The sequence below is a fragment of the Aristolochia californica genome, unplaced genomic scaffold, assembly GCF_029961685.1.
Source record: "Aristolochia californica isolate CCGP_79_NKW_82.1479 unplaced genomic scaffold, dmAriCali1.0.hap1 SCAF_8, whole genome shotgun sequence".
Classification (NCBI taxonomy): domain Eukaryota; kingdom Viridiplantae; phylum Streptophyta; class Magnoliopsida; order Piperales; family Aristolochiaceae; genus Aristolochia; species Aristolochia californica.
In genome coordinates, this window is record NW_027182279.1 from 4,563,891 (window position 1) to 4,635,979 (window position 72,089).

Sequence of the window (72,089 nt, forward strand, 5' to 3'; positions counted from 1 at the left end):
AAAATAGCCAAAGAAATTTTGGACAAGTTGGAAGTGACCCAAGAAGGTACTACTTGGGTCAAAGACTCTAGAATTAGCTTGCTGATTTTCATGACAAATTTAAAATAAAAATAGGTGAATCAATCGCTGATATGAATCTAGGTCCACCCACATTATAAGTGAGCTTCATATTCTAGAGGAAGAAATATATCTGTATAGGAGAAATGACCAGCTTCTTGAGGCACTTCCCAAATCATGGGATACGAGGAAGACCACCATTTGAGTGAACGCGATAGTAACCGACCCAACTACACCTAGTAAAACATTCTACACTACCTTGAGTTTGAAGAGCTCAAGCATGGTGTCTTAAGTTCAAATCTTACATCTAGAAGACTTCCATCTCTTTGACCACCACTAAGCTCAATGAGTCCTAAAGCTCTTAGGTACACCCATGGATGGGCTGAGGCTCTACATCAAGGAAAGTTAGCCCACTGATTTAAAGGAAGGGCATCTTTAATCCATCACGAATGCCATTAGTTTAGTTGTCTCGTAGACAGTAGGAAGCTCCTACTACATCAAGGACCTTAACATAGAACTATGACTCTTCATGGAGATTGTGACTCACATCCTCAATCCAAGGGCACCTTCTTTAGACTGACTACTTGTGACATTTTCTATTCTAGGCTTTGACCCTGCAAGTCCCTCTTGATTTTTCACATTTCATGTTCCTATGAATGGTAATCGTAGAGAACAACAAAGCAAATGGCATCCCATTTGGACAAGTCATCACTATGATTTTGAAATGCCACTACATTGTCCTTGAATAGGAGGAGATCTATGTACTTGCCAATAAAATGCCTATTGGTGAGTTAAAGGTCAACAAGTTCAAATTTGAGAAAGCCAGAAGAAGATGAAATTGCAAGCACTCAAAGGAAAAAGCGGTTAATGAAGATGAATTCTCTAGAGATGAGGTTAGTCTAGATAGAGACAAGGGGACTAGTACCAATTTTTTAAGAGAAAGAGGAATGTTGACTCCTCAAACTCTGACAGCCTCACGTGATTGAGGACGAGGTATCTCACATGAAGGAAACTCTTGTCAACATTCAATCTAGCCAAGTCAAGCTACAAGCAGGCCAATAGGAGCTTCAAAACCTCCTTCACTCTGTGATTAACTTTGTCTCTCTATCATGTCAGCCTCCTCCACCATTGGCCAAGCATTAGCATACTTTTCGACTAGAATTTTGACCTAGGATTGACCTTATTGTATATCTCTTATGGTCATATTTTGTCCTCTGTATAGACTTTTCATATGAATACAAGGCCTTGAGCCATTATCTTATGTTCAAAGTATTTCTCATTTGCTAATCTTTTTTATTTATGACAAAAGGGAGGAGAAAGACAAACTAAATTTAAATTTCAAAACTATGCATAAATCTAGGGGGAACATTAAGCAACTTATGGGATCATATAATTTTTTTATGGAATTAGGTATTGTCGTCATAAAAAAGGGGAGATTTTTTACCAAATCTTCATCTATATTTTGATAAAAATATTTAACCATATTTGTACTAATATTTGTAAATCAAGCATTTTAGATGCAATACCTTAAAGAGACACATTAGTAAGGTCTGCATAAAGAAACCGTAAACTTAAGACAAGACCTCAAGCTTTACAAAGTGTCAAGCTATCTTGAAGAGGCAACCACAAGCAAAGATTGAAGATTTGAGGACTAGAGTCTAAGTTATCTAGAAATATCTCAAGAACTCTAGTTATTTATGAGGACAACCACCAAACTCAGACTTTAAGGTACACAAGAGCATTGGAGCTTTAGGGAATTTTATTCTTCAAAACCATGTTTAATCGATGCATTAAAATATTTTTAGACTTTCAAAACCCCTTAACCAAGTTATCATCATGCTTAAAACTTAACTTTTTTCAATCTAGCATATAGTATGATCGATCATACCTACGACATGATTGATCATATAGAATACAATTAGGCATAGCACATAAAACATGATCGATCATACTCTACACTATGATCAATTATTTTGTTGCCAATATAAGCTATAAAGCATGATGATCATTCATACCCTATACTATGATCGATCATCCCAAGAACTGCATAGACAACCCCATAAAGCATGATCAATCAACAAGCCATTGAGAAGTTGAAAATTTGATTGATCGATGGCCTGATTAATCAACAAACTTAGGGAGTTAAAAAAGATAGTCATCATGCACGGTTGATCGATCTTACCTTTCCAGTGATTGATCAACACTTTTTGCAACTTTTTTAAAATGGGCAAAAAATGGTAAGTTTGACTGGAAAATTTATAAAGACCCCATCCAAACATGTCTAAGAGAGAAATGTGAGCATTTATTGTTATTGCATTCAATAACCATTTTACTTGAAATTCCTTCACAATACCATTTTTGAGAGATATAGAGCTATAGTCTTGCAAAAACTCATTTCCTCTCTCAAATTATTTGTACATCCTAGCATTTCAAACTTCAGCAACTCGTCTCTTATGCATCAAAAGATTGGGGACTTTGAAATCACTAGGAGAAAAGCTACCTCTCCATATTTAAGGTTTAAGTTACCTTTTTCTTGTTGTATTTTTTATTTATCTACCAAGGGTGTTCTAAAACCTGGAATCTTGAAATGGAAGCTTGCTAGAGCAGTTATTCTAGCTATAAAATCTTAGAGAAAGATTTGTATCATATACATGAGTATAACATATGGCTTAAAAGAGAGTCGAAATCCCTTTTGTGTAAAATTTCAGCTAATTGAGTTTATTAGTGAACTTTTTTCTAGCACAGGTTCTTGGGCGGTGATTACCAATAAGATAACATTGAGAACAAATTTTTTTTGTCTACTATTGTGGTTTGTGCTTGTATTAATTGTTTTATTTTAATTTTTCATGTATGCATCAAAGGTTTAATTTTAAATCTCAATTCTCCCCCCTCTTGAGAAGCCACCTAAGCCAACATTTACTACCCTGAGTTGTTCATCCACTCTCAAGGTGATTGTTGTTAATCAACGTGGCTTCTCAAGATGACAGGTGAATTGATATTTTAAATTTAAAAATTTAAGTGTACACAAATTAAAAATAATGCAAGTAATTGAAAAATAAGTACACACCACAAATAACACTTAATATTTTGTTATCGACTCAACACAAGAACACAACTTGAAAACTTCCACTAATCTTAGAGCCATTAGCTGGAATTCACATAAAAGATATTCCAACTCTCTTTTAAGTCATGTGTATGCTCAAATATAAGATAACAAGAAATCTCCCCTAATATTTGGCTAGATTCTAGCTCTAGCAAGCTCTTGTATTTAGATTCTAAGGTTCTAAATGAACCTCTCAAGTAAAATGAAAAATTACAATGAAAAGAAAAGCTTGCACCCTTTGATTCTTAGAGAGACAACCTTTTGCTTTGAATTGTCCAAGCCTCTAACTTTAATTCACACTTTTAAATAGATTTGGAGCATGACTAAGTGAATGCAAGGAGTTGGTTTTGAGAAGAGTGGAAGGAATTTGCAAAGAATATTTTTCCTCTCTTAAAAATGAACATAGGAATAAATTTGCACGGTAAAGTGTTTTGAATATTGTAGCTATGCAAATAAATGCTCATTAACCTTTCAAATACACATTTGGTGGGGTATTTATAAGTTTCCCAAACCAAGATAGTCATTATTTGCCCATTTTCAAAAAACTGACATCTTATTGATCCATCAACGTAAAGTGAATGATTGATCAATCGAATGTAATGTCTATGTTTTTATCATAAATGGTTATTGATTGATAGGTATGATCAATCAATATTTTATTGTTGGGCTGCCAAGTTAAGTTGATCAATCAATATACACAAATTGATCAATCAATTTACACAGACCGATCAATCATGCTTTGGAGTTACTGGTTTTGAAATACATGTATGATCAATCAATGTCTAGCCTTTGATTGATCATGCATTGAGTCCCTTATTGGCATGGTACTGCTGGATCGATCGGACTAATTGGGTGATTGATCATGCTTTGAAAATTTTGTATGCTTGGATATATGACTGATAATTCCATAGGGAATGATCGATCATGCTTTATAGCACAATTTGGCAAAGTCTCGGTTGATCGATCAATGTCCACATATTAATCGAATATGCTTTATATTTCTTGTCATTACACATTCTAGTTGATCGATAAATCTAAAGCCATTTTTTTAATATTAACTTCAAAGCATCAAATTTTTTATTCCTAAGTGGTTCTAACATGTTTAAAGGTTAGATTTGGAAAAGTTTCGGTTGATCGACCAATGTCCACATATTAATCGAATAAGCTTTATATTTCTTGCCATTACACATTCTAGTTGATCGATCACATGCAGATGATTATCAATATGATCGATAAATCTAAAGCTTTTTTTTTAATATTAAATTCAAAGCATGAATTTTTTTATTCCTAAGTGGTTCTAACATGTTTAAAGGTTAGATATGCATATGTAAAACATGTTATGAATGCAAGTGTCCTAAAGCTCCAAAAATTTCAAGTTATACCTCAATTTTGAAGAGTTGGTGAGGCTCTCTTTCCATGCACGAGTCCTTGAGATTTTCTATCCTAATTAGACTCTGAACTTCAATTCTTCATTTCTTCTCTTGTGGGTGTTTCTTCAAGATGACTTGACACTCTTTTTATGCTTGAGATCTAGAGATGTTTGTGCCCGTTCTTTTGCAATGACCTTGATTTTTGTGTCTCTTGAAGGTTGGGCATCTAAAATGTATAATTTGTAATCATTAGATTGATTAAGTTTTGTTATCAACAAAATATGGATGGGAGTCAACACTCAATCAAGAACTGTACCTCAGAGTTAATTCATTATATTCAATCAATCAAATGGCATCTACCAAAAAAGACCTCTAAGGTTTGAATTACAACAACTACTGACACTTGAGTCTTATGGTTAGCAATTAGTTACACTCACCTAGACCCTCAAAAGGGATTTTTTAGCTTCATATCAGTTCACTTGATTTATATGTGTAGCTCAAGTATGTCATTGATTAAGCTAATCTTACAAAAATGACAACAACAATAAATACACCCATCCTAGGTAATTCTGCCCAAGTAATAGCATCTCAAAAGTTAAATCTCAAATATGGTTTAAAATTCAATGCTCAATGAGATTGAAGCTCAAAGGTAAAGGTTCACAAAATTGCGATGATATGCCCCAATTAAGAGTCTAATTTGAAAGACTCATAGCCAAACAAAATGATTTCAAAGTTTATGGATCAAATTTCAGCTAAGGAAGTCATAAGTACAATTGATTGATTTAAAAATTAGGAAATAGATGGACTTAACTTTCTTGAAAACCTCTATATTTTGGCTTCTTCTCTTTAAATTGAGTGTCACAATTTTTTTGGAAGGCTTGAGGAAGCTTGAGAGTGTGTTTGTTTGTTGGAATAAAATTTGGTAAAGGATTTGGCATGAAATTAGCTTAAATTGTTGATGAACAAACATTAAAAAAACTAGTCATATTTTCCTTCAAATGGCACTTTATCCTCTAGTTAAAACCTAGCAAATCAAAGCTCAAAAATTATGAACAAAATACAATACTTTGGATTTTAGTTGTTGATCACAATGGTAGGTTACAAGTTTTGGAGACCTACTATGGCAAGATCGAAGCTCTAAATATTCTTTTGCAGCATTTTTGGGATGAGTCATTCAAACACAGATAGCTCGTCTAGATGGTCTTCTATAATCACCGTTTCCTTCTTCTTGGTTGTTCTAAGATTGGGTCAAACGATTTCATGCCAATGCACTTTCTTCTTACCTTCTTTGGACTAGTCATTTGCAGGTTCAACTAAAGAATCCTCATAGTGCATTTCTATTTTGTTAAACTATTGTATCACTTGAATGGTTGCTTTTGGTTGTTTGAATGGAATGTCTTGTATCACTTTTTGTGTTCTTCATGCAAACTTCTATCCAAATGATTGCTTCCAAAGAGGTTTTCAGCTTTCTTGAACTAGTCGTTTAAACATTTCATGTTGGTCACTTGATCGAAAAGTTTTTTTTTTTTTTTTTGTCTTGAGTGTTTTTCATTCTTTTTTCTACTTATCATTCGAATGCAGTCTGGCCATTCGAACTGTTTGTTCTGCTCACCCTTGATTGAGGCAGTAAATGTTGTCCAAATTTTTTCAATCCAAATAACTAGATTTCAAATGTTTGTTACCATCAAAATTAAGCTAAAGAGAATCCTGATACCAACAAGAGTTGCCTTTGATAATGAAATCATAGCTTACCAATAAAACATTTAAAGATAAACAATTATAATATAGCCTAGTTTAACAAAATAACTCATTGTCGCATGAAGGATAACTCCAACTCCTATTGGCTATTAGTGCCCTTTCCAAGAAATGCTAGAAAAAAAAACTTCCAGGTAGAAATTACCTAATTTTCCGAAGAGAAATTTCCAGTCATGAGAGGCCAAAAATCTATTTCCTGGAAAATTTCCTAAAAAATCATTAGAAGAGAGTTCCCCATCTTTCCTTCCCTCTATGTTTCTTCTCCACCTCCATCCTCAACTTGCTGGTGAGGGAGGTAGATGAGTTTGCTTTAGAGGTAAAAAAGAATGAAAATGAGCAGAGCAAGAGTACATGGAATTTAAATTCAGTGTAGGAGCAAGCTACAAGAATGTTTTAATTATAAATAAAAAGGATTCACCATTAGCATCTCAGTGTGATAGTTTTTAGTATCTAGGCTCCATTATACAACATGATGGCGGATTCAAGGAAGATTTTTCTCACACGATTGATTTTGGTGTTACTTGAGCAAAAACACAAGGGAGGAGGGCATCTCCCCTCCTCGTAGCCCTCCCTCCCTCTCTACTTTCATTGCAACTGAGAGGACTTTTTTTCTCTAGCAAAGTAGGGGTTTGCCTTCCCATCCATTTTTCTATCATTTCCTCAAAAATTTTACAAAATGTTTAGCTCATTTTCTATCGAGGTACTAATAAGATTTTAAAATAAAAAATTATTCTAAAAAAACTTATAATTAAGAAAACTATTTCTAGGTTTTCTTAGGACACCAATTTTCCACCCAGGGACACTAATAGAGCCTTTAGATATGCTATCACTCCTTTTAATTTGCATTTGCCAAGGAAGTTACCAACTTCTAGGCCTACAACAATAATGATAATCCTTTTTTATTGGAGTGCTCTATTATATTATCTGAATTCAATTGGAGGATTCTGACTCATTCGTATTGTCAATAGAGAGTTATCTTTCAAGACACTTTATGGGATAAGGGATAAAAATGAATCTGACTCAGCCTGCTTAAATCTATAAATAATTAGGCAATGTGACCTTTGGACGAGCAAGGATCTTAACTCCACTAAAAGCCACTCAGCATATGCCACGTCACCACAATCTCTACTTAGGAAGCAATCAGGTCTCAGAGCCAATGTGACTGAGATCTTATCTTACCCGAATTTCAAAAGAGTGAGATGTGACCCGGGTGGGAACCACCCGGCGACAATGCCTGGTTGCTGACTCGATCTTGTCTGGTTTCCTCCGACCGTGGACAGCGGATGCGCTCCGCCATAAACTCTCCTTGGCCACGTTGTTGCTTATCCATTACGCCGAAACGTGGCGCATCCTTGCGTTTGCCGGTTTTTCACGTTGGTTGCTGCGCCTCGAGATGGTTAAAGAGTAGCTTTCTCGATGCCCATCCGACTACCACGTGGCAATAGTTTTTTTGAATGGATAACTTTGACTACCGAGGTTGATGTGGACCGGACCGGATCGGGCAATCATTAGTATACTCATTTCCTTCACATGTTTTCGATTTCAAATGGGTTTATGCTTCCACAAACTTAAAATTTGAACTTCCTCGTCTCCACTTCAAACTACATAAATTTAACTTCAAAGTGTTAATGTCGATATATGTACTGAAAAATAGTTTTCAATACCTAAAATAAAAAAATATAAAAATAAGAGAATAAGTAACTTGTAATAGTATACTTAATTAAAATATAATACTTAAACCTCCAAATTAGGTAAAATAAACATAATTATTACACGAATAAGTAATTTAATATATATAATTAAAATATGTTAATATATTAATTAATTAAATTAAATATTTTATTATTTAATTATTACTATTTATTGTACATTAATATAGTAATTAAGTGAGCCAATTAACTTAGAATATGATTAATTATAAAAAATAAATAAATAAATAGGAATTTTTGATCAAATACTAACGTTAACACACTATATTTTTACGTATTATTGCATCGTCCGGAAGAAAAGCAACACTAGAGGCGAACGAAATTGCATCGTCCAAAGGAAAAGCAGCAACTGAGAATAGGAATTGCAAGTTTTTTTTATAAAAAAAATAGCATGTGCGAGTTCGTACACTTTGCAAGACGGGGCGTTGACGTATTTTTACCCTCAACTTAGGTATGCACTAAGTTATGGAGCTGAAGTTCATCTCCTGCGTCAAGTTAACTAACCACACCCCCCCCTAAATGATGACATATCACTAAAGTCTTATAAATTCTTCTAATTTATAAAAATCAGAACTTGAATTGTTGAAACTTGTCTCAGACAACTCAAGTAGGGCCATAGATCAAAAGCTCTATAGAAGCACGACTAGCTCTCTATTTTACTTATGAGCAAGTAGACTAGACATAATGTTTCAGGTACGCCTATGTGCTAGATTTCAATCCGACCATAGAGAATTTCACTTAGTGGTTGTGAAACAAATTTTTTAATATCTACTTGGAACACCAAACTTAGGATTTTGGAACTCAAATTCCCCTAGCATATATCTAGTAGGTTACTCTGATGCCGATTTTGTCGGATGCAAAATTGATAAAAACAGTATGAGTGGTAGTTGTCAATCAGTGGAAAACATCTCGAAGTTGCATCAAAGTAATTACCTTCACCACGCCCAGGAGGTGGCAAAGGAGGTAATTTAAAGGTCTTCTCATAAAAATGGCACAAGGGTGTAATTATCTAAGATAAATGTATGTCTACTTGTATCTTTTTGTCTTCAAAACTTGTAGCCCTTAGGGCATTGTAGTCATTGTAAACTTTCTTTCACAACTATAAAATAGAGGTTTAAAGCATGGGGTAGATCATTAAATCTCCCCTCTTTTCTCTCAAAATCGTCCTCAGAATTGTCTCCTCTCCCAAGCTCTTTCTCCATCTCTCTAGCCAAGTTCTCTCTTCTTTCTCTCTTCTTCTTTCTTCTCTTCCTTTGCTTCCTCTTCTCTTCCACTACCTTGGTCAAGGACTTTGTCATGGGATCCTAAATTTAACATGGTATCAAAGCAGTAAATTTAGGATCCCCATGTCAAGATGAAAATTTGAAAAGCTCGATTTATCAAGCTTCACGTAGAGTTCTTCTTGTTGATGAAGCAATTTTTTTCTTGAAGCTACGCAAAAATAATTTTTTTTCTTATGAGATTATTGTTGATAGTTCTTTATCTCTAAAAGATAGTTTATGGATGACTTTATCATCACATCTGAATGAGAAACTGGTGATTATATTCTTGGCTTTGAAAGTGGCTCACCGATAGTGATTATGCTCAATTTATTCTCCATGTAAAACTGATTCTGTTATTGCTCTCTTGCATATTATGCTGATGTTTGTGACTAGAATTTGCATCTAAATCAAGGTTCACTATATCTTTTATTGGCATCCAAGTTTATTATGATTTAAGCTTGTTGTTCTACCTGTTTTTTAGTTATTATATCGGTTAGTTGCCGCTCATCTTGTTTCTTCCCCAAGAGTTAAAACAATGATTGTTTGAGAAGGTGTCAAGGAGACTTTTTTTTATAAGGATGGTGGCTCGTTGCAACATTTTTTTGGTCTTTCATTAGTTGTCTTATCCTCTTAGGAAACTTAGCTAAAATATTTTTGAGAAAACAAAAGCAAAAAAAGGGCCAAAGAAAGCAAGATTTATCATCCAAGGCTAGCACATAATTAGAGAAGGAAAGTTTCCTTCTTGAAGCTAGCCAAGAGTTGCACTTTTAAGAAAAGAAAGTGTCATTGTTTTGGTTGATTTGGAGTTATCCTTTTTTTAAAAGGTTCAGTGGTATTTGTTTCCTAATCAGTTTAAGGAAAGAAGAAGCAGAGATTATGATATTTTCACTTGCTAGGTGGTGCATTTGATAAAGAAGGCAAATTTTCCTCTTTGAAAGATTTGATTTGATTTGAGATCTGGATTATGATTTGATTCAACTTTAATTCCAGATTTGATTTGATTTGAGATAATCTCCTAATAGAGAAAGATTGTAATCCTCTCTAATTGGCATGAGTAGCACGTAATTATTATTTCATTCCTATTTTAAGTGCTTATTTAATATAGGATAGTAACTTCCCTTTCTCTCTCAGTTGAAGATCCTCTCCAATTTGATTTTTGAGTTCATGTGTGATAAAAATATGAGATCTACCTTCTATGAGACAATATGTGGTCTTCTCTTTGATAGAAGATTTATGATGCATACAATTTGAGTTCAAGTTGCTCCTCTCTTCTCAAATTGATTTTTTTATTTGCCATGGTTTGCTTCTGGAGTTGCTTGTTGGATTGCAATATTGCACATAGAAGTTGTTTACTTGTTGCTTATAATGGTTGAAGACTATATGGGAAGCAAGAGTAATCTTCTTAAAATTACCATCATACCCTTGAGAGGGTTTCCTAATTATCTTAGCTAGCCACATTCAGTTAGGCGGTTTCTAATTACTCAGAGACCTCTTAGGAAACTTAACCAAATCAGCTCCACCGATTGATGAATAAGATAGTTCTTATGTGAAAATGGGTCAACAATGACACCTTAAGTCATTAGTTGGATTATTAATTGCATGAAAGAGCATGTGGTCAACATCATTGTTTACCTTGAAAATGCAAAACAAATTTGGAACACTTGTGTTAAGTTGTACTCTAGTAAGGAAAACTTACAGAAGTTGGATGATATGTTCTGGACCGTGTTCAATACAAAACAAAGGGACAACCTACTTGAATACTTGGCTCGATTTACAGGATTGATTCAAGAGTGGAAGATGGCTCAGCCCTACTCAACTGACATCTCAATTTAAGAAAAGCAACTTGAATCCTCAGTAAATGCTATTTGTCTATCAAACATTAAGTCATATCTTGAAGTGGCTAAGACTCAACTTCTCAGCTCCTTCGCACTTCTATCATTCGATGACATAAGTGCCACATTACCTCAAATACTAGATCTTTCCTCCACCTCTCATGCTAAAGTATCACTTATTATGTACTCAAGAAATAGGGGTACATCTTCTACCACCTGAGGGCGTGGTTGAAATTATAAAGGAGGTTGACCAAGAGGTGGTAGAATTGGCTCTAGTTCTTCAAGGTCAGATAACTGGGTCTGCACTCATTGTGGTCAACTAAACCATCTGGTGGATACCTGTTGGAAGCTTCATGGCAAACCAGACCAGGTCTCTGCCAATCAAGCCTCGATTAATAATGAAAAAAAAATTGACGAATCTGAGTCACAAAGAAGAAAGAAGACTATCACCGATGATGATTATGAATTCTTTCAGAAAATGGAAACTCTGAAGGTATTCTCTCCATCTTCTCTTGCATCTTCAACTACTACAGTTGCCACCACTACTTCAGGCATGATTTCTACCACTTCCTCCTATTCATCCTAGATCATCAACTCAGGGGCCTCCTAGCATCTTATAGGTAATAAGAATCAACAGACAAGTTTTTTACCTTTGCCAATGAATTCAATTACTCTTGGATTTATCTTTTAGTTTTTAACTTTGGGTGTAACATGGATAAGGGTAGATCAATTGTAATTGGATTCTACTTGTTTCCTCTATTATAAATAGGGGATCATGTACTCAAATTACAACAAGTTAGTGAAATTTTTCTCCTTTCTAAAAATTCAACATGGCATCAGAGCAAGTTCTACGAGTTGACTTGGTCAACCTAAAGAGATAATGTGATCATTTTTTTTATTTACCATCTCTAGTTGTTTAGGTTTGTATTCTATCTTTTTTCTTTCTTTCCAATCCCAATACTCGTTGTTATATTGACATTCGCACCTCCATATTGAGCTTTTCATATTTTGAAATTATATATTGATGGAAATATCTTCAAGTTTACTTTCTAAATCAAGATAAATTATGGAAATCAAAGTTTTCTACAAAGAGAAATCGACATTTGAAGCAGCAACGGTCAGATTGCAAGAGAGGTTCGCGCAACAGCAAAAAGCTTCAACTTTCGATCCATTTTATGCCATCAATAATGAGACTTTATATGGATAATTCTATATTAAAAGAAATATCTACTTTCTTACCTACTCAACCAATTCTCAATTTGAGTTTTCTAGAGAAAGATATCAATCATGGAAGAGTCAATGGTCATACTAGCCAAAGAAGAAAGAGAACTCAGTTTGGCCGGATTAGAGAGTCTAAAATTTATCAGTTATCTCAAAACAAGTATTTTTTTATGAATTAAAGTTTTAATTGGATTAAAAGGTGAAATTTTTATGTCAATCTGATTTATATTTAAGGAGATATTTGCATAGAGTCGACAAGGATCAAGCTACAAAATGAAGAGAATCAAGAGGTCATAAAATATTCAAGAACGGATTTTTCTTGTATCATATTAGGTATCAAATAAAATCTCTTTGAGTCTAGTTTCTGCCAAAATCCTCTCTTTTTTTCCTATTTTCTCTCCTATTATCTCTCCAAGCATTGACCTAAATTGATATAATTTTCTCCTAAAATTCGAGTTTTTTAGCCAAATTTGTCTTCTAATAAGAGATTTTTGGTTTGACTTCATCACTATCTTCTTTTTTGAAGCCTCTTTGATCCCAGAAATCTCATATCTTAGGAAAGTGCTGCTAATTCAAGAAAGTTTATCATTAGAAAGTTTTGTTTTGATTCTATAAAATTTGGAAAATGTTCCAGATAGGAATTCGTTGAGTATTTTGATTAGAAACTGTCCTCAAATGGATTGATCAATTTGTAAAAAAAAACTTGTAAGTTAAGTTATGTAATTATCAGAGTTTCCATAGTCAATGTTTCTTTTTTAAGTTTTGTGTTTTTGTTATTTGGTTTTATATCTTTTGCATCGTCAACTTCAAAAAATTTGCTCACCCTCATGAAATTATCTTGAGGTCATACTTGGTAAAACATTTTAAGTTATTTTATATCATTATAGTCTCCTTCATATTATTGAGGTGGTTATTTTTCCTTTGTTACACTCCCCACGTACCCCTTTTTATCTGTTACCTTTTCTCCTACCATCCTTTTTCAACTCTCTCATGCCCCTTTGGGCCAACCTCTTGTGCGTTGCTTCGGTTGGTTTCCCTTTTTATATACATATGGTATTTTTAAGTCCATTGAGATTTTTTTATGAGTGTCCTTAAGTGGATTTTTATCGTTGTCCTTTAAGTGGCAGGCGTTATCCCTTTTAGTGATTATTATCACTACTTTTGTTTGAAATCTTATAAGGTTGGTTTTGATTTTTTTATACATATATCAACCTTCTTATTTTTTTGAGAATTTGTGTTCGATTGAGTGCTTATCCTTGGGACATCTTGATGGAGAAGATAGTAAATATAGTTATGTTTTTTGTTTCAAATTGGAATTACACCGATACCTTCTAACTTGAGGGGGAGAAGTTGAAGATAAAGTACAAAAAAGAGGTTTTTTATTTCACATGTTATTGTAATTTTTGTGTGCCCAAAATATTCAAGAAAGAGGGAGCACAATAGATGAAGAACTTTGCATCTATGAAGATTTTTTTTTTCAGCAAAAGAAGATTGAAGACCAATAATTCTTTTCATTGCAAATTGAAGTTATAAACTCCAACTTGAAGGGGAGTATTGAAGAGCAATAGTCTCGCATAACTCTCACAACAAGAAGTCTTACAGAGCCAAAATTATTATGGAATGTGGTCCCATAGAAGAGTCTCAATTTAAATGTGTTTTAGTTATGTTAGTCTTCTATTTATGTTGAGTTAATCAATTGTTCTAGGACTTATCTTTTAGTGTTTAACTTCTTATCCTGTTTATTCATACATAATTTTTCTATCATTTCCTTGAAATTTGTACTAATAGTTATTAAGAAAAATTTATATAAATTTTAGCCTTTTTTCTATCGAGCTATTAATAAGATTTTAAATTAAAGATTGTTTTGGAAAACTTATAACTAGGAATACTATTCCCTGTCATTGTTCTTGCTTCCATTTTGAATCTAAATAATGAATCGAAAGATTAATAAAATAGAAAAAAGTTATGTCAAACATATTGGGACTCATATTATATGAATAGATCTCATTCATATAGTCAAAGAGGATTATCTTTCAAGAAACTTTATTTTTGTCTATTTCAACAAATCTAGCCTTGGATAAGAGACTCTTAACATTGGATAAGAGATAAAAAGAATCTGACTCAACTTGCTTAAATCCACAAATAATTAGGGAATGTGACCTTGGACGAGAGAGAATCTTAACTCCACTAAAAGCCACAAATAGAAGGCTATGAGCATATTCCATGTGTATGACACGTCACCACAATCTCTCCTTAGTCAGCAATTAGGTCTCAGTGCAAATCTGACCGAGATCTTATCTTTCCCAAATTTTAAAAGAGTGAGATGTGACCCGGGCGGGGACCTTTTAGCCAATGACCTCTATTTATAGTTTTTAGAGTGTATATTACAATGACTACAGTACCCTTAGGGTTATAATCTTTACAAGAGAAGAGATATAAATAGACATGTAGTTACATCTTCATGACATCTTTATGAGAAGTCTTCTTATTTACCAAGATGCCACCTCTTGGACGTGTGAGATTTCTTCCTTAGACATGTGGGCTTGAGCCCATCTTCTAACACTCTCCAGCAAACTAGAGGAGAGAAAAGATCATAAATACCCAATTTGCCACATAAAAGATAAAATCTTAAACGTAACCAATTTTTTAAGAATATTTGCTACTTGCTCTTGTGATAAAACATGTTTTAGGGAGATTATACCCGCTTGAAATTTCTCTCATATAAAATGGCAGTCCACCTCAATGTGTTTTGTCCTTTTATGGAAGACCGGATTTGAAGTACTATGAATAGTTGTTTGGTTATCAAAACATAGACCCATAGAACCTCCTTATAGAATCCCAATTCGGTAAGAAAGGACATGATCCATACGAGTTTCTGCTTCTACACTAGATCTTGTAACCACATTCTACTTCTTGTTTCTCTATGTAACCAGGTTCCCTCCAACAAGAGTGCAATATCTAGAGGTGGACCTCTTGTCATTAGGTGATCCAGACCAATCTGCATCCAAGAAACCTTCTATGTTAAAGTGGATATTTTTCTTATAAAGTAATACTCTTCCTGGAGCTCCTTTTAAATATCATAACATCCTCTCCAAGGTTTGCCAATGGCTAAGTTGTGGTTTATGTATGTACTGACTCACCATACTTATAGCATATGATATGTCTTGTTTAGTTGTTGTGAGGTAGATAAGTTTGCCCACAAACCTTTGATATTTACCAGTATCAATATTTTCTCTAAAACTTGAACATAATTTAATATTGGCATCCATAGTCCCATCATTCCCATTTCTTCAAGAAGGTCCAAGACATACTTCCTCTAAGATAATACTATCCCATACTTGAACTGAAGAACCTCAATGCTAAAAAAATACTTAAGAATTCCAAGATCTTTGGTTTTAAATTCAAATTGGAGTGCTCTATTACATTATCTGAATTCAAATTTTATTAGTTGGAGCACGGTGACTCGCTACTTAAAGCTAAAATTGTGGCACCAACATAATTGGTTGCTTCAATTAAATTGGTAAATCTAGCAAATTCTATGACAGGAAAATACCCTGTCATTGTTCCTACTTCCATTTTGAATCCAAATAATGAATCGAAAGATTAATAAAATAGAAAAAGTTGTGTCAAACATATTGGGACTCATATTATATGAATAGATCTCATTCATATAGTCAAAGAGAATTATCTTTCAAGAAACTATATTTTTGTCTATCTCAACAAATCTAGCTTCGGATAATTGACTCTTAACATTGGATAAGAGAAAAAAAAGAATCTGACTCAGGGAATGTGACCTTTGGACGAGAGATAATCTTAACTCCACTAAAAGCCACAAATAGTAGGCTATGAGCATATTCCATGTGTATGACACGTCACCGCAATCTCTCCTTAGTCAGCAATCAGGTCTCAGTGCACATCTGACCGACATCTTATCTTTCCCAAATTTCAAAAGAGTGAGATGTGACCCGGACGGGGACCACACGGCGTCAATACCTGGTCGGCTGACTAGACCTTGTCTTGTTCCCTCGTCCGTTGACTGCGTCAGCAGATGCGCTCCGCCACAAACTCTCCTTGGCCACGTCGGCGTCAGGTTGTTGCTTATCCATACGACGACACGTGGCGCATTCTTGCGTTTGCCGGTTTTTCACGTTAGTTGCTGCGCCTCGAGATGGTTAAAGAGTAGCTTTCCCGATGGACACTCGGAACCGACTGCCACGTGGACCAGACAATATCATACTCATTTCCTTCACCTGTTTTCTATTTCTGATGGGCTTCAGTGATCACTAAATGATGAAATCCTTTTCATGCGATCATCTCCACGTGGCCTGCCAAATTCCATTCATTTTATTGTTATATATTAGATAAAAGATTAGATTGATATAGTTTGAATTGAAAAAAACAAAACAAGGTCCAACATTAAAATACTTGTGGGTCAAATTACTCAATTAATCAATCGGTCGATCCAATGAACCAATAACCACACCCCTTTCCTTGATCGTTTTTTTATTGATGATGAAAAGGGAAGAGAGAAACGAAAGAGGGTTTAGAGCTCGGCTACTAAGAGAAGGGAGAGGACTTAATGCTCTATCTTTTAGCCAATATCCTCTATTTATAGTTTTTAGAGTGTATGTTACAATAACTACAATACCCTTAGGGTTATAATCTTTACAAGAGAAGAGATATAAATAGACATGTAGTTACATCTTCATGATATCTTTATGGAAAGTCTTCTTATTTACCAAGATGCCACCTCTTGGACGTGTGAGATTTCTTCCTTGGACATGTGGGCTTGAGCCCATCTTCTAACACTCCCCAACAAACTGGAGGAGAGAAAAGATCATAAATACCCAATTTACCACATAAAAGATAAAATCTTAGACGTAACCAGTTTTGTAAGAATATTTTTTACTTGCTTTTGTGATGAAACATGTTTGAGGGGGATTATACCCACTTGAAATTTCTCCCGAATAAAATGGCAGTCCACCTCAATGTGTTTTGTCCCTCCAGTAGGTGTCATTCCTTGTCTCGACGGAAAAACAACAACAGAATACCTAAGTTAAGGGGAGAGAACCCCCCCCCCCCCCCCCCCCCCCCTTTCTTGCGCACGAAGATGATTTCGCTCGTGCAACTTCCGCATGTATGAGATCATAAAGTGAAAAAAAAAAAAAATTCTTAAACTCTCCTTCCTTATGGCTCTTAATGAAATTAAAAATACATTTTAGTAGAAATAAGTTTCTAGGGACTAGGCTAGAAAACCATATAAAAAAATTTTAAATAAGTATTTGACAGTTGATGCTGTAATACTTTTAGGAAGAGGCAATTTTAATAGCAATTTTGTGTTTGACATTTTATTTGATTAACAATTTATCGATAAGTATAGTAATATATTAAATTGATTATTAATTTTTATTTATTTCCCTAGAAGAGGCAATAAGAGGTCCATTTAACTTTCCTAAGAAAATTTTAAAATATTTCTTGTAATTTTCTAATAAGTCACTAATAGTAATAGGATTTTATTTAAAGGTTTTTTTGGAAATATGTATCATAGGAAAAAAATTTCTAGTTTTTCCTATAATATAATTTTTCAACTAGGGCCATTAAGGAGGCCATAGTAAATTTATGGCCAGATTCAAAAATTATAAAATAACCTAGACAATACTTGGAGTAAAAAAATTAATATTTGTGCGTTCTAATCCATTATTAAAATTCAATCCTGAACCTCCCCTATCATTCTTTTTTTAAAATATATGCATAATTTTATATATAATTTATTTGATATATATTTTAATCAATAGATCTTCATAGAACTAGTAGGCAACCGATCTTGATCAAACTTGTAATATTTAACTACATGAAAAAAATAACCAGAAATCACTTATCTTTCATGGTTGAATCTCTTTTTTCAAGAGCAACTTGCGTGAGACCTTTGAAAGCACTTAAGCATCACTTCAATGTGGGAATCCTAAATCTTATGCTCTTATACCATGTAAAATTTAGGACATCAAAGGAGGGAGAGAAGAAGAAGAGGAAGAAGAAGAAGGAAACAAGAGAGAAAGGAGAGAGGGTTCAAAGCTTGGCTACCAAGAGAAGGGAGAAGAGAGCTTGGACAAATTTGAGAAGAGAGGAAAGCACTTAATGCTCTACCTCTTAGCTAAAGGCCTATATTTATAATTTTTAGAGTGTATTTTACAATGACTACAATGCCCTTAGGGCTATAATCTTTACAAGAGAAGAGACATAAATAGACATGTAATTACATCTTCATGTCATCTTTATGAAAAGTCTTATTATTTACCAAAATTCCACTCTTGGATGTGTGGGATTTCTTCCTTGGACATGTGGGCTTTAGGCCATCTTCTATTAAGGGGCAAGGTGCACCTCTTGTTTGTGTTGAAATTTAGGGGAGAGTAGGACTTTGCCACTCCCCTTTCTTTTTCCTTTTGTTTGATGTAGAAAATAGGGGATAAGAGAGTCGAATACCATGAGAATGTGTTAGATGTCTAGCCATGTGAAAAAATTTAGAGTTGATTAAACCTGTAACGTTAAGATCTTCAACCTATCCTTTATTATGTGTGCTCAACTTGATGCTTATACCCAAGTTAGACCCTCATAACCATATTGGGTCTTTATTTTTTTTTAAAAGATAGATTTTTTTATCTATATTGATTAAAATCTGAATTGAACTGGTACGACTATAATCAGCTCCCTTCTAGTTCGATAGTCAACTAGTTTTTAAAAAGTAGTTTAAATTAGGGGGCAAATGGGTCAGTTAATTCACAAACGAAATCACCCTTGATCTACAAAACCTTATCCAGTTCGCAAATAAATGGATTAGATTAGTATTTGAGTGAAAAATATTGTTTCACGCTTAATACGAATCAACATGCATGCGATCCACAAATTAAAATGGATTAAATTGAATCTAAAAAATTTAAATTTGACCCGATCTACTAATACCCAACCCAATCTATAAATATTTTATCTTACTATAATTTATATAATATATTAATAATTTGATTGCATCCGTTGGAGTATGAGTAAATAGTTCTTATACCTTGAATATTTTCACATTTCCATCAAACATTGTCGTGTTTTTTCTCTAATTATACTTTAATTTAATTTCATGGTAAGTAACATCCAAATATGACCATCTATTTGAATATTTAAGTTTTAATGAGATAGATGATAGAATAAAAGTAACAGATAATTTAATGGAAGTCACTTGCAACTCCTCTTTTTTAATTTATTTTTTATGACATTATGTTAGGTGCAACAAGGATAAACCTAGGGGGATAGGTGAATAGGATTCTCAATTTCAAAGGCTATTATTAATTTTCTAATCAAATCAAAGTAGTTTAAATATCAGTACAAAATAATCACCTATAAACACACAAGGTGGTTCAAAACTCTTCCACTGAAATGCTATGTCCACTCCCAAGGTGTTTTACACATCAAAATTCAATTCACTAAATAATAAAGCCAAATGATATCTGTAATAAAAAAACCAAAGGGGTCCAAGGTACAACACTTACTCAACATTGGGACTTGAGGTCAAAACCTACTAGGTACAAACACCTAAACCCACGAATGGATTTCCTCAACAACTACCAATCAACTTATCCAATTTTTTATTAGTTTAAAAATACAAGAGCTCCTTAATTTTTAAATTAAGCACAATAATACTTCTTAATAGACAAATATTATTATCAAGATTAATAAAATATCACACCCACCCTAGGTAAATCTACCAAAAATTCAACAACTCAAATATGAATGATATGAAATTAAAAGCACAACAAATGATTGCAAAACAAGTCTTATAAGGAAATCAATCACTCAAAGTGCAAATGCTTAACATGATTGAAAAATTACTTGGCACAAACTTAACAACTAGAAGTCTAAATATTCCGATCAAATTTAAAAATACTAGCACCAAAATACTTAGTTTTATGAAAAACTATGAAATTTGACTTCCTTTCGAGCTTTGGAAAGGCAAAAACCTCTTAAATAATGTGGAATGGGTTGAGACCTTTGAAAATCCTCTTAACACTTTGGTTACAACTTTTGGGAGAGTTTGGGTTAAATATTAAGCTCGCCAACATTGAAAAAAACTAGTCATTATGGCTGAAAATTGACGTGTTGTATGTAGAAAAAATAGGTCCAAATCAAGTCTAAAAATTATGAAAGATGTATTAAACTCATTTTTTTGTTGAAAATGGCGGTAGATCACTTGTACATTTTGGAGACATGTAGCTTCCGAATCTAGGTCAAATTATTTTAATTTGATTTTTTATTTTTTTTTTGTAGAAAGGAGTCGACTCCTTTGGAAGTGGTTGACTCTCTTTGAAATTCTAGCCTCCTTCAGTGGGATACATGTAGTCGACTCCTTTGTGTAGTTGACTCTCTTTAGTTGTTAGTAGCTCTTTTGCTTGCATGATTCATTTTTTTTCTATGTTAGTAACTCTTCTTTTCATTTTCGAAACTCGTTGTTTTAAGGAGTTAGTTCTTTTGTCATTGTCTTTGCCGTAAAGGGGTCGACTCCTTTTACTGCGGTCAACTCCTCTGAGGTTTTGTGCTTCAACTCTTTATCTCTCCAACTAAAGGGGTTAACTCCTTTTGACTTTAGTTTTTTATTTCTCTAGTTGAAGGGATCAACTCCTTTGCATGTACTTGACTCCTTTTACCTTTTATGTTTCACATCTTCATCTTCGCTATAAAGTGTTAAGACTCATATCTATGGAGTTAAGTCCTTTTTGCCTAGATTACAAAATATCTTTCTTTATTGCAACAATGACACTTGAATGACATGGTTAAATTATTGGGTTTGTTATCATCAAAGCTAGAACTCTTGGAGGGATCTTGAGACCTTATTTGAACAATTAAAGTTTTTTTTTTTTCAAATAAAAACACTTCATAGTCCTCAGTCTAAGTATTTTTTACATAAAAACTTTTTCCCCTTCTTTCTTGATTTTCTTTCATCCCACCTCATCCCTCTCAATGTCCTAATCATTTCACTCTTTCATTTTTCTCATTCTATTGTCTCAATGTACTTGTTCTTCTCTCATATATGCTTATATTTAAAAATATCTTTAACTACATTTTATATAGGTCAATTCAATGATTTAATTGAAATTAATGAAATTTATTTAATTCGGATGAAGTGGTTGAGGTAATTATGTTTATATCAAATTATTAAATTTTATCTTCTATATCAATTTTTTTATTCATGTTAATATCATATATGTTCTTCTTTACTCTCCCTTATTATTTAAATACACATTATAAACTAAATATTTTAGATTTAAAGTTTAAGTATGCTTGTTTGTTATTGCTGAGTGGGAAAAATAGTATAAAAATTTCAATTTAACTGGCAATATGATTTGCTTTAATCCACAATCGATTTGATACTCATAAAAATAGATCGCATGTAGATTTCGAAGTTACGCAAACTAATCTACAAGTGAACTCAATCTAATCCATTTCCAATAGTGTGTGGGTCAAAATTTTAAAACTGAACCTGTTAAATCAAATGTGGATCGTACAATTTCACTCACCTAACCCAGCCCATTTGTAACTTTGTTTTAAGTCTTTATCTTCAAGTACAACTAGGGGTGGCATCGAACTGAGTTGGTTCTCAAATAGCTCGAGCTCGGCTTGGACTCGGTTAGGTTTGGCTCGATTCAAAAATAGTTTGAATCGAGTTCGAGTTGAGTTCGTACTCGATTACGTAACCGAGCCAAACTCGAGTGAGCCACAGTTCGGTTTGCAAGCTCGAGAGCCAATTCGGTTACTAAATAAAATACCTTTCTCCTTTTGGGACTCGGCAATGATGGAGGCTATGAAGCAAAACAAGGTCTCTCTCACTGTGCTTTCTATCAACAGATTCCCAAAGAAAGGGTGTGAGCTTTAGGTTTTTTGAGGAGCAGACGGAAAGAACACTGAGCTAGACCAAAACCATCTGTGGGAGAGAAGGAAGCCACTTATCAAATTCAACCAACAAACTTTTTCCTCTTAGACCTCTCTTTAGTCTCCATTTTGAAGCAATTGGCTGGTGTTAACCTTCTCCTATTTTACATTATCTCAATCGTCTCTTGGGCGTTGTTTATTCGATTAGAGGTAGGCCTATCGAAATATATTTGCTCTCCATTTCATTTTGGTCCTCCTTTATGGATTTTGAACGATTTGGACGAATTTGTACTAAAATCCCTTTCAATCCATTCAATTAGTAACTATGTTTTTGCCCTTGCCTGTAAGGGGTGCGAATGGCAAGGTCGACCTCTGAGAATTTTCAGCAGATTTTCTTGGGTGGTCGAATTCTAGCTTTTGATTGATTGGGTGATCTCCAAGTTTGGGACCCTCAACCGAATGGATTCTTGAACAACGTGTCCTCATCCCGTCCCTTATCTTTGTCTTCATCTCCTTCCAACCCCCTCTCAGTTTTCTATTACTTCATAGTGCTTAAAGAGAGGTGAAGAAACTACTTGTGAGATTTACCGAATTCAACCGACTATTGTTTCTGAGTAGAGAAGAAAAGAAGTTGTACTACATTCAACAACTCATAAGAGGGTGGGTTGGTTGCGAGGTAAGTTTTTATTTTTATATTTTATTTATTTATTTTTTCTTTCTTTTTTCAACTCATCGGTTCAAATTTAATGCTTTCTTTTCTTTTTCTATTTTAGTACGCTAGCGTAGTTTTTTTTGGGTGATTGTAAATTTGATATTGATATTTTATTTAATTTATTGTGTTTAATTATTGAATAAAGTTTATGCATAATATTTTGCAGTATTTATGAACAATTTTATGCTGAGTGTATAAACAATTTTATGCAAAGTTTATGTATAGAGGTCATGCCTAATTTTATATAGAGGTCATGCCCAATTTTATGTAGAGGTTATGTCCAATTTATGTAAATTTTATGTATAATTTTATGTACACTTTATTTGACATGTATTTTATGCAAAGTCTTAAATATAGGTTGGAGCTCGAGACCAACTCTAGCTCGATTCCAATTTTAGGCTCGAGGTTGGGCTTGGCTCGAGCTAGAGTTTGAAGTATTTAAATCAAGTCCAACTCGAACATATGCAGGTTCGAGTTTAGCTCGACTCAATGCCACCCCTCAGTACATCCATTTTGGTCAATTTTAGAGTTCCTAGGCTTGGTAGTTTTCCTTGGACTTCCTTGGCATGCCAACCAATTAATTTGTAACACCCTAACACAAGTATGGAACTAGATGGAGTAGTTAGGTAACTCAACTAAAATAATATTTAAAACATAAGCCAATTAATATAATTTCTATTATAAAATCGACAATAAATTTGCCTTGGCTAATTGATTCACTAATTGAAGCAACCAATTGCCCTTACAAATGTGTGCATGTTAATAGAAATTTATTAAAAATTAGAAATAGAATTTTTAATTTGACCAAAATTTTGTAATGTTTGTGCCAATATTAGGGGATAAAAAAATTTCACATAAATTCCTCTTGTCCCACAAAAAGGTAAATTTTCTTATTGCTTCGATAGAAAAAGATGAAAAAAATAAATGAAGAAAGTACAAATACAAGAAAAATCGATCAAAGAGATTTTTTTTAATAAAAATAAATAAAAAATAATTTAAAATAAGTTTATCCTCATTTTGTTTTGCTACAACAATAAAACGGTCCCAAAGTTTTAAATTTAACCATATAAAGATCTCAAATTCAACATGGCTCATCATGTTAAATAGGGTACAAGAACACCCAGAACAACTATATATATATACATGGGTCTCATTTTTAACTTTCAAAAGATAGTTAAATTGGGTTTCCATAATATTCTAAGATTAAATTGTTATTCCATTCAATGCACAAAGAAAAATAATTAATGCAAGCAAGAATAGAATGATAGATAAAATTTTAAGACATTGAAAAGAACTCTTAAGTAACAAAATCATCCTCTTGACATGCATTTATCAAATTAAATATCCAATTTTAAAATTTAAAATATCACTTTGTAGCATTAAAAAACTTATACTTGATATTTATGCATATTAGAGCATTATCCTATGGATATGGATTTTCAATAAAATTATTGTTTTTCAATTCTTTCTTATGCATTCTTAAATCATTTTTTATTCTCTAAATATATTAAATTGTTTAAACCAGTAGATAAAATGATAAATAAAAACAAATAGAATTTATTTATTTAAAAGAAAAATGAAAGCACAATAGTTTTACCCATTTTATTTGTTATTCATTTATAGCAGAGTAGGAGGATAGACTCAAGACCAACTAGGTGCTTGCAACCAATACCATTTAAACCTGAATTGGTCAACAATCTAGAGAAGAGGCTAGGTAGGTTGAACCCAATTCAACTAGGTTTGAGTATTGGTTGAATCGAAACCAATCCCTTGTCTAGGTTACTGAGTCCACAAGACCTAGGGAGAGGGAAAACCCAAATGGGTTAGCATGGGTTCCTAGCTAAATTGGTGACTTGAGTGAATCGACAGGGCTACCAGCTTGAAATCACATATTTTTTTTCCCTTGCATGACAAGAGGTTAGGGGGGATACTTCGGTTGACAACGAACTTGGCTACTGGGGGGGTTTTCTTTTCTCAAGCCAATTTTTATTTTTAAAAGTATGTTGATATCATTATGTCATAAGCATTAATTCAACCGACAATTAAACCCAATTGAACTGAGTTGGACTGAACCTAGACATCTCACTAGGCCAAGTTTTATAACATTGGATTGAATTGATGATGAGACAAAAACCCTATCCAAAATCTTAATAAGGTTCACCTCCACCAATCCCCCTTTTAGTTTGTTGGCAAATGCCAAGGGGAGGGGTCCAACCATTCATTGCACCTTTGTGGAAGAAATGTGGTTCCTCCCTCATAGTTGTTGTCTTGTGGCATTAGAATATCCCCCTCTTCCTTCCTCTTCTAAGGGGGATGCCACCCTTTTTTTCCATTCCTTAAGAGGCCCAGACTGAGGTTCAATGGCAAATAGTGACCCAGACTAAGTTTGATTGAACCAAATTGCCAAGTAGCTGGTCTGATCGAACCCGGTTGAACCTTATTGAACCGACCCGATTCTAAAAGTAATTTCCCCACGAGTCACTCGAGATGCACCTCGTTTGTCTCCAAACGAAACGGAAGGCAACCACTTACAGCAAAGAGCAATCAGAGATCCAGCGGGTCCCATCAGTATGATTAAAAAAACAGACGGTTCAGGGGATGCCACGTGGTGTCCCTTGACAAGGCAGTCACTTAACGGGTCCTACTCGGTTCGGTTAAAGGGAGCCACTGACAATCGCGCAGATCAAAAGACTCTCGCAAAGCCGTGCAAGTTTTAAGCGAGTCTCCTTACTCTTTACAGTGAGAAAAAATTCGACTTTCTGAGATTTTCAAAACTCGGAAGTTCACTTCGGGGTCCAACGCATGCGAGTTCCAATGGGATTTTTGTTAGATGCAAACTGGGATTTCTGATGGCATTTTTGTAGGGAAGGGCAATCAATGGATGCTAGTTCAAGAAACTTCGCTGTGCCGCTTAATCTGAAAATCCGGCGGCTGGGGGCGTTTCCGCTTGTGCCCTCCCGCTTGGATGTCAGGCAGAGGAGGAGATGCGAGAGGAGCAGATCGTGGGACGCATGGTGCTGCTGCTCCGAGACGAAGTTTCGGAAGCCGGCGCCGGTGGTTGGGGGTCCACTAAGGAGCAAACCCACGGGGACGACTGTCGGCAACGATGCTGTTGACGACTCCAAGAAGAGTGTCCGAGCCGGTCGGTGCCGTGGAATGCCGGTACAACCTTTTGTTTCTCCGCGGTAAGTTTTATTTAGCTTATTTTGGACATATCATTATTTTCTTGTGGTTCTTGATATCCTGAAAGTATCGAAAGTTAGTGTGTTAACTTCGAACTTTGGTTCCATTTTTCGTTCGACAAGAAGGAATTTGAGTGCAACTAAGAAGCAGCACATAGGGCTGTCTTTGTTCCCCTAAGTCGTTGCTGTCCTGGACTTTACTATCAAATAGAAGGATTTGAAGTGTTTAAAAATGTGATATTAGTAGCCCAGTCGTAGTAATGGACTAGCGGGAGTATCTATGGTTGTTGTGGTGGTGGCTGCGAAGGGCATCACCTACTTAAGAAGCATTTTGCTATATGCTGGTATGAGTGGGCGAATATGTCCATCGTTCCTTTTGCTCTGATGATACTTCCTAATACTTGGTTCGAAGCTTTAAATGTTTGCGCATGCATTATCTGTTTTTGAATCGGCATCACAGATACCTGGGTTAACTTCTTTTTTTTCCCTGAATATTAGTATTTTTACTTTTTCTAGATTTATGAAAGGAAAAGTTTTTGGCTGGCCAGATTAAGAAGTCGTTCATGGGTTAGTGCTCACACTCCAGATGTAAATAATTTTCTTTTAACTAACAGATTAAGATTAAAAACTAACTATACAGTTCAGAGGAAGTTGATGAGATCCAGTTCTTAAAATTCTAACTAAATTCTAGGTTGTGTATTGCTGTCTCTGTAAAATATACACATACAGACTCATTTAACTCATGTTAAAATAAATTTAGGGCAATGTATCCGCTATTTAAGTAGTTTCACTGATCATGGAAAACAAGATCAATAGATGGATGGAAAGATCCAATAAATGTGTTAACTCATAAAGTTGTCTTTTTACTGTAAAGATGTACTTGTAACTATTAAAATATGTCTTTAAACTAGAATCTAAGGTATCTCTGTTATCTAACCTCTCACTGCTTGAGTTGAACTTAAGCTAGACTAAGTTGAACTGAGTCCATCAGGTCATGCATGGTTTTGTTGAAGTTCCTACTTCTCCAGAAACACAAATTTTTTATTGTCTACCCATAATTTTTATTTCTCCAATGCCCTTCTTTTTGCTGATTAATGGATTAGTCCATGGACTTGGACAAGGTGGCCACTTTTCCTATTTATTGTTCAACATTGCTTGCAAATTTTTTATTGTATTCTTCTTGTGGCCAAAGGAGTGTGTGTGCAAGCAAGAAAAGAAAAGAGGCAAGAGATACCAGTAACTTCCATATCAATATTTTTTTATTTTTTTTGAAATGATGCTACTTCCATATCAATATTTACAAGCAATCTCTTGAATGTCATTGGGTTCTGGATATTAATTTATGTTATTCTCTCTCCAAGGAAGTGGAAAGTGATGTTAGTAATCTTCTCAGTTCAATTGAGAATCTCTACATCCATTATAACGGAGAGGAACTTGATCTGTTACCTCTCTCTATACATGTAGAGAACAATGAAAGATAAATCTTGACACTGGGTCAACTCATTAAACAGGTGCCAATATTTCAGAATAGTCTTTGTAATATTTGCAATGAGGTTGACGACTCCATTGATCCTCTCTTTTCTTAATTGATTTTTTAATGAGTTGAGATCTATTTGTAATCATTTTCTGAATTGCTCTTTCTCATTTTTAACTGGTGCCTCAGTATTAGTATTACCTATGTTCTCCTCTTTTATGAAGATGATTAATTAATCCTTCACTTTTTCCATTCTTTATTCCAGAAGAATGGTATGGAAAACTACTTTTGGCTTTTCTTTGTAGGTGTATAGAAAGAGGGAAACTACAGAAAATTTGTGGGGAAATCCAGCTCAGGGGCTAGGGTTAATTGAGAGTTTTTATCATCATACACTTTTTAGGGCCAGCATGTCTTTGAATTCTGTCATCTTTCAGGTTCTGTTACTGGGGATAATTGGAGAATGCTGGTGGTTTTGGCTGAAGCTATCAAGCTCGAGTGGAAACTGTCCCCTAGTGGACTTCACTGGTTGGTGGGATGAAGCTCAATTTTGTCAGTGTCTGAAGAAGTAAACCAGGTCCTGCTATTGGACGTGGCTCCTTATTGGATTATGTGTAGAGCCTTTATCTGGTCTTGTCTGTTCCTTTGAGAATTTTGACTTTATGGAGCTAGAGCTGAGGATTCTTTAACAGCTATTACAATCCATTTGGGCTACTGTCAGGTTCTCTCTTCATTGAGGGTGATTCAGCTATTGCTACTAGTTGATTTGGTTAAGAAAGTTATGGATCTTTTCTAGTTGATTAGGTTCATATTTGAGGATGCCAACACTATGGCTGATTCTGTAGCTCTTGAGTATGTTCTTCTACGATGCCTTGTTCTGGGAGATACTTTCTCATTACATCTATAATTTTATTTTTTCAAGGACCTTTAGCTTCTCTTCATCTTCTTGTTCGCCTTCAGCCTGTTTGGAGATTTCTTTTCTTTAATAATATTGCTATTGCTTTTGGAAAACAAAATAATTTTCATTGGAAGTGACTCCTTTTCATTGGATCATGAGCATTTGTTTTCTTACGAGAATCTAATTCCTCTGTTTGAGTTGTAACTGAGAGATAGAGATCAGATGCTCGCATTCTTGATAAGAGTTAAATTTGATCGTGTGCGATATAATTTCAGACAAAACAGTAATAATCTGTGCTAAATTTATTGTACTTATGAAAAAAGTAGGCTTGAAACAGTTACACTACATCAATATTATTTATAAGCTGATGAATGGATAGCTGAAGAAGATAGTATAAACAATTAGAGTTACAACAATTGTGGCACATAGCAAAAGAAATCAACTTTGTGATGGTTCCTAAGTTTATTCTTCTTTGACTTGTGTATTTGGCAGACCACGCAATGTTTTTAAAAGAGATGAATTCTATCCTCGTTGTAGTCCAAAAAACTTTGCTCCACAATCACGAGATACTCCACCTAAACGAGGTAAGATGAAATTTCTAACTAATATTTAGCTAATCTCTTAGTTATTCTAACTGTGCAGTGAATCTTACTCGTGTCAATTTAGCTGCTGGATCAAAAAGTCCATCACATCTCATTTTAATGATGTTTAATCCTTCCACTTCCTTCCTGTAGATACTGGTATTGCTAGTGAAAAAGATTGGGGAATCAACTTGTTAAATGAGAAGGTGAATGAGTCTGGCATTAGTGAAGATGGGAGTACCTGGTATCGTGAAAGTGGTGAGGACCTTGGAGAAAATGGTTATAGGTGTCGCTGGTCCAGGATGGGAGGTCAATGTCATGATGGTTCCTCAGAGTGGAAAGAAACGGTAGATATATTTTCGTTTTCTATTTTATTTTCCTTAAAAATTTTAGATAATGAACTGTCTTGAAATGCTCCATACAAGTTTTATTTTCAGTAGCAGTTTTTTTTTTTTAAAATAGTGCTGAGAATTGTATTCCAGTAGCAGTTAATGTTCATTTTTGTTCAACTTTCAGTGTTAGAAAACATGGTCAGTTTAAAGGTTTGGGAAGAGATACAATTCTTTGACAAACTTGGAAGTATCTTTCAGAACTGAAATCGTTTGGTTTTAGATTTTTTTTCAGTCAAAATATCACTTAATAAAGAAGCCCTACGGTGGATTTTCCATGTAAAAGGTATTTGACAGGAGAACCTTCAAATTTTTACCTTTTCTTTTTTTGTTACTCTTGAGGTTGAGATGAGCTTAGCTACTCATTGTTTATGCCTTCTTATTATTTGAGAATTATTTTGAAAGATCATTTTGTTAACTAAAACTGGAAATGTAAGAAGAGTCATCCCCCTTACATGAATACTGGAAAATCACTAATTAGCAGTCACAAACGAGGGGAGGGAGATATCTGTGCAGTAGATAGGAAGGCACATTAAAAGATGACAAACATGACCTTAGTAAGAAAAAGATGACTGCTTCATTAGCTCCTAGCATTCTACTGATTCCTCTTAATGCTAGATTGCCTTTTAAACTACCATCAAATTTTGACTTTAATAACTTGTCAGAGGCGGAGATGAAGCTATCAAAGATGGAACTATATGTTTGGATTGAAGTGTAATATTCTACAGTTTCTTCACATGGTAGCACTAGCTCTTATTTTTACAGGAAATATTTAAAGACATCCTCTTCAGAATTTGATTGAGGAATGTATGATGTATCATTTCTATGTTCTCCAATCTTACTCGAGAACAAGGATTTTAAATTCAATTTGGTTTTCAAATATTATACTTTGTAGTGCCTGAGTATGTTTTAGGATACAAATTTGTGTAATATGGTATTTGATGTGTGTTGAATTTTGGGTTATTTAATCAGTCAGGTAGACTATTTTGTCTCTTCATTCTTGGGCTTCTTTTCAATTGAGGTGCTTAAGCTTGCAATGAAGTTGAGTGCATCTACTGTTTTATGATATTAGCTATCTTTCTTTTCATTGAAATGAGCCATGTCTGAAAATTTTCGCATTCACTTGAACTCTGGATTGTATAATCAATGCAACAACTCATTCTCATTTCATCTTTATCTTGAAATCTTAACTCTGCTCCTATTGTTTTCATAACACCAACAAGTTCATGCCAGGTGAAGGCATTTAATTGGCTTTCTTGATCTCCTTGACAGTGGTGGGAGAAGAGTGATTGGACTGGATACAAAGAACTAGGTATGTAATTGCATTAACAATTGAAGATAGGTAATGTTTATGGATGGATTATTTATGATACTTGAGCATGTTTATAGAAGCATTCCGATGCTTTTGAACATTTTGTGTTTGTGACTATTTTATGTTGTTAGAAATCAAAATAATTAACCTTGTCAGGTGTATCTTTGTGAGATGAAGTCTCGTAAGTCATCTTGCTTAGTTTTTTATTTCAATTCTTCTGCAAGTCAATAGCTGATACCTTGTAGGTGTGGAGAAATCTGGGAAAAATGCTGAAGGAGATTCATGGTGGGAAACATGGCAGGAAGTTTTGCATCAAGATGAATGGAGGTGGGATCCAAATCTTGAAGTATCAGTCTTGCAATATAATTATCATCTTTATCATCATCATCACCATTTTCATCATTATTGTGGTTATTGTTGTTTCCACCTGTTGGCATTGTTGGTTTGATAAGTATAAGTTGGAAATAATTGACATAAATGCTGATGGATAAGAATATAGAAGGTTTTCCTTCGTACGAAGAAACCATGGGTTGATTTTATAGTTTTCTTTCCCAGATGAAGGCTTCAAATTTTTGTTACGTCCAAAAGTGGACTTTTATATACAATTCAGAAAAAAAAATGGGCATAAGTATGTAGGACTAAGGTTTTAAGTTTATTAGTCAAATAAGGACACCCTTCTAAAGTTGTCTGGATTCAGTGGGAGAAAGCCATTAGGAGGAACTTGGATATTACCTTACTTTGGGATAGATTAGAATACTTAATAGTATATTTTAAAACTTGTCATCTTCTTCCAGTTCAAAGTAAATACTTTTTTTAATTTTTAAGATCAGTTTTTATTGGAAAACCATACTATTGACTGTTAGTCTAATAGAAGCATGCATTCTTTGTATTTGTCCTCTTTCAAAAATCGGACATTATATATTTTATCCTATAATAATCTAGGAGTAGAAAAGTCTTATGTCATAATTTTGGTTAGTCATTTTGGAATACGTTAACATGTTATTAGATGAGGTATGATTGGCTTATATGATGGACCTCCATCCAAAAGTTATCTATGCATAAGTACCGTAAAATGGGGCTACACATGAGGGGCAGTGTCAAGAATAATCCCATTACTGGGGAAGAGGCCCCTAACTTTGGTTAGTCGTTATGGGATAGACCTGTACCTAACTTTAACAGGTGATGCATGTATATTTTCTTTGTATTGATAGAAACTTGAAGCCTCATTTGAAAAAAGAAAGCCCCAATTGTGCCTAGTGTGAAATGCTTGTAATATTCTTTTTATTCTTGTATATTTTTCCCCTTTTTTCCCCCAGAATGGCAATGTTTGTACTAATTTAGCTATTTAAAATTGCAGTAATCTGGCCAGGATAGAGAGAAGTGCACAGAAACAAGCAAAATCAGGCACTGAAGATGCTGGATGGTATGAGAAGTGGTAAGGACATGTACTTGACATTTCATCAATAATACATGATATTCTTTAGTGATTAATTTATGCATTTTCTTTACCTTTCTTCATGCCAGGTGGGAAAAATATGATGCAAAAGGTTGGACTGAGAAAGGTGCACATAAGTATGGTAGACTAAATGAGCAGTCATGGTGGGAGAAGTGGGGAGAACACTATGATGGAAGAGGATCAGTCTTGAAATGGTTTGTTGCCAACTTTGTTTAAATGAACAATCTCAACTCTCCAGTTTTCTTCCAATTGTTTCTTGGTGTGACAGTGCTAGTTGTCTGCTATCTGAAACATTCTCTAGGTGATATTTTTAGTCATAACTTGTAGCATATAAATGTGCTTTCTTGGTTGCCCTTGTTATGGAGTGAAGCTGGGGATCAAGTCTTCTTTTGAAACATTCATGGATACATGCATTGGTTCACAGACTTCGGTTTCCTTAAAGAGATAATAAGAGTACTGCAAGTGAGATTATGCCCTGAGCTATAGATTGGACCATGGTAATCTGTGGCTGAATATGCTTGGATGTTAGGTTTGTTGTATGCTATGTGAGTCACATATTCTTGTCAGAGGAAAAGCTGGGCTTATTGGAACCCTTCTACAAAAATATTATGAAATTCAAGGCGCTGTATTTGATCTAAGTGCCACTGGTAGCAATCAGTAAGAAAAACAACAGATGACACAGCACATAAATCTTTATAGCCAGTCAACTAGAATCACTGGAGCAATCAGTAAAAAATTGCCCTAAGCAAATTGCACATCCTTTCATCCAGACAAGCAAGTCTTATGTATCATTAGTGATTGAACTGGCAGTTATTTCAATCATTTCACTATTCAATGTTTGCATTTGATAACATTAGTCTAAGCATCTCATAGTATATAATGAGTAGTAGGATGATGGTAAACATGTAATTCCAAATTGAATAATTAGAGATTTAAGCAGAGAAATCTCCTCCTTGAGGAAAGCTTTGTGAAAAAGGCAGAGTTCAAGTGTAAGTGATAACAAACTTGTGGGATCTCTTTGTTGACATCTTGATGATTAGATACTCTTGCTGCTTATGGGCAAGAGATCTGTTCAATGAGATGCTTATACTCTTCTTTTGGGAAAAGTTATTTGGTTCTTATTCCTTGACAAAACATTTATGAGGAGAAGAGAAGAAGATTTTCAGCCCTCAAGCTACAGGAAAGGAGTTTCCAACCACCTAAGATTGGCAAGAAACACCTCCTTAGCTAGAACATCGCAAACACATATACTTTGCTTACCATATTTTCTTAAAGCATCATGCTTGTGGTGATTCTGTTAGTTTATTCATTAGAAAGTTTGTAGTTGTAGAGACTTAAAATAAATTTCCTTTTTCCTTTTCACAGGACAGACAAATGGGCTGAGACAGAACTTGGTACCAAGTGGGGAGATAAGTGGGAAGAGAAATTTTTTGCTGGTATAGGCTCCCGTCAAGGAGAGACATGGCATGTGTCACCAGTGGGTGAACGTAAGTCTTTTTTTTCATATATCACAGAATTAGTGATCTGATTTACTGATTTATTTTCATGGTTAGAAAATTTTGATAAAAGGTTTCCTTGTTGCTCAAAACAACTACCGGGAGTTACTACATATCTGACTTAAAGTATATATGCTACCTGGAGTTAACCTTTTCTCTCAAGTGGATAGCATAGTCTTTTAATTGTGGATGATCATTCATTAGTGCTTGGAATAATTGCACCTTTCTTCAGGGTGGTCGCGTACATGGGGAGAAGAACACTTTGGAAATGGGTATGTTTTTGCTATCATAGCTGGTTAATATTTTTTTCCACAAGATCCAATATGGTCTACTTACAATTCTGACTATACTAATATAAGCAATGAATTTGATGTGGACGGGAGACTTTAGACTCCTGTTTGCCTGTAAAATAAGAAATTGTGAGAGACTGATCACTGCCCTTTAAGCATGCCAGACACTGGTTGTCTAATTTATAGGTAAATTAGCATAATAGCTAAGGTGGTGTGTCCTACTGTTAGCATCTCATACAGATTGCATTATCAAGACAATCTGGCCAAAGGACCCAAATGGTGAGCACAAGAGCTTAAAGCCTTTGAATGTGCCTGACTAGGCAATATCACAAGGGCATGAGCCATCCTCGAGGTGCTTGTGGAGCGATTGGGTGGACTGAGTTGATGGGATTAGGCAACATGGTGGGCTTATGGATTGAACATAGATATGGTGCAGTGGTATGAGGCATGCAGTTTAATGGATGATAGATTGGATGGCGCTATTGTACAGAGCGGAGGGTGGATACTAATTGCATAGGGGGGCAATATGTGCTGGGTGGACAGTAGTAGGCCTTCAGGCTACTATATGTTCTGGGTGGACAGTAGTAGGTCTTCAGGCTACTATGTGTTCTGGATGGACAGTAATAGAAACTCAACACTTAAGACACCTCTTTATGTGAGATCTTGATCGAGGGAAAAAATTGTCTGTTTCAATTGATTTATTATTCCATTGCATTCTGCAGTTGCTAGGCTAACATAATATCAGGTTCATAATTGATTTCATAAAGTTGGCAACAAAGACAATTGGCAAATCTCTTTGCTGAACAACTAAGAGTGACTGCAGTGAAGATTCCTTACTGCCTTAATGAAGCTCATTATTGGGTGTTAAAAAGGCTTAGTTTGAAAATTACATTGTCATAATGTTATAATTATGCTTAAGCTTTTACTCTTGTTGTCAACTTACTGCAATTCCCCTAATATATGTGGGCTCATGCCTGGAGTCTCCTTGCTCTGAATAAAGCTAGTGAAAGGATTCCAGGGGGAATAATAATAATAAAAAAAAGCACTAGTTTACAAGCTGGGATGTAGCCAATATCTTTTTAAATTCTTTCTTGAAACTCTTTGTATCCATGATTTGCAGCATTTGCAAAAAAGATATTCAGATTGCTGGTTAAAATCGATAGCATCTTGTTCTGTGTTGCAGGAAAGTGCACAAATATGGTAAAAGCACAACTGGAGAAAGTTGGGATATAGTTGTGGATGAAGAAACCTATTACGAGTAAGATCGCTTCATCTTTCAATTCAGCCCACTTAAATCTGTATTATTGTGTCTGTGTTGTTATTGTTAATTATAAAATCATGTTAGTCATTGTTTTAGCAATTGTTGGCAGGGCTGAACCTCACTACGGATGGGCAGATGTAGTTGGCAATTCAAAACAATTGTTATCAATCCAACCCCGGGAGAGGCCTCCTGGTGTCTACCCTAATATTGATTTCGGATCGCCGCCGTCACCTTCCGACGAACCATCAGATTCCCCCGGTCCTACTTCTGGATGACAAACTGCTGCATTCTGTATTTTCATGTTGCCATTAGGATTAGTCCCAAGGATATTTGTTAGAATCCAGTTATGTCTCTGGGGGTTCAGTGGAGCTCATTCGTCTCCAATTTGTTCATTCTTTGAATTACCTGAGAACTCAATATTATTATAGCATTAGATATTGATTGTCACGTTAAATTTGTAATGTCATTCTGGTTACTGGGAGTTTTTGGGGGTGTTTTGGAAAAAAAAAAAGATAAAAAAAGAGACATTACCATTCCATGTGATAGGGTGCCCCCTTTCGTTTTTTTCATAAGGACATACTCTTTCATTTGCCATGGACACAAGGGACGAGAGGGTACATCTACAATATTAAAGAAGTATGTCCATATGAAAACTTTTTAACTTGAGATTAGTTTTTCATTTGTCTGAGAGTATAATCTTCTTCTTCATCAGTTCCTTAAACCTCAAAGAAATTTGAATTTTTTTCCATTTTTTATTACAACAATATGCAAAAAATATTAAAAAATAATTATTTGACACTATACAATTTGTTGTATTTAGGTAATTACATCATAAATCATTCAATAATATAATCATAATGTATTTATAAAAATATATGAAAACAACATTTTTCTATTTTTTTTCCTTTTGATTATCAATGTTTACAATTTAAGGTAATTTAAAAAGTATAGTAACTCAAAATTAGAATTGGGAATAGTAATTAAAAAAAAAAAGTAAAAGTAAATAAATCAGAAATTAAAAATAGCTATTTTTATAATAAAAGTTAAAATATTAAATTAAATAATATAAAATTAACTGAGTAACGAAATTAATATCTTCATAAAGTCAATTTTAAAACATAGAAAGTTTAAAAAATAAATACAAAATGAAACTCAATAAGCAAATTAATAACATTTTATTTTTTAGAATAATTGTATTTGTAATAAATTTCAGAATTATATGTTATTTATTTTTACAAAACTAAATAACTATATTCAATAAAATAAAATTAAAAATTATGTTATTGTGAATAGGTTAAATATAGTAAATCATACAAATAAAAAAAATCATAGAGAAAATTTTAAATGTTCATTTGTGATTGGTAATCCAAAAAAACGGTAAAAATATAATAATAAACAATACATAGTAGATCATGAAAATATCATAAAGGGTATCAAGTGAATAAAAAATACTGTATATCAAACAATTAACTAGAATAACTAATAAATAATAATTTTTTTATTTTTTAAACTAATAAATAATGGAAGTAAAAATGAAAAAAGTAAATAAATTAGAATTTAAAAAGAAAGTAGATATAAAAAGATATTTTATGTAATAAAAATATAAAAAATAAAAATTAAGTAATAAACATCAGAAAAAAGGAAAGCAGAAACACAAATAGGTTAAAATCATAGTGTAACTCAACCTGTTATCTGCTTATCACTTCTCCATTTGTTTTTAAATTTGATCATTCTTTATCCCCACCATTTAGGATCAGAGGGTTTTTCTGGAAAAGCTCAACCCCTTTGCTATAATAGAAATACAAACAAAAAATTATGTCACAGTCTGCTGATTCACTTTCCAAACATGCAGAAACCTGTAATATGAACTAAATCAAGTTTGCCCTGCGGCTTCAATGAAAAAGTACTGTACAATTGTCTCATTTTTCTTATGTACAGAAAGATACGCTTTAAGGTTCTTTTTAAAACTCTCCAGGAAAAAAAATTAAATGTTTTCATGAAAGAATGAGGTTAACTACAAAACTAATGTCAGCTTCACTAGTCCGAAAGTATATCTTCTAATTCAGGATCCTCTGACTTGGTAAATAGATAATAATCTAGCTCAGTTCCGTTCAGCAATCTTTCATTCTGAGGCAATATCCGATTTTCCATGTAATCTGAATCTGACCAGTCGGGCTCTTCGTCACTAAACTGATCATCTGTTGATTCACCAACAACTTTGTTGTTGTTGTTCTTCCCACTTTTACCACCTGAAGTGGATTGTCTTTTGATAAATGGGTCTGCCTGCAACTCGGATCTTTCACAAATACAGGTTGAAGGGTTTTCGTGGAATTCACCTCTACCCGGCCTTACTTCATTAGGCTCTCCCATGAAGCCTTTCTGATTAGTTCGAACCTTTGAAGTAAAGACTTCCCATGTCATGTTAGATCGGTTCATAAACAAAGAGTTCAATTTCTTTGCATTTGGGCGAATTGTTCTCTTGTGGCCAAAGTATCTCCTGCCATAAACAATAAAGATTAGAAAAGTGAGTGATCCATGAACCAAGGTAAATAATGGAAGTAACAACAAGTGCCAGTGGGTCAATTTTTTAAGCCAGACTGACCCTAACAGTTTTGCCTAGAATGATCCTCCTCTCCCCATTCAACCTTTTTTTTTTTTCTTACTCCACTTCTCTTCCCATGTAAAACCTGACCAACATTTTTCAGAGGAAAATCCAGGTACAGGCCAAGTTTAAAATGTGCCTATCAAAATTTGGCCTGTGGGAGGGCCATATATTTAGGACAGGGCAGTCTACCAAACAAGACCAGACAAAAGCACGCTTAACACTTGTATATCAACAAGCACCTCACGCTCACAAAGAGAAAAAGCCATCATACCTTCGACCAGCCAACATCCTAGCCATGTTACCATTGTTGTTGGTCACAAAAACATCACTCTCATCACAAACTATAAAGTCCAATGCTGCCATGCGTGAAGAAAATGTAGTGAATGGCATCAACTCCTCCTTACTAGCTAAAGTTTCTTTAGAATGGAAATTGGGGAAAAGGGCCTTGAGGGGTGCTAACGTCTCCTCCCCTCCATACACTTCCCCAGAGGCCACGTATATGTGAACATCTTTACCGAATCCCAAGGCTCTCAGCATAAGACCGACCTCTTCTGGAGTGAGAGGACATTTTCCATGTCTCCTTTCCTTTTGCGGATTGGGTGTCTGAACAAATAAAATTGAAATAAGAAGCTTTAAACAATACCAATTATGGCTATTCATTCAACAAATCCTACTCATACGTTTTAGGTCTTACATGCAAGGTTTTCCATCTTTTCCGTATTGCCCCTAGTTCCATCTTTTCCTTCTCTCCACCACCATAATAACACCCAGAGAATGCAAGCATATCAGGTTCAAACCTGTAGAAGTGGAAGGAATTAAATGATGCATAGTAAAAACATTTTCTAGCTCTATTTCTCTCCTCCCACAGATATATCTAGAGAATGCTGAAGTAATAGTTAGTCCTACCTGGTTCCCAAATCTGGGAAGTCGTAAATAGTTTACGAGATCATCTGGGAACTTCTTATTTTTGAATAGTCAGAACACTTCTAATCAATATTTATTGCAGTCTTAAATGATTCATAAGTTCAAGAAATAGTTTTTATGATAAACCAAACTAAAGTGCGTGCTACAACCTGGTCAAAATAGGCTGTTTGTCTGGTCCACATTTCAGTAATATAAACAAAAGTTAAGACAAAAGAATGGTAAGGCAGTCATTACCTCAAGTGAAGAGCAATGAAAAGCCTGCTTTTGTCTCTCATCCTCTGGGTCAATTTTTTACCCATTTCAATGATAGAGTCAGTGAACTTCAAAGCATGGTAATTAACTCTACATCGAAGCTTCTGAAGATCTGTATCCAGCTTATTGGCAAGTCTATAATCAAACTTGCTGAGCTGAACAACCTGCATTGATATGGTTTCACAAACACGAGTTAAGTGAATTTTTTGTTTGCCATCAATTGACTATACCAACATAAAAAAATAAAAACATCAGCAGACAAGTATTAGAAGTGTAAGCACGTAACCAACTAAAAAAATATCTTAATTTAGTAGTATTTAGGAGTGTAAGCACTTCTTATAGATTCTTTAAACCACAAAGAAAAAATTGACACAGAGCCAAATTAATAGTTGAAAATAAACGCTATCGGTTTACAACATTTGAGAAAAAAATCCACTATTTATAGACTTAGTAAGATGTCAGTTACTGTAATTCCAACTTGTAGACTTGCTAACTTTATACTTCACTAACTTAGAAACAAGGACCCAAAATTAAAATAGGAAATTACTACTTAAAAAAGACTTTCTAATTGAAACTTTCAACTACAATAGCAAGTTTCTATTCAAAATTTTTTTTCCACCAAACAACAAATAACCATTTTGCTTGTTCAAAACTTATAATTTTTTTTTAAATGATGCTGATTTTTATTAAGACAAAAGCTCAAGAGAGCATATTAGAAAAGAGGGAAACCATCCCAAACAATGAGAGATTGCTGGGAAGTTCCAAATTTTGCCAATTTATCAACCAAAGAGTTGGCTGATCTAGGAATGAGATTCCAATTACAATGTGCAGAAGATACATTGTCAACAATACTATCAGTGATGGGCCAATGGCGCCAAGGGGGGAAACTGTCTTTGGAACACCAACTAATAACCATCTTCGAGTCGCCTTCAATGATTAACTTGCCATGGAAACAATCCCTGAAGATTTGGAGGCCGAACAGTAGAGCACTAACTTCAGCAATATTAGAATCGGCAATACCCACCGGACCAGCATAAGAAAGAATAGGGTCTCCATTATGACCTCTGAACACACCACCTGCTCCAGCTGGCCCAAGACATCCAACAACACTACCATCAAAATTCAGCTTTATGCAATCGCAAGGGAGAGGATCCCAGATAGCCATACTCGGAGTTTTGCTGGAGCCAGACATATGAGCGATCAAATTTCAATTTTCCCGAAGGGAAACCCCCGATAGAGTGGCAAAATCCTTCGTTGTATGAAACCAGCTCGAGATGAAAGCCAACGGCATGAGAAGCCGTGTTGTCTGGGGTGCTAGCTTTGGAGTTGAATCTCCGGTTATTCCACTCGAGCCAAATGAACCGTGGAACATGCAAAAGACAGGCCAAAAGAATTAACTTGCCCAGCCGAGGAAGGAGAATCCCTCGAACCATCTCAAAGGTGCCAAAGAGATCCTGATGTAGCCCAATTTTCTGAAAGATCTTCATCTAAACTTGCCATGAAAATGTAGTGTAAGAGGACATGCTGGACTATCTCTTTCACACTCACAGCAAAGGGGACAAGAAAGATCGGGGGCAGTGAAGCCTCTTCTATGAAGGTTGACTGAAGTAAGAATCTGTTCTATGATGGCTGACCACACAAAAAATTTGATTTTGCTTGGCACTGAGAGTTTTCAAGCAAGATTCGCCTTGTGCTCATGAATATTGTAGTCTTGTTTTCTGATATGAGAGTAAGCCGAAGTGATAGTGAATCGGCCATTATTACTGGCCATTAGTACTACTGAGTTTGGTAAGGAGAGAGCAAAAAACACATTATTCCTCATCATTTAATCCCCGATGAAACGGGAGACTCCACGAGTGATCACTCCATGAATCAGCCACAGAGCAAGAGAGGTCGTTTGCCACCCTATGCAGCCCCGGGAAGCCCTCCGAGAGGGATCGGGGGCCACACCATACGTCCGACCAGAAGAGAAGGATCCTTCCATTGCCTGTGTGAAACGAGGTAACATCTCTGAATACTAGAAGGAGCTTGAAAATTCATTTCCATATCGGGGATAGGAGGCGAGCAACACCGCCCTCTCTCCACCAGGCACCCGAAAACTGAAGGTAGAATTTCACCATATTCCTCCATAAACTGTTATGCTTGTTGTTGAAATTCCAAATCCATTTAAGCATAAGAGCTTTGTTCATTTATTTTGTAGGTCGGATGCCCAATCCTCCCCTATTATGAGGCATGCAAATATCCTTCCAACTAACCAGATGGTATCTACAGGTGTCTTCTGAACTTCTCCATAGAAATCGTCGACGGATGGCATCAATTTTGGAGCAAACGGAGGCCGGACAATGCATGAATGATAATAGATAATTTGGCAGCCCAACCAGACAAGACTTGAAGAGAGTGAGACGCCCCGCTGTTGATAAGAGTTTACCCCTCCAAGTGGCTAGCCTCTTTTCAAATTTCTTAATGAGGGGGGACCATAGTGACGCCGAAGGCCCAAAATCAAAGAGTGGGAGCCCAAGATATGTAGCTGGCATATTTCCCATAGAGCATCCCAGGTAGTCCGCCATATCCCAAAGCCCAGCTAGATCAATGTGATAGCCAAGAAGAGTGGTTTTTCCCCAGTTTATGTTCTAACCGGAAGCCAATTCAAATAATCCCAGCACGACACGCAATTTTCTGATCTGATCCATAGTACCAACCCCGAAGCAAATAGTATCATCCGCAAACTGGAGAATCGGAATATCAAAGGTTGTGCAATCAGTAGTGGGAGGAGCCATCCCATGTTCTTGGCCAAGTAGATCAAGGAGGATAGATATTCTGCCACCACGTTGAAGAGCAGGGGGAGAGGAGGCTCCCTGTCTGATTCCCCTGGTTCCCTTAAAATACCCACATATTGTTCCGTTGAGAAGGACGGAGTAGCTTGCAGAGGAGATGCAACTTTGGATCTAGAAGAACCATTTTTCTCCGAATCCCATATTCCCTAGGAGGGTGTCTAGAAACTTCCAGTTAACTCTGTCAAATGCCTTTTCGAAGTCAAGCTTGAGGATGAATATGGGGAGCTTTCGGACCTCGAAATGATGACTAAGTTCATGACATGCCATGGCTGAATCAAGAATGTTTCTTCCCTTACTAAAAGCACTTAGGCCATGGTGAATGGCAATAGGGAGGATTGCCCTGAGTCGACTAGCAAGGAGGCGTGCAATCACCTTATATGCACTGGTAGTGAGACTGATAGGCCGGAAGTCGGATGGGAGCTCTGCCCCATCTTTTTTAGGGATGAGGGCAATGAAAGAGGCTCCAATACTCCTACATCTGATGCCATGCTGATAAAAGGAGGGGGCCATGCTAGAAATGTCTTCTCTGATGAAGGGCCAGCAACGACGATAAAATTCCCCGTTGAATCCATCCGGGCTAGGAGCACGATCCAGAGGAAGACCAAGGGCTACAATTTCAATTTCCCGACTAGAGAAGGGGAGCTCAATGAGACTAGTTGCAACTGATGGAATAACCTGGAGGTTAACCCTTTGGAAGAAGGGGCGGAATGGCTGGTGATCAGAGTATAAATCTGCAAAAAAATTCACCAGTGAGTCGGAAATAAGGGCTCGGTCTTGAGTTTGATTGGGAAGGTCCACCCGCTCGGGCTAACAGAGGGGTCTGCCATCCAATTATTGTTGAATCTGACGGGGGGGGGGGGGGGGGGGGGGGGGGGGGGGGCGCGCAACTGCCAAAATGGGTATCAACCATAATCTGCCAATGATCAGAGACGACTCGATTGAGCACTTTACCGGAGACATTACTGTAGAGCTGAAGCCAATCATTGCTGGCTAAGAATCGGTCCAGCTTTGAGAGGACAGGGGGGTGCCTACAATTTGACCAAGTGAAGGTCTTCCCAGATAGGGTGATCTCATCCAGGTCCCAATTGCCAATAAAATCAACAAATAATAACCTCATGGAGGTTGTGATTCTCTGGGACGTCGGGGATTTCTCGTGGCAGAAGCAAGTGACATTGAAGTCACCTTCAAGCATCAGAGGAATAGGCCACATCTGACAAGTCCTCAATAGATCCTCCCAAAATAGGTGGCGCTCATGGTGTCTGGTAGGGCCGTCGACACCAACTAGGCACCAATATTCCCCGAACCTTTGTCTCACAATTTGATGCCAAGGGAGTAAGAGCCACAATAATGATCAAGCACTCAATAGTACTGGTGTCCCACATCAGTAGGATACCGCCTGTCGATCCCACTGCATCCTCTGAAGCCCAGTCAGGCTCCTTTAGGTGCCACAACTCACGGATGTATCCAAGGGGAAGAGAAGTCGCCTTGGTTTCTTGGAGAACAACAACATTTGCCTTGGTAGAGGCAAGGAGGTCCCGAATGGAGGTGCAGCGATGCAAGGACCCAATTCCACGGACATTCCTGAAGAGAATAATCATTGATTGTTATTCATCTTCTTCGACTTCTCAGATGGGTGGTTATCTCTCAGGAGAGGCTCCGTGAAGACGGTGCCCATCACATTGGCAAGTTCCACTATCTGGGCCCAAGTTTCTGGGTCGTATTTGTGTTGTTCTGACTGGAGAGCTGCCACAAACACTTGAGCTCATTCACCCATCTCTGGAATGATAAAATCTCCCATCTCTGGGTTGAAGGGGTATCGAGTGGTGGCACTAGGTCCTCCTTGTAGAAGTTGTCTCTGCTGACGTCTAGCTCGGTGCTGGTAGGTTACAACGAGAGGGGGAGAATTGTTTTGCCTCTGGGCATGAGGAGCGCGCTCACTACTTCCGGACTTTGCGCTGGAGAAGTAATTTTCAGGGTGGGGATTTCTCGGGGGTGACCGAGGGGTGGATTCCAATATCCGGGGGGAAGTTTTGTGGAGTGTGGGGGCTATGGGGATGATTTATAGGAGGGTCTTTGAGGGTTTCCGAGGGGTGGTGAGGGGTAGGTGGGGGTAAAGTTATTTCTAGAGTTAAGATAAAGGGGTGAACAACATCTAGATTTGGGCCAAGGGTTATTTTTTTGGAGGAACTGGGGTGAGTGGGTGGGTGAGTGATGTGTCGGATAAGTGGGGGGGAATGCCGAGGGGTCAGCGAGTATAGTTCCCATGCCAACTATAAAGCTGCCTAGGGGGGATCGCATCTGCTGGGAGGGGGTAGAGTCGAGAGGTGCACTTCCCAGCACATTGACTGGTTGTGTGATTTCCCGAGGTTTGATTGTGCTTTCAGGGACCACATCTCTAAAATCATCCATCACAACAATGCTGATACGGATCCAGTATCGCACTTTATCCACCATAATGCATCTGAAATATTGCCCTTCACATGGGTGAAGAGGATTGATGAGGATCCAGGCCTCATCTAGACGGTGCCAGTGCTCTGTGAGTGGTCCAAAGCAATGATAGAGCCAAATTCAGACACGACTCTCAAAAAGACCGTGTTCTGCCATAGCTCAGTTGGAAACCCTGTAACTGTGACCCATAGGCCGTACTTAAAATTTAGCAAGCTTGCAACTTAGAGACTTTCGTATTTAGAGCTTTCTATATATGAAACTTGAGCTTAAAATAAGAAATCCTGGCCTCTTTAAATTGAGTCTTCTATTTCTTTCTTCGTTCATAAACATGTAACTTTGGGGTGATTTCTGGTCCTTAAATATTGTTATGTCAGATCTTCTATATTATGTTGTACTGCCTTAATTTGCCAGTCAGGTTCCTTAGCGGAAAGATAAAAGTGCCTAAAATGAGCTGCATCAAGTGACACTAATTCTGTTTTAAGCTTTTTCTTATAGTTCCTAGTAAATTCTCGCAAGCAAAGTTCTCTGTTCCCATTCACTAAATTAGTGTATCACATGGACCAAAAATTTTAACATGTTATGCAAAGTAGCTAATCAACAAGGAAAGCAACATAAGGACAGTACTTGTGTTGACGTGCTATATTTCAGCCTTTATAGTTCCATATTCCAGTGGTAAAAAAAAAAAAAAAAATTGAATGCTAGTGTTAAATACAAGACAGCCATATTTGGTACGAAATTTCCCATCTGCTTACAAGGGATTTTACTTTAGAGGAAATTATTACACTGTTCATTGCCAACAGAAACAAATGTTCTGAAATATCCGTGTGCTATAAACCACAAATATTTACTACAGGCAAGTTAATTACTATAAACAGCCAGAAAATTATGCAACTTCAACTTTAATATAATAGCTATTCAAAAAAATATTGTACAGTAATAACATCAATAGAACATATTTAATATCCAGACAACAAAGTAAGATTACTGGAAAGAGATGATCAATGGTTTAGCATCACAAGCCCAGGCGTCCAATGTCTGCTGATATATATGATCAATGAAGCGATTACCTTTAAAATTCCAGGTTCAAACATTGTGATACATCTTACACTTACAAGACAAATTAACAGCCAGAACCAAGTGGTTTATGACTCTTGTTCATCTAGAAGCAAGCAAGAGACAAATTTAACCTTTAACCAAAACTACAAGATAAAATAACAGCCAGAACAAAATGGTTTATGGCTCTCATTCATCTAGAAGCAACAAAGAGGACCAATTTAACTTATAAACGAAACTGCAATTCAGATAATCAACATCCTGGCGAACCATACTAGTTCTCAGATAGAAAGCCTGAGAGACAGCAACCTATATCAGAAACATCAAACAATGTTTCTCCACTTGTTGTAACAAACTCAAATAATATTTTGTTCTAGTTGTTAGAAATGAGAAAATTAAAATCATTTAATCATTTATTATAAAGTTTATCAATGTTTTCTATAAGTTACTTGAATCAATGTGTCTTTTTGTTTTCTTATAAGTTACTTGATGATCTTCTAATGGTTCATATAGATTCTTCACAAGTTCCCATTCTCTCATAGTTTTACATTTCGTCTACTCATTGGTTGAGTTTCATATTTTCATATATTCATCTCTATCCCACCGTGTAATTACTTTTATATTGTGTGCCAAGGAATAAATATAAAGTGTCAAGAAAAAAAAAAAAAATTTATGCAAATTTTTCTTCACGCTGACATGTCAAATTTGAACTTTTCAATCTTTTAATGATAGTACAGGCAGACCCAAGATTTTTTTATGCAAATTTTTCTTCACGCTGACATGTCGAATTTGAACTTTTCAATCTTTTAATGATAGTACCGGCAGACCCAAGTAAATATGGAATGATGAGAATGATGATAAAAACCTATATAACTTAAACAGTGTAAGAATTTCAAGAGAACTACTCACATGCTTCTTTAGAAGAACAGGTAACACACGATTCTGATAACATCTTTGTGTGCACTTCCTGGGAACACGCATGTTGTAGAAAGCCATAACTTTGCCACCCTTTCTGGGGACTTGCTTAATGATTTTGACATCATTTGAGAGAAAAGAAATAAACCAATCAACATCAAATATTTCCCCAAAATTACTGCAAGATACATTTAAATAAGCATCAGTCCAAGGTTACGTGATGCTAAATTCAAAAGGACAAGATAACAAGAATATCAGACACTACTAGGCACCTTGCATCCTTCCAGAAAGATTTCTGATCCAACTTTGGCACAACTAGAGTAGCATTCAGAATTCGAGCTGCCACAACAGCATCTGTTATCTGTAAAAACACTAAAGTGTTATAATAGCAAAACTGACAATGAAGTTAAGAATGTCTATGAAAACCTAGTATTTGCAGACCATATAAAAAAATTGGCTGCGCTGGGCAATATTACAAGATGTGAAAAATTTAAGCCAGCTATCAACCTGTGTTATTAACCCTCCTATCTTTACTATATGTCCTTGTGGGGCAGGGCTTTGATGGCAACAAAGTCAACTGTCAATGAACTTCAAAATAACCGTTCTACTGATTCATCCACCTTTTAAAAAAAAAAAAAGATAAAAATTTAGTAAAGAAAAAGGGGAAGGCAACAGTGTATGAGCATACAACCCAAACTGGACAGAAAAAAAAACTGAGGCAAATTACAATGAGGAAGGCCCACTATTGAAGTTAATTACAATCTGGGGATGAAGATGACTCATTCGGGTAAAACTATCAGCAACAGAGTTAGCTGAACCAAGCAGGTGAGACCAATCGATTGACATAGTAGCAGTGATGTCCTCAATCTTGAGGAATTGGTGGTCGAACTTCCAATCAAAATGCCCATCACCTTCAGCTCAGGAAATAACTCATTTGAAAAGAAAAAACAGATGGTATTTTGAAAAGCCAAAAACACAACTCATTTTGTGTTGCTAGCATATGAATACTAGGATGCCAGGTTAACATATGACTACACTACAAACAGATGGTATTAGACAGCGGCAGGAAAAAGTTGAACTGCAGATTTCACGGAGACCACTATAGAAAACAGAAAGTCATATTACTAAAAATGACTGCCAGCATATTGCTGCAGAAAAACTGTAGCAAGTGACATTTCTTATGAAATTATTGGAACCCGCTTTATTTAGATCCGATCTGTTGATCAAAATACAGTATCACAGAAATTGTTCAAATGCCAGCTGGAAAAAGTGAAAGTCAGCCGAGCGGCCATGTATATATAGTCCTCATCCAGTCCACAAAAGCATACAGTGATCACTTTCTCCTTGATAACTAACTTGCTACTGGTGATACAGGTAATGAAAGTAGCAGAAAACACTTTTTTATTTTCAAAACCTTGTTTACATAAATCGAAAAATTAAATTATCTGACTCGAGTAGAATTTTTAACCAAATATATATTTTTTTTTTTAAAAGTAGGATTTAATTAAATAAGTGGGTCTAAGTTTGTCCACATTACTTGTGCTTAATAAACAAGTTATCAAGAGAAGTGAACATCAAATGCATATTTATAAAGAGACAGCGATAGATTTAAAATCATCATAAATCTTACCCCTGTTCTTTGCTGATTCAATCCCCCGCTAGTAGCAATCATCAAATACCTATTAGAACTTGTCACTTCATCAGCAGCTGTAATTTGACAGCGAATGAATGAGCGTTAAAGTTCAGCCGGAAGCACTTGAAGAGTATATAACAGCAAAATTTGTCACTACGGGGAGAATTGAATGGTAAGCACCATCACCGCACAAACTAAAAAAAAAAAAAAAATCGTCTGCTTCGAAATAGCAACCGGGAGAATCGACAACTTCTCATCTCTCCAACCATAAATAATTTAACACGGGAAAAGAAGAGAAAAGGGCGACAAAAACCAAATAAGACAACCGTAAGAGTAATTCCCTGCTGTTACTTAGAAGATAGGGCCAGAAGCAGCCAGGGAAGGTTCAATCCAATAATAGCATGCTTCACATTTCAAAAACTCGCCAACAATTTTGACATACGAATCAGTGCACATTCAAATCCAGTTCTCAAAGACAACAGATCCCAAGTGCGGGAGTTTGCCAATCAGCCGGCTTTTAGATACGTGTAGGCAAAAGAAACCAGAAAAGGAGAAAGAAGACCCACAAGGAAATTTCATGCTTGAATTACTGCAACCAAAGTAGAATTTGGAGAGATTCGATTTCCAGAGACCCTTCCCAGCGCTCCCGTGGCTCTGAAGACATGAAAATTAACACGAGAGCAGATCCAATCAGGTCCACCGCACAAAACACAAAAATACAAATCCACCGCCATTAAAATCAATAAAAAAACCATCACCGGAACGCGGGAGGCCTCCACGTCGATCAACTCCTTGCGCACCAGCGCCGCATTCTTCAACCAGAAACACATAGAGGGAGAAACACGATCAATAACACAAGAAAAGATCAACACACGACAAAACTCGGATGGCAAAATGGTTAATAAGCAAAAGATAAAAGTGAGAGGGGGGAGAGAAAGAGATATCACATACGAGAAGTGAAGTCTGGTCGGGAGGCGCCGGAGTGATAAAAGAGATGAGAGCGAGAAGGAGAAGGGCGGCAGCGGAGAAAGCAGAAATGGCGGAAATGAGGTAGCTCCGGCTATGGTGCCGCCGGCGCGGCATCATCTTCTTCTTCATCCAACGGTGCAGCGTGAGACCCAATACTCGGCCACCACTCTTTCTCTCTCTCTCTCTCTCTCACTCACTAAGAGGGAGTAGCAGAGGCAGAGATTCAGAGAAGGCGGAGGATCGAAGCTGGGCACCGTCCTGCCAGCGTCGACGACGACGACATGGGAACCGTCATCGCTTGCTCCGCATTACACTCTCCCTCGAAGTAACCGCGCCCAAAACAATTATTCTTCTCTCTATAAAACCTGTTTTCATCTTCACGTGAGAAGCACGTGAGTTGTGGGTAAGAGCGTTTTCTGTCTTTTCTTGCAAATTCAGTTCGAGTGGAGGATAAATTTTGCTTTGAATAGTTCTTCATATTTGCCAGCAGTTCTTTTATTTACTCTCATTTATCCTAAATTAAACTTGAATAAAAACCACAACTTCACTTGAGATTTTATTATCTTAGCATTAATCCATAACTAAAACCTCATAGCCAATTATGTTCAATCGATCATCCAGAATGTGGTTAAACTATGCTATAAAACATGACCGATTAACCCTAAATAGACTATCAACATCCTTAGACTGATCAATCATTCAGAACTTTGTCATCCAAAGACATAAAGTATGATTGATCATAGCAAAGTCATTGATCGATCATACTTTGTATATTGATCAATCAACTTAAAGTATCAAATATTTTAAAGGGTGTAACTTTTACCATTCTTTTGTCATTTTTCATTTTTTGATAGGTTTGCAACATTTGAAACTTAGCTAATCTGTTAAAGAGATTGAGTTATAATTGCGCATTTGAGTATACATGTGGCTCAAAGGAGAACCAAAATCTTTTTCTTGTAATTCTAAGCTAATAGAGTGATTATTAGTGAAAAATTTTAAGTATGAGTTATTGGACAGTAAAAATCAATAGGATAACACCGATAACGAAACATTTGATGCTCAATTGTTGTGCGTGAATTTTATCTCCTTATTTGTATTTTTGTTTAATTTATCGTCCATTTACCCCCTTTTGAGAAGCCACTTAAGCCAACATTCACCTTTCTTGAAAGTTTCTCTATTGGTACGAAAAAGCCGGTAACCTTTGTTGGCACAACCTCCCACTCTGAAGGGGTAAGGTTATTTTTTTATAATTATTTGGTAAAAAATCTTATTAATTATAATTTCTCTTATTTATTTACATAAATAATTATAATGAAAATTAAAAAAAGGAAAAAGAAGCCACATAAATATTAATAAATAACCGAATCCCAAATTGAAACTTCAAAATTCAAACAAATCACGTGTCAATGGCCAGCTGTGCTGCCAATCCCCATTTCTAGATCATACACTCAGCTTCCGGGTACATAATGATTCTCTCCTCGTTTGCTAGCGCCGATGGACGCTAGCTAAACCAGGAAACTCCCTTCGATTCTCCTCTGAAAGCCTGCGGGAGACGTGACGGGAGGTCCCCAAGTGGGCGATTCCTATGCAGAGTTGTGCTCCTCACTATTGCTGTCGCCATGGAGAAAGCCACCACTGCAGCTTTAACTCGTACTCCACCTGACAGGCGGCCCACTCTCTCTTTTATTATCTCTCTCTCTTCTTCTCCTTCTGGTTTAGGTTTTTTGTTTTTTTCCTCTGAAAATGAATGCTGACTGATTAGGTGAGCTCCTGATATTTCTGCAGAAGAATTGACTGGAGTTTGGTACTAAAAAATTTCAGGCAGTTGGATTGTTGCAAGCTGAAGTGAAATTAGGTACTGCTTCCTTTATAGAATGAAATGTTTTCGTTATGTTTTTCAATTATGGCGTGTCTTCTGTGAGACGAAACATATCGATTTTTTAAAAACTAGCCATTTTATTTGGGTTTGATACCATACGAATCCCAAACTTAAAAACCCAATCCAGCTAGGTTGATCTAAGGTCGGTTAGCCTGAAACTAATAGGCCGATCCAGACTCAAAACACGTCAGAAAACTAATAAATAATTCATACTTTCGGCCGTCAATAAAAGAGTCTAGCTAATGCAAATTGAAGAGTTAAAGCAATTAGTTTAGCGGCTACTTTTAATTCATGGATAAATAACAATTTTACAGATCTAATGAAGATAGGCCAAGATGGTTGGATTTGGTACACCAGAGTCGTGGTTGCTATCAATCTTTCATTCTAAAAACTAGAAAGAGCTGAAGTAGTTGAAAGAATTTAATAGGTTTGTTAAGAAATTTCCAATTTCTCTGCTGGTAAATCTCTGAAAGCAAGAATAGTACCCTTTTATAGCAAAAGGTTTTGGTAAAGAAGACTGATCCAATACAAAAAACTATTTAGTGCAAAACATACGAAACAGACGGCTAAGATAGCCATTGATCAGATGGCTGAGATATCGGACTGTTGAAATAGCTGTTGATCATGATCGGATGACTATGATAGCGTTTTTCGTATTAGATCAGCCATCTTGGTAACATACCCATCTTTTGGAAAACCCTATTTCACCCTCCATTATGTTTGAATATTATATGGGTTATTTAAAAAAAAAAAATAGCTGTTGTAGTGTTTTTTCCTTGTTTGACCTATAATGCATGCTTTTGTTTGGTTAAGGCAGATGCGATTAAGTATTTGATTAGAACACGATCAACTTTGTGTGGATCAGATTAGCTAAGATTGTCAGAATATATAATCGACTTCAAAAATGAATCATTAGGTAGAAAATAGATTATCAAATCAAATGTTAGACTATGGTCCAGATTTGAATTCGATATGAGAGTTGTTGGCAAATTTATTTTGGAAATTAGATGGAGGCGTGGTTGGAAATCATCCAAGTCAAGGCAGGTGAATCTAGAATTTCCTCTTAATAAATCATCCTGTCTAGACTGGCGGCAGCTTGTTCATGAACACTGCAAAGCCAAGGCTCATCCCTTCTTGCTTCTTCTTCTTGTCGTTGAATACCCTCATCCAATCATGAAAAATAATTACCCTCTTCAGAGTACTCAATTTTACTTCATTCATCAGGTTGGAAACCAGAAGTAGAACTAACTTCTCTGTGAAGTCAAACGAGACCCATATTGGGAATCACAGGTTTCACCCATTTGAACCTCTAGACGACTGAACAAGCAATGAACAGCCATGCAATGGATCAATGTTCTGAGACATTCAGCATAGACATTGTAGTCAATCTTCTGTGCACTACAAAAGGGAAGGATTCTGTACCTGGGTTTTCTCTCTGTCTTTGGTAATTCTACCCTTAGACCGGTCTCTGTTGTGTGTATATGCCGAACTTGAAAGAAAGAGACAAGCACCCAGAAATAATGGTTTTCTAATCTGGTTGTTTCAAAGTGGAAAAACTAATTAGGTCCACATTGGACTTTTGTTTTGTGAGGAAACAGAGCATCCTAGGGCCGGTTTCCACTTTCAAACATCTAATAGACACACCGAACAACTCACGGGGACTGAATACAGATGGACAAGTTAGAAAAGGTATTCCAGTTTGCATCTGGATCCTATTGGAGTTCAGGCTGCTGAAAAATTTATGAACCTTTTTTCAACGATAGACCGCAATGCAAAAAAGGTATGGATCCAACAACTTGTTCAGTCGCCTACTCAGTGGCAGATTTTTACTTGCTTAAAAATTAATAAACATTGTGAATTTTCGTAAACAGAAAAATAAACGAAGAATACTAGCCTACTCACCTCAGGGTTTTGAAAATGTAATCCCATGACTTTGGGTCAGTTTCTCCACACATCAACAGAAAAATAACCTACTCTTCTTGTACATAATAGATTAGAATCTCTATAATTCTGTAATCATGGTCCTAACTTTAGGATTTTACTATGTATAGATGATTACGATCATGTACAGCGGTTATTTATGCCCAACGATTAAAAGAACAAAGATATGAATTCAATACCTTATTTTTTACTTGGTATCAAAGCGTCTGAGGAAGGCAGATACGATTCTCCGATGCACGACAAATAAAGTCTTCAATCAGTGCTTTCCGCCACCGGTGAAGCCAAAGGAAAGCTTCCGATTGAGACACGCAAAATCGAAATAGTCTCACGATGGTGCCAAAGAGCTTCAGAACTGGGGTTCAATGACTTTCCACTATCACATACATTGGATTGATTGTTGTAACCAGAAGTCTATTTTTTTCCTGCTTTCGGAGAAGACGAGTTTTGTCGTAACCCTTCGTCTTAACTCTTGAAACAGGCTCTGCATGAGCCATCGACGATTTGATTTCTGGGGAGTGGAGAGAAGTCACTACGAGGCTTGTCGACGGCGAGAAAAAAAAACTCAGACGTGAAGTGAGAGGCACGGGGAAGAAGAAGGTAAAAAAAAAAATTAAACTTAGGTCAGCTGATTTTTCAGCCGATTGACCCAAACCAGGTCTGTTCTCGTTGAGTGACCCAAACCAGGTTTGGTTTGTTCTATTGGGTCAAGCTCTCTGTCGAGTGACCCAAATCAGGTCTGATCAGTTCCATCGGGTCAACCTAGCAACAAGAAGAGGTCTGGTCTGTTTTACAGTGTTTATTTTATTCTGATCACTGTTAATCTAGTCTTCTTGAATCATGTCGAGGGAATGAACACCGATCATTCATGTTCAATCTGAAAACTCTAATTTTACCACCAACGTCATTCTTACAGAAGTTAATTACGATATATGGTCCTAGATCATGGAGATGCAAATTGCAAGACGTAAGAAGTTTGAATATATTATAGGAAAAACACCACCCCCACAAGATATTGATGCTTGTTATGCGAAGTGGTATGTTGAAATCAAAAGGTCAAAGGGTGGTTGTTAACCTCTATGTCATCGGACATCATGAAGTGTTATATTCCACTATGCACCGCACGTGAAATCTAGAATGATTTGGCCAAAGCTTTCTATGATGGATCAGATGAATCACAACTATTCTCATTGAACTAGAGAACTTTCTCTACCAAACAGTCAGTCTTTATCAACGTATTATGGTGATCTTGTGAAATTTTTTCAAGAACTTGATCATCGTGACAGGATTGTGATGAAAGATCATGATGATGTTATTGCCTGTAAAAAATCCGTTGAAAGGTTGCGTGTACACATCTTCTTAAATAGATTGGATGCAGAATTCGAACAAGTCTGAAGTGTGATTCTAAGAAAGGAACCAATATTGGATATTGAAGAAACCTATCTTATGTACGTCGTGACTCGGTTCGCAAAACCATTCTAAATGGTGAAGTTGATCGTGTTGAGTCATCTGCAATGTGGCATGTCGAACTAAGCTTAAAATAACTCAATCAGTTGGTTTACCATTGATCTAAATCGGGCATCAGGATCTTAGAATTGAAGCTATGAGATTGAAACAACAAAATCAGAGCGTATTTGTATTCACTGTGGTGAAACAGGGCATACGAAGTCACGATGCTATGAACTGGTTGGGTATCTAGAATGGTGGGATCCTACCAAAGTACCTCGCAAAAGGAACTTTAAACCAAATAATCAGGTGTAAGTTGCAGTAACATAACCTTCCACCTCCAACACACCTAAGGATGTCTCAGCCTTATTTACTACATCTGGTAAGGTTCTTCACACTTCCGCTCCTAGTAATAATAGTGAATGAATAATTGATTATAGGGCTACTAACCACATGACCTTTGACAATCATCATATTCCATTTATGAGACCATCTGGACAGTATATTGTATCCACAACAAATGACACTCCCTCTCCTGTTATTGGAGAAGGCTCTATCACCCTCACTGAAAATATGAGTTTTGATTATGTATTAGTTTTCCCAACCCTCGAATCATTATTTATTGTTGGTGGCTCAAATAACTCTCACTCTGCATTGTATTGTGATATTTTGGCCTAACTTTTGTGTTTTTAAAGACATTTGAACTAGAAAGACAATTGGTTATGGTACTAGAAAGGGGAAGCTCTATTATCTTGATCTAATGCCGACGAGTTCTCATCAGTTAGCTCAAGCATTCTTTGTGAATAAATATGCAAATTCTGAAATTTGGCTATGGCATAAACGGTTGGGTCACTCATCCTTTGGATATTTGAAGAAATTGTTTCCAAAACTCTTTACTCGATTATCTGTTTCAGAATTTAAGTGTGATGTGTGTGAATTGGTTAAAAACCACCGCGTTCTATTTCAAATAAGCATGACTAGGAGTACAACACCCTTTTATGATTATTCACTCTGGTGTATGGGGTCCAGCAAATACTTCCTCTCTGAGTGATAAACGGTGGTTTGTTTCCTTTATTAATGATCACACCTGTATAACTTGGATTTGCTTAATGAAATCAAGGAGTAAATTTAGTTCATTATTCAAACAATTTCACAAAATGATAGTCACTCAGTATCATTTTACAATACAAACCCTCCACAGTGACAATGGTGGAGAATTTGTTAATCAATATTTGAAAGAATATCTTGATGATCATGGTTTTGCTCATCAAACTACTTGTCCTTACACCCCTCAACAAAATGAGGTTGCAGAGCGCAAAAACCACCACCTTTTTTAGGTTGTCTGTGCTTCTTTGTTTGAAGTTCATAAGTCGGCTAGTTACTGGGGTGAAGCCATCACATCTACAATTTATCTTATCAACCGAATACCCTCGAGTGCATTACAATTTCAGACCCCCTTGAATGTTCTTCATGAAGTCGTGAGTTCACCAAGAGTGTTTGGGTGTGTAGCCTCAGGTAAATTCTAAAACTCAACTAAAAGTGCTACCTCATCGAACCACAAGAGGAAAGCTTAGTGTTAACTATGAACATCTTCTCACCTCTAAGTCTCAGTATCCCATGAATAATTTTGTGTCTTATCATAGATTGTCAAAGGAAAGTGAAGTATTTGTTAATCAATTATTTACTATATCTATTCCTAGTAGTGTGCAAGAAGCCTTGAAAGATCCTAAGTGAAGAGAAACTATGAATGAAAAAATGAGGTCCCTCCAAAAAAATTCAATATGGAAAGCCTAGACTTAACTATGAACATCTTCTCACCTCTAAGTCTCAGTATCCCATGAATAATTTTGTGTCTTATCACAGATTGTCAAAGGAAAGTAAAGTATTTGTTAATCAATTATCTACTATATCTATTCCTAGTAGTGTGTAGGAAGCCTTGAAAGATCCTAAGTGAAGAGAAACTATGAATGAAAAAATGAGGTCCCTCCAAAAAAATTCAATATGGGAAGTAGTTGACTTACTTGCAAGAAATATACCAGTCAGATGCAAATGGGTATTTACCATTAAATGTAAAGTTGATGGCACAATTGAAAGGTTCAAAACAAGGTTTGTCTCCAAAGGAGATACTCAAACCTATCAGATTGATTACATGGAAACATTTGCACCAGTGGCCAAGATCAATATTGTTCGAATTTTACGATCTTTGGCCGTGAATCTTAACTAGCCCTTATATCAGTTTGATGTTAAAAATATATTTTTGCACGAAAATTTCCAAAAAGAAGTATGTATGGAATTACCTCCTGGATGTAATGCAAACCAAATGGAGCAAACAAGTATGTAAATTGAGGAAGTCCTTATATGGTTTAAAACAGTCCCTGAGGGCATGGTTTGGAAGGTTCACCAATTTTATGAAGTTTATTGGATACAAACAAAGCAACTCAGATCATACCTTCTTCTTGAAATCTAACAAGGAAACAATCACAACTCTCATTATGTATGTTGATGATATGTTAGTAATTGGGAATGATCTTGAAGAGAAGAAAACATTGTAGAGTCATCTTGCCAAGAAGTTTGAAATGAAAGATCTCGACTAATTAAAATACTTTCTTGGTATTGAAGTGTCCAAATTGAAGGAAAGAATATTTCTATCTCAACGAAAATATGCTCTAGATTTGTTGAAGGAAACTGGTATGACAGTATGTAGTCCAATCAGTACTCCCATGGAAGAAAATCCAAAACTGGGACACATTCAGATCAAGTCCATGCTAACAAGGAACGTTATCAGAGACTAGTTGGAAGGTTAATGTATCTTGTACATACCAGGCCTGATTTGGCTTATGTACTGTGTGGTTAGCCAGTTTATGCACTCTCCAAGTGAAGAATATATGAATGTCGTCAACTGTATCTTGTGCTATTTAAAATCATCTCCTGGAAAAGAAATTTTGTTTAAAAAAGGAGGTGACTTGAAAATTGAAGGTTATACCGATACTGATTGGGCTGGGTCAATAGAGGATCGATGATCTACATTTGGATACTTTACATTTGTAGGTGGAAATTTGTTCACTTGGAGAAGTAAGAAACAAGAAGTAGTGGCTAGATCGTCTGCTGAAGCCGAATACATGGGGAATAGCCAAGGCAATATGTGAATTATTATGGATCAAGAATCTGATGCAAGAACTACACATTGATCAAACAAATCCTATGAAATTATACTGTGATAGCAAAACAACATGTGATATTGCCCACAACCCAGTACAACATGATAGAACTAAACATGTTGAGGTTGATAGACACTTTATCAAGGAAAAGTTGGAAGTAAGAATTATTGAAGTCCCTCATATTCGGCTTGAAGATCAGCTTGCCGATGTGTTAACTAAGGCAATGTGTAACCGAGCTTTTAATAATTGTCTCGACAAGTTGGGCATGAATGATATCTATGCACCAATTTGAGGGGGAGTGTTAACATTTTATTTCCTTGTACATAATAGATTAGAATCTTTGTAATTCTGTAATCTCTATAATTCTATAATCACGGTCCTAAATTTAGGATCTTACTATGTATAAATGATTACGATCATGTATAGTGGCTATTTGTGCCTAGTGATGAGAAGAATAAAGATATGAATTCAATACCTTATTTTTTACTGTAGGGAGACAACCCTTCTTGCTGGTTGTTACTTCGAAACACATAAATCCCTTCTTCTTGTTTGCAATTGAAGGGATAAACAAAGATCTCGAGATAAATACAAAATTACAATGGAAAGATAAACACAAAATTACAATAGAAAACTTATCTCCTAAATTGAAGGGAAGATGAGACCAATCTTAGGTTAGTTGGTTAGTAGAAACAACATGAGCAGCACGAAGTAGACTAGATTGAAGTTGATCACGAAGTGATAATAAACTATTACATGTTTTATTTTGGAGTGAAACACGAAATTGGAATTTAACTGAGTAGTACCAATATTATCACAGTAAATAACAGGAGAAGACGACAAAGTCACACCAATTCAGTAAATGGGAAGCAAACCCACCGAAGTTCAGCAACAATAGATCCAACTAATCGATACTCAACCTCAAGCTAGAAGAAAAATATGCTCTAGAAATTGAGATTACGCCCAAGATGGATAAGGTAGGCACTAAAGTGAAAAATATGAAGTCTTCCAAAAAAATCCCTCACTGAAGAGGATTATACAGTCTTCCAAAAACAGTGAAAAATATATTCATCACTCCTACCACATTTTCAGCCACTATGGCCACAACAAGATATGTCATCCACTTTTTTTTGTCTCTTGGTAATCTTTCTAAACTTTCCCTTTGTCCTACTCCAAAGTTTGTCTCCATGTCAGTGGATCTCCAACACAATTTAAAAGGATAGGTGTTTCAAAACTTGTTCCTCAATTTCGTGATTGATATTAAAGGAGATCAATATCTGATCTTCTAGGCCCTTTAAAAGGAGTCAAAAGCCGTTAGTGCTCAGCGTAAGTGCAGGGGGAAAGTAAAATACAAATGTATATCACTTTCCCTCGTTTTAAGCATAATGGGAGGAAAAGTGAATTCAGAGGGGTCAAGCTCTGAATTCACTTTACCCCCCTCAATTACATCGGGCTCGGGCTGTCGGGAAGGAAGGCTCTGTCAAACGAGGGTTTTTGAGAAAAAAAAATTTCTCTCTCACTCGCGGCCAACCTTCGGCGATTTCAATCGTCCTCTGTGCGACTTGTCTCTGGCGCTCGACTCCCGTCCTCTCGTCGTCCCTAGCACCGACAACCTTCGACGACATCTCTCCCATCTCTGCAACCTCTTCGGCTCCTCCCTCGCTCGCGACTGTCGGTGATTTCAATCGCCCCCTCTGCGACCTCTCCCCGACGCTTGACTCTTTTCCTCTCGCCTCCCCCAACACCGATGACCGTCAACGACTTCTCTCCCCTCTTTGCAACTTCTCCGGCTCGATTCGGAAGAAAGTAGGGTAAAAATTGCTTCCTATAAATCGATGATTATTTTTTTAATTGTTTCTGAGTTTCATGTATTGAATTCCCTTTTTTATTTCCCGTTGTGATCCTGATCAATTTAGATCTTGTTCTTATTGATTTTGATTTGTTACTTGGTTGTGATTCTGATCTACTGGACTCTATTTGGGGTTTCTAGGGGTTGTTATTTTAGTTTTTCCTCCCCATTTATGTAGATTTTAGATTTATGTGTTTTAACTATTAAATTTAGGATCAGAATGTTCTTATTGTGGTTTTCTTATTGTGTGATGTGATTCTAAAATGAGATTAACGTACTTATAATAGGTTGAGCATTGACATGGACAATTACTGGCAATAGATAAGCAAGTGTCTTCCCTAACCTCCCCCCTCCCTCCACTCTATCCATGAACCCTACAAGGTAATTTTTTTGCATTCAAACAAAGAAATTGGCATATATGCGCTAGTTTTTTCAAATCTCTTTCTTATCTTGAGTCAATCATTTCACCTTGTTCTATGTCTCTTTCTGTTATTGTTTGCTGCCACTGGAAATTTTGGTAGTTATCTTCTAACTTGTTGGAGGTTTAGAGGTGGGTAGCAGGTTCGGATTTAGCTTTTTTCTGTGTATTTGTCACTATGGGTTTTGTTCGTGAGAACGAGTGTGTTCTCTGTGGCTGCTGAAGTAGGGGTTTGTTTTTAGGGTTTTAACACTGACCTGTTTTTTTTTTCTCTTGACTGCTACTCCTTTGAGGGTAGTTGGGTTCTTGGAAAAGGTCACTTGAAGTGTAAAATTCCAGAGAATCCATTTTTTTTTCTTCAGAACTTCTCTCTAGTTTCATGTGTTATGATATAGTAGATGGCATTGTCCTTAATACCCTATTAATTGTTTGTTATGTGTTATTTTGATTGTTCCTCGGCCTCTTGTCTATTTATTTGATGCTTTTTAAGTATTTTAAGTATCAGGGCATCTGCATGGGTCTTGTAAAAATTTGTGGAATGTCTATGGATCAGATCAAAGGGTCCTTATTATTTATTTAGCATGAAAACCCAACATTTGAGTCATTCCTTCACTCATTTTCAGGTTATAGTTAGTTTATTGAGATGAAATTCGTATCTCCTGCTTTATTTTCTCTTTAAGAAACATGAAAGATCTTTAGAGATATATTAATGTCTATCTCACTAGACTTCAAAAAATCTTTCTAACTTTATTGATGAAATTGTGTATCTGGTAAGGTAAGGAGGGGGGATGGATTCCCCCTTCCTTTTTTTTTTTCTCCCCCTCTCCTTTATTTTTTTTTAAGAACAACTTATTTTTTATTCATTGTCTACTTGTTATGAGCTTTAGATGGCTGGGAGGAAAGGTAAAGACAGTATGGATGACACTACAAAGAGATCATACGATACATGGACGTGCGACGAAGACAGTAAAATACTTGAGTTGCTCATTGAGCAAGTCAATTTGGGTAACAAATTACCTAATAGAGTTCGGAAACATGAAGTTTTCAACGATTGTGTCTGTATGTTCAATTTGGACACAATGAACCAAAAGACGGTAGAATAGTTGAAAAACCGCGTGAGGACTTGGAAACAAATCTATCTGATTGTGAGTACGTGCCTCAACACTAGTGACTTTGGGTGGGATCCAACAACCCAGAAAGTCATTGCAAGTAGGACAGTGTGGCAAGGCTACATAAAGGTTTGTAAATATAACATAGAATGTTATGTTTCTTGCTTTATTAATCAGAATTTTTAGTATTTTAAACGATAACTTTTCATGTAGGTGCATAGAGAAGCCGATAAGTATAAGCGGGAAGGTTGTCCGCTATGTCAAAAATTGGCTATAGTGGTTGGAAATTCTATTGTCGCGGGGACATCGAGTCACACAAACAATGAGTCAGAAGATAACCTTTCAAATACTGTAGAAGGGCAAATGATTGAGGACATTGATGAAGATGATGCTATTAAGGAGATTCTAACACCCAACACTATAAAGTCTCCAAGTGAGGCTCCTCCGAAAAACAAAACACCAAGAAATGATGGGGATAGAACTCTACTACTCGGCGTAGGTAGAGATCCGAACCATAAGTTGAAAATACTAACAGGGTCATTGAAGCTATTAACATTATGTCATCAACCCTTTTGCAAATCTTTAGTCTCGTACAACTTCCATGATTCGAAGCTATCGAGGCATTACCTAACTTGCCCAGAAAAATCAAATTTTGTGCCCTAAAGTTGCTCGACACCAAAGATAAGAAGGATATGTTTGTCAAGATGAAACAAGAAGATCTGTATGACTGGTTGATGGCTAAATTCAATGCAATGTAATACACATACAAAGATGTTGACAGTTTTAACCTATATTTATGAGACATATTTGATTTTGTATGAATGACGTTGATTATTGAGTATTTCTGGTAAACAGTGAATGTGTATTATTGTTTGTGTTCAATACGTAAATGTTGAGAATTCTTTAATTGTGCAGGTAGTGTTAACATGTTCAGACATAAATAATTGAATGTGTTTGAACCATGTTTTCATTATTGAATGTCTAATATTGTAGGTACCCATGGATAATCTACCAGATAGGGAGAAAATATGTATTTGTATTGCAGCTTACACAATTGTACTTGTCCTTGTCAATTCATACTTAAATGATTGTAATAGGTAAGTACAACGTTCTTATCATATACGTAGTCCACGATATTTAAAGAAATCATTAGAAAGATCGCTTATTAAATTTCGAAAAGTATATAGGATAAATCAAACTATTTTTCTCAAGTTGGCTGGAATCTTGAAAGTAGAGGACTTTTATTTAATACAAGGACAATATATGTGGAAGAACAACTTGCATATTTTTGTATCATTGTTGGTCAACAACAATCTTACAATGTCACCTTAGAAATGTTTGAAAGATCAAATTGGATAATTAGTAAGTATTTTAACAAGGTGTTAAATATTATTATCAAACTACAATCTGATTACATCAAGCTACTTTCAAGATGTACTCATTCAAAGATCTTGAACATTGATATCTATTACCCATTTTTTAAGGTAAATATAAAGTCGTTTGATGAATAATTTTCAGTTATTATAAAAATATATATTTGTATTAATGATTTTTTTATTAGGATTGTATTGGTGTCATCGATGGTACTCATTTTAAGGCACATATCCCATTTAATCAACAAGTAAGATTCTGGAATAGGAAGGGTTTCCTCTCACAAAAGGTAATGGCAGCATGTACATTTGACATGCAATTTACATATATACTTGTTGGATGGGAGGGATCAACAACCGATTCATGTGTATTGAAGTCAGCATTAACCAGATAAGATAAACTTTATGTTCTTGAAGGTAAATATCATTTCTCTTTATATAGTCTATTTAAATTTATAAATTTTTATTAGATTATAATAGATATATATCTTATTGTAGGAAAATATTATTTGGTAAATGTTGGACATGCAAATCTTCCAGGGTTCTTGGCTCCCTATCGAGGTACTCGTTATCACTTGCAAGAATTTGGAAATAATACTCATACAGATGAAAGAGAATTATTTAACCGAAGACACTCATCTTTACGGAACACTATCAAGTGTACATTTGGGGCTTTAAAAGTTCGTTTCAAGATATTAAAAGATGCTCCTCTTTTTTATTTTGATGTTTAGGTAAAAATTGTGATTGTTTGTTGTGTATTGCATAATTATATACGCATGGAAGATTACATGGATTTATTTGAAGATGAAGAAAATGATTCAAGTGATGATTCTGGTGGAGAACATTGTGAAGATAACAATGAAGTGAAAATGAAGACAGTGATAATAGTGATGATGTTGAGGATGATGTGGACGCTTAAAGAAGTAATCAGAGGGAGTTCGCAGTACAATCTGCAAGATCATCATATTATCAAAATGTTTTAGCAATTCAGATATGGTAAAATTATTGACTATTATGTTTTAATGCCATTAAATATTTTTTGTGTTGTACTTTTGTATGTACAGATATAATTTTTTATATTAAAAAGTTGATTGAGTTATATTTTTATTATTACGATGTTTGTGTAGTGCGATATTTGTATAATTATTTCATATTTAGATATTACAAAATTAAAATTTGATTACAATTTTAAAAATATAAAAGTAAGTATTTGTTTAATTATTATATTTAATATATTTTATTTATTAAATAATATTAATTTAATTTCTTAAAAATCAAATATATCAAAATATTTTATTTAATAAATAATTTATCTATACTTTACCCCCCACTTTTTATTATGCATATTAACACAAATAATATACACACTTATACAAGTAATAACTGTTTTCGCTGCACCCGTAAGTGTTTTAATAATTCAACGACAAAGTTCGTACCGCCCCATCCACTTGATAACTTCGGGATGGGATATACATCACATAAATCCAAAGACAGAATTGTACGATTCTGTGTGTGTCGCATATTGTCTATCGCTGTCAGAGCTGCAGATGATTCGATAGTGATTGGTGGATTAATCCTCAGATTTATGATGTTTGGTCCCGTTAATAGTTGATAAAAGCAAAATTTGAATAAAATATTCTGAGTCCAGGCACTCCGACATGGCAACTTTCTGAAAATTTTGCACTTCTTTCGTCGTTCTTACGACTCTGCGAGGCGGGCAGCTCTGAGCGATAAATTAATGAAAACGAAGACCTTTCGAGCTTTATGTGGAAAATAAAAAATTGGGTTTGTTGGGATTTGTGGTTTCCGCCTTCCGGTTGGTTTTTCAATTCCATGTTTGGCTTGTTTCAGGGTCTGTTGCTGTACTTCAATCTGGTGCGTGGCTGCCTGAGCCTCATAAACGCCTACCAGGAGCAGCGCAACTTCACGACTGGATGGTCCCAACCCGAGTGGATGGGCAGTGGTCAGGCCCTTCTCACCCCAGACCACTTCATCCCGTCTAAATACGTCGTGCCCTCCGCCACGGCTTTGGAGATCCCAAATCGTCCCAGTCGCCCTCCCGCCTTGACATGATTCCTCTCCTCGACGCCGCTGGTTACAGATTGCTCAGCTCGCAGTCGCCAGCGTGCCATACCAAATGAACAGTCTTCCCTTCTGTATTCTCTCGGACCGGACATGCAGCTTCCCGCCGGGGCAGTACGGAGCTGTGGCGTCGATGAGCAGCCCTTGTGGAGCGAATTGCAGGCCCTGTAAACCGGTCTTTGCTGGGGACCGTGCACGCTGGCCGTGATGAGGGTGCTAAATAAGGGTTGAAGTTGGATCAAATGGGAGAAGGGAAGCAGCTCTGCGATGCAAATGGACCCTAGGAGACCGGTTGGGAGTAGTTCGATCGCGCGACCAGTGATGATGTTTCTGACATTCGAGAATAAACTGGGTAAAAATTGTCAGAAAAGAATTGTTGAAGGTTTTCATGATGTTTCTCCACAGCTACAATAGCTTCCAATGAACCTTTGCAAACTATACAACAATGCTAATCTGTTCACACATGATGGATAGATTACATTAGAAGTAAATGTCTGTTTGCTTTGATCGAGCTTTCAGGTCTTTCAGTTTCTTCGATATGTTAGTGAAATAGTCTTGCAAATACTTCTCCAAGCTTACAATATCTTTTGCGTCCACCCTAGTTCGTCATATGCTTAAGGTATGGGTACCCGAACTTGCCTTTTGAGCGAGTTTGATTTAAATATTTCAAGCTTAGCTTTGAGTCAAACCTCGTATCGAACCTAAAATTGTTATCGAGCTTGAACCCAAAAATTTTAACTGAGTTCGAGCCGAGTTCAAGCTTCAACATATATTTAAAATTTTTCAAAAAATATATATAAAATTATGCATATATTTTACATAAAATCGGGTACGACCTCTACATAAAATTGGGCATACCCTATATATATAATACATGTATAAGATTGGGTATGACCTCTACTTAAAATTGAGCATAATCTATGTATTTAATACTTATATAAAATTGGGCATGACCTCTACTTAAAATTGGGCATAATCTATATACATAATACCTGCATAAACACTCCATAAACACTCCATAAAATTGTCTATACATTCCATAAACACTCCATGAAATTGTTTATATACTCCATAAAATAGTCTAAACACTCCATACAATGCATAACATTATGAATAAATTCCATACAATAATCAAACATAACAAAATTAAATGAAATATCACTATCAATTTACAATCACACACATAAAAACTATAAATCCTTTAAATAAAACCCTATTACTATTAAAGACTTACTAGAAAATTACAAGAAATATTTTAAATTTTTTAAGGAAATTTAAATGGACCTCTTCTTACCTTTTCTAAGGAAATAAATAATAATTAATAATTAATCTAATATATTATTATACTTATCGATAAATTTTTAATCAAATAAAATGTCAAACACAAAATTGCTATGAAATTTGCCTCATGCTAAAAGGATTATATCATTAACTGTCAAATACTTATTTTAAAATTTTTCTATACGGTTTTCTAGTCCATCTTGGTAAGAAAATCTTACTTAGAAAATTATATGATTTTTAACAAGAATTTATAATTAGAAAAATATTTTTAAAAAAACATGAGGATCTAATTGTCCCTATATTTCTATTAAAAATATTTTTTCAATGTTTATTGAAAAAACCACTAATAGTCTATAGAAACGTATTTCTACTAAAATATCTTTTCAATTTCTTCAAGAGTCATGAGGAAGGGAAAAATAGTTTTTTTCCCCTTGTTTATGATCTCGCACATAGTGGTGGCTTCGAATAAATTATATATAAAATTATGCATACATTTAAAAAAAATAATGATAGGGGAGGTTCAGGATTGAATTTCAATAATAGATTAAAATGCACCAATATTAATCTTTTTTTATTCCAATTGTTGTCTAGCTTGTTTTGTAAATTTTGAATCTGGCTATAAATTTACTATGACCTCCTTAATGCCCCTAGATGAAAATTTATATTATAGGAAAAACTAGAAATATTTTCCTATGATACATATTCCCAAAAAAACCTTTAAATAAAATCTTATTACTATTAGTGACTTATTAGAAAATTACAAGAAATATTTTAAAATTTTCTTAGGAAATTTAAATGTACCTTTTATTGCCTCTTCTAGGGATATAAATAAAAATTAATAATCAATCAAATATATTATTATACTTATCGATAAATTTTTAATCAAATAAAATGTCAAACACAAAATTGCAATAAAAATTGCTTCATGCTAAAAGTATTATAGCATCCACTGTTATATACTTATTCAAAAACTTTCTATACAGTTTTCTACCCTATTTTGGTAGGAAAATCTTACTTAGAAAATTATATGATTTTTAATAAGAATTTTTAATAAAAATTTTTAAATAGAAAAATGTTTAAAAAAAACATGAGACATCATCTATAAAATTTATTTTTAATTTTTTTTTCAAGAGCTATGAGGAAGGAGAGTTTTAGGGATTTTTTTTTTTTTACTTTATGATCTCGCACGTGCGAAATCGTCTTCGCGCAGGGGAGGGGGGAGATTATTTCTCCCTTAATTTCTCCCCTGAACTTACTAGTTCAGGTTTTTCATCGAGACGATGCGGAGGGAAGGGGGTTACGATGCCGGGGAGGACCTGTCGTCGGGGATGACGGCGGCGACGGAAGCAGCTGTGATGAAAGCGGCGACGACGGAAACAGAGGTGATGACGAGGAGGGAAGAAATCGGAGGAAGAAATCGAACGGACGGCCACAGAGGTGGCTGTCAGAGTGGTTTCGTCCACTCTTGTTAGAGTTTGTGGTCTGAGTTAGGTACTTGGCTTTCTGCACCTTAAACGGCTAGTCTTTTCGGGTTCTATTGGCTAGGTATCTGACTCAGAACTCCGAAGTTAAGTGAGTTTGGGCAAGAGTAATTCTAGGATGGATGACCTCATGGGAAGTACTCTTGCCTAGGACTTGAACATGGTATCAGAGCTAGGCACGCCACGGCCCGCGTTCGTATCCCGTGAGAAGCGGCTCCAGAATGGGCGGGGTGGGTGTCAGAGTGGTTCCGCCCACTCTTGTTAGAGTTTGTGGTCTGAGTTAGATACTTGGCTTTCTGCACCTTAAACGGCTAGTCTTTTCAGGTTGTATTGGCTAGGTATCTGACTCAGAACTCCGAAGGTAAGTGAGTTTGGGCAAGAGTAATTCTAGGATCGGTGACCTCCTGGGAAGTACTCTTGCCTAGGACTTTAACATGGTATCAGAGCTAGGCACGCCACGGCCCGCGTTCATATCCCGTGAGAAGCGGCTCCAGAATGGGTGGGGTGGGTGTCAGAGTGGTTCCGTCCACTTTCTGCACCTTAAACGGCTAGTCTTTTCGGGTTGTACTGGTTAGGTATCTGACTCAGAACTCCGAAGTTAAGCGAGTTTGGGTAAGAGTAATTCTAGGATCGGTGACCTCCTGGAAAGTACTCTTGCCTAGGACTTTAACATGGTATCAGAGCTAGGCACGCCACGGCCCGCATTCGTATCCCGTGAGAAGCGGCTCCAGAATGGGTGGGGTGGGTGTCAGAGTGGTTCCGTCCACTCTTATTAGAGTTTGTGGTCTGAGTTAAGTACTTGACTTTCTGCACCTTAAACGGCTATTCTTTTTGGGTTGTGTTGGCTAGGTATTTGACTCAGAGCTCCGAAGTTAAGTGAGCTTGGGCAAGAGTAATTCTAAGATGGGTGACCTCATGGGAAGTACTCTTGCCTAGGACTTTAACAGTGGCCGGCAAGCAGCTGTCTATAAGGTAGAGGCGGCGACAACAGTCGACAGGAGGGGCTCAGCGGTGACGAGGGGAGGAAAAAATTTCCCCTCTCGCTCTTGCTCACGCCCTCACTCCCGCTCCCCCGATCCCAACCCGATACCTATCCCGACTCACCTCGAGCCGGCTCACGAGCCGACGAGCCGAACCTGGCTTCGGTCGAGCTCGACTCGTTAAGGTAAACGAGCCGATTTCAGAGCTCGAGCTCGACTAGAGCTTGATAGATAACGAATCGTACCGAGCCGAACTCGAGCCGCTCATGAGCCAGCTCGGTTTGAAGCCACCCCTACTTGTGTGTAAAACTAGATGTCATGAAAGGAATGACGATCACATCTAAAAATACCAATCTATCAGCAACATCGATTGTCCATTGGAAGAATCTAGTCAACTGACGTGTGAATCTCAAGATTGAAAGGGGCACAGTTGGTACATTTGCATCCAATCCTGCTAACCTTTAACACAAAGTTATCACCTGTACCAAAGAAAGACATTTTTGTAGTTCAAACCCTTGGGGAAATGCTCGTGCCTAGTGTACATAGTGTTGAGTGGTGGAGTCTGGTCCACAACACTCAAATAGGGGCCATCGTCAGAGAAGTGGGCCCAAGGGGCATGGAGGTCATTTCCATGCTCTTTGGTATCTCGAGTTTCCTTGAAACAGGGGGACTTCTTTGGCACTCAAAGACTTACAAAAACAGGGGTTTTACGGAACAGAGTAGAAGGATTTTTCGGTAGAGACTCTCTGGACCGAAAGAAGGATTATTCGCAGGCGACGTTGTTACCAGAAGAGGGAATGCTCTGAGGCGACGTCGTTGCCAGAAGAGGGAGTCCTCTGAGGTGACTCCGTTGTTGGAAGAGAGAGTGCTCAGAATGCCGACGTTGTTGCCGGAGAAGAGAGAGTCGTGGAGGCTCGGGACTCGAAGCCATGAGTACTGCAGCTCGACATCGTTGCCGTCGCCGATGCCGATGTTGTTGCGCAGTACATTGACTCTATTGCCGAAACAGAAACAGAGTCTCTCGGCAAAAATAGAGACTTGAGAAGGACGACGCCGTTGTTGATGTTGCTGTTCGACGCCGTTGCCGGAGTTATTGTTCAATGTCGTTGCTGGTGCTGGTGGACAACGTTGTTCGAGCGAGAAGAAGCAGAGGGAGTCTCTCAGAACTAAGAGATCTCCATCATCGTTCTACTGCTACCGGAATAGGGAAAGACGAAGCTGCTGCTCCTCACCATCGTATGAAGCTGCAACGCCACCGTGGGATACAGGGTTTGCTGTAATGGCAAGTAGTTGTGTTTCTGCTGTGAGAAACAAACTCTATTATATTGTGATTCCTCAATTGATTTATAAAATCCTTTTTTCACTTTACCATCGTGGTTTTTTCATAACAACCGGTATCAGAGGGAAAATGATGGCTGGAGACAAAGTGAATGTATTGGGGATCAAAAAGTTCGATGACACGGACTTTGGATACTGGAGGATGCAAATAGAGGACTACCTCTATGGGAAGAAACTCCATCTTCCACTATTGGAGAAGAAACCAAAAAAATTGGAGGCTAATTGGAATCTGTTGGATCGACAGGTTCTGGGGATTATTCATCGAGATTCGTTGCATGCAACGTCTGCAAGGTGAAGACGACTACGGATCTCATTGAGGCTTTGTCAGGTATGTACAGAAAGCCATCAGTGAATAATAAGGTTTATTTGATGAAAAATTATTCAATTTGAAGATGGTAGATGGTACACTTGTTGCACAACATCTGAATGATTTTAACACTATCATAAATCAATTGTCGTCTGTTGAAATTGAATTTGATGATGAGATACGTGCACTGATACTATTGGCTTCAGTGCCAAATAATTGGGAAGCCATGAGAATGGTTGTCAGTAATTTTGCCAGTAAATTAAAATTGAAATATGATGATGTTCGTGATTTGATTTTGGATGAGGAGGAGCGCAAGAGGGATTCAGGCGAGACCTCATGTTCGAGTTCAACATTGAATGTTGATTCTTGGACATGATAGGAACTCAAACAGAGGCATATCAAAATCAAACAACTGGGGTAAGAGCAAGTAAAGGCCTGGTCAGCAGGCAACTTGTTGGAATTGTGGCAAAGTTGACCACATTAAGAAGAACTGTAGAAACCCTAAGAAGACCAAGAATGATAATGCTAATGTAGTAACTAAAGAAGTACAGGATGCACTATTGCTTGCAGTTCACAGTCCAGTTGATGATTGGATACTGGATTCAAGGGCTTCCTTCCATACATCTTACCTTCGGGAGATAATGCAAAACTATGTTGCAGGTGATTTTGGGAAGGTGTATCTGGCTGATGGAGAGGCTTTGAATGTGGTGGGGATGGGAGACATTGACATTGCACTCCCTAACAAGAACAAATGGACCTTACTAAAGGTCAGGCACATTCCTAAGTTGAAGAAGAACCTCATTTCGGTTGGACAGCTTGATGATTGTGGTCATTCAGTGGTATTCTCAGATAGCACCTGGAAGGTTACCAAAGGGGTATTGGTACTGGCTCGGGGTAAGAAAACTGGTACTCTCTATTCGACTACAGGTTTGAAGAACACTGTTGCTACTACCATTGCAGAAAATCAGATTTGTGGCATTGCAAGCTTGGCCATATGAGTCAGAAGGGCATGAAAGAACTGTTGTCTAGAGGTAAATTATCAGAACTGAAATCAGTTGATTGTATGTGTGAGATTTTCATTATGGGGAAACAAAAGAAGGTCAATTTTTTGAAAGGTGGCAGAATACTGAAGAAATAAAAACTGGACCTTATGCACACAGATGTGTGGGGACCTTCCCCAGTGGCATCCCTTGGAGGTTCTCGATACTATGTCACGTTCATTGATGATCACAGCAGGAAGTTATGAGTTTATTTTTTGAAGCATAAATTTGATGTATTTAATGTGTTCAAAATTTGAAAGTCCATGGTTGAGACAGAGATAGGCTTGAAACTGAAATGTTTAATGTCTGATAATGGTGGTGAGTACATTGATGGTGGATTCAAGGAATACTGTGCAGCTCAGGGTATCAGAATGGAGAAGACCATTCCTGGGACACCACAACAAAATGGAGTTACTGAACGTATGAACAGAACCATTAATGAGCGTGGTAAAAAGCATGAGGTTGCACGTTGGATTACCACCTACTTTCTGGGCAGATGCAGTTAGTACTGCAGTCGACTTGATAAACAGAGGGCCATCAGTTTCGTTGGATTGTGGATTGCCTGAGGAGGCTTGGAGCGGGAATGAGGTCAAATTTTTTCACCTTAAATTTTTTGGTTGTCTTTCTTATGTTCTTGTTAATTCTGATGCTCGTAGTAAGCTTGAGGCTAAGTTAAAGAAATGTTATTTCATTGGCTATGGAGATGAGGCATTTGGTTATTGTTTCTGGGATGATCAGGGTCAGAAGATTATAAGAAGCAAGAATGTGATTTTCAATGAGAAGATTGTGTACAAGGACAAGTCCAGTACAGTTGCTGAAGCAGTTCCTCAGGAGTCCGACTTTGTCAAATTAGATGACCTACCAGAGGCCACAATGCAGTGCAGAGATGCGAGTGACAGGGAGAGTGGGTTCAATGCACCCACTCCTATTATTCCACAGTCAGATTCAGAGTCGTCCACTCCTGTAGCTGATGTTCGCAGGTCAGTGAGGACTATTTGTCCTCCACAACGTTTCTCACCTACTTTGAATTATATTCTGTTGACAGATGATGGAGAGCCACAGAATTACGAAGAAACCTTGCAAGATAAAAATTCTAGCAAGTGGGAGTTGGCCATGAAGGATGAGATGGACTCCCTATTACGGAATCAGACATGGGAGTTGGCAGAACTTCCACAAGGGAAGAACCCCGCTGATATGTTGACAAAGGGTGTTACACTTGAGAAACTGAAGTTGTGCGCAACTTCAATTGGTCTTCTAGCATGAAGACAGGGGCAGTGAGTTGTAGAGGTAGAGGATATCATGTTTGAGGAAGAAGGTGATGTAGTTGGTGTACCAGTCTCCAAGTGGGAGAATTGTTGAATGGTGGAGTCTGGTCCACAACACTTGAATAGGGGCCACCGTCAGAGAGTGGGCCCAAGGGGCATGGAGGTCATTTCCATGCTCTTTGGTATCTCGTGTTTCCCAGAAATAGGGGAACTTCTTCGGCACTCAGAGACTCACAAAAATAGGGGTTTTACGGA

The 72,089-nt window shown here is 36.5% G+C and overlaps 2 protein-coding genes across 3 annotated transcripts; one reads left to right on the forward strand and one right to left on the reverse strand.

Annotated features, from left to right (window-relative positions):
• The first annotated feature begins 25,639 nt into the window (after positions 1 to 25,639).
• LOC137939159 (protein EARLY STARVATION 1, chloroplastic-like) lies at positions 25,640 to 35,868 on the forward strand. Of its 2 annotated transcripts, none has more exons than XM_068784367.1 (11): positions 25,640 to 26,112; positions 28,971 to 29,062; positions 29,213 to 29,406; positions 30,721 to 30,760; positions 31,006 to 31,087; positions 32,118 to 32,195; positions 32,285 to 32,410; positions 33,582 to 33,703; positions 33,945 to 33,984; positions 35,186 to 35,260; positions 35,373 to 35,868. In XM_068784367.1, the coding sequence occupies exons 1-11, from the start codon at positions 25,805 to 25,807 to the stop codon at positions 35,536 to 35,538; spliced, it is 1,323 nt and encodes a 440-aa protein (XP_068640468.1). In that variant the 5' UTR covers positions 25,640 to 25,804; the 3' UTR covers positions 35,539 to 35,868. The 2 variants fall into 2 exon arrangements, with proteins under 2 accessions (XP_068640468.1, XP_068640469.1); XM_068784368.1 differs by having other exon boundaries at positions 35,360 to 35,397.
• A 1,259-nt stretch (positions 35,869 to 37,127) lies between these two features.
• On the reverse strand, positions 37,128 to 49,216 carry LOC137938650 (O-fucosyltransferase 16-like). Its single transcript, XM_068783622.1, has 10 exons — positions 48,879 to 49,216; positions 48,686 to 48,739; positions 48,494 to 48,581; positions 47,925 to 48,001; positions 46,567 to 46,655; positions 46,289 to 46,472; positions 39,027 to 39,208; positions 38,563 to 38,665; positions 38,140 to 38,471; positions 37,128 to 37,760 (listed from the first exon to the last, which is right to left on the reverse strand). The coding sequence occupies exons 1-10, from the start codon at positions 49,023 to 49,025 to the stop codon at positions 37,301 to 37,303; spliced, it is 1,716 nt and encodes a 571-aa protein (XP_068639723.1). The 5' UTR covers positions 49,026 to 49,216; the 3' UTR covers positions 37,128 to 37,300.
• Between the last annotated feature and the right edge of the window lie 22,873 nt (positions 49,217 to 72,089).

What these genes read in the sequence shown, in the direction of transcription:
- LOC137939159 (XM_068784367.1), top strand. Translation starts at nt 25,805, where the DNA reads ATGGATGCTAGTTCAAGAAACTTCGCTGTGCCGCTTAATCTGAAAATC. An exon ending in TTGCATCAAGATGAATGGAG is followed by an intron (nt 31,088 to 32,117) that starts GTGGGATCCAAA and finishes TTAAAATTGCAG; the next exon opens with TAATCTGGCCAGGATAGAGA. An exon ending in AGAGGATCAGTCTTGAAATG is followed by an intron (nt 32,411 to 33,581) that starts GTTTGTTGCCAA and finishes TCCTTTTCACAG; the next exon opens with GACAGACAAATGGGCTGAGA.
- LOC137938650 (XM_068783622.1), bottom strand. Translation starts at nt 49,025, where the DNA reads ATGAAGAAGAAGATGATGCCGCGCCGGCGGCACCATAGCCGGAGCTAC. An exon ending in TTCATTGCTCTTCACTTGAG is followed by an intron (nt 38,666 to 39,026) that starts GTAATGACTGCC and finishes CCACTTCTACAG; the next exon opens with GTTTGAACCTGATATGCTTG. An exon ending in AGGATGTTGGCTGGTCGAAG is followed by an intron (nt 37,761 to 38,139) that starts GTATGATGGCTT and finishes TGTTTATGGCAG; the next exon opens with GAGATACTTTGGCCACAAGA.